This window comes from Chelonoidis abingdonii, chromosome 15, assembly GCF_003597395.2.
Source record: "Chelonoidis abingdonii isolate Lonesome George chromosome 15, CheloAbing_2.0, whole genome shotgun sequence".
NCBI classification, from domain to species: Eukaryota; Metazoa; Chordata; order Testudines; family Testudinidae; genus Chelonoidis; species Chelonoidis abingdonii.
In genome coordinates this window covers 38,745,197-38,817,285 of record NC_133783.1, presented here as the reverse complement: position 1 = coordinate 38,817,285, position 72,089 = coordinate 38,745,197, and the positions used below count along the sequence as shown (strand labels likewise).

General features: G+C 39.6%; 2 protein-coding genes across 18 annotated transcripts in view; both read left to right on the top strand.

The window, feature by feature from the left end:
- The window catches only part of JAKMIP3 (Janus kinase and microtubule interacting protein 3), a 154,297-nt gene extending 151,353 nt beyond the window's left edge, over nucleotides 1-2,944 (top strand). For 7 of the 15 annotated variants that reach the window (XM_075072731.1, XM_075072730.1, XM_075072729.1 and 4 more), the window contains 3 exons: nucleotides 41-106; nucleotides 1,779-1,851; nucleotides 2,682-2,761. In XM_075072731.1, the coding sequence (XP_074928832.1) occupies nucleotides 41-106; nucleotides 1,779-1,829 (117 nt within the window). In that variant the 3' untranslated portion in view covers nucleotides 1,830-1,851; nucleotides 2,682-2,761. Of the gene's footprint in view, nucleotides 1-40; nucleotides 107-1,778; nucleotides 1,852-2,681 lie in introns of all 15 variants that reach the window. The other 8 variants (XM_075072725.1, XM_075072724.1, XM_075072720.1 and 5 more) reach the window with 2 other exon arrangements.
- A 35,018-nt stretch (nucleotides 2,945-37,962) lies between these two features.
- Nucleotides 37,963-67,009, top strand: DPYSL4 (dihydropyrimidinase like 4). 3 transcript variants are annotated; one of them, XM_075072717.1, is made up of 14 exons: nucleotides 37,963-38,315; nucleotides 44,306-44,394; nucleotides 45,211-45,395; nucleotides 46,353-46,517; nucleotides 48,008-48,069; nucleotides 48,171-48,251; nucleotides 51,519-51,587; nucleotides 51,707-51,827; nucleotides 52,822-52,978; nucleotides 54,999-55,140; nucleotides 56,818-56,988; nucleotides 58,760-58,939; nucleotides 62,528-62,699; nucleotides 64,976-67,009. In XM_075072717.1, the coding sequence occupies exons 1-14, from the start codon at nucleotides 37,986-37,988 to the stop codon at nucleotides 65,065-65,067; spliced, it is 2,016 nt and encodes a 671-aa protein (XP_074928818.1). In that variant the 5' UTR covers nucleotides 37,963-37,985; the 3' UTR covers nucleotides 65,068-67,009. The 3 variants fall into 3 exon arrangements, with proteins under 3 accessions (XP_074928818.1, XP_032655618.1, XP_032655619.1); XM_032799727.2 differs by lacking the exon at nucleotides 37,963-38,315 and adding an exon at nucleotides 39,825-40,195 and having other exon boundaries at nucleotides 64,976-67,006; XM_032799728.2 differs by lacking the exon at nucleotides 37,963-38,315 and adding an exon at nucleotides 43,836-43,919 and having other exon boundaries at nucleotides 64,976-67,007.
- Nucleotides 67,010-72,089: the final 5,080 nt, after the last annotated feature.

The following is a 72,089-nucleotide window of genomic DNA, read 5'->3' as shown; positions in this document are numbered from 1 at the left end:
TTTGTTACTAACACATTGTTTTATGGTTTACATCTTACAGAGAATTAAGGAGCTAGAAGAAAGAATTGAAGGTCAGAAAAGACAGATAAAAGAATTAGAAGAAAAGGTATGGTAATATAAATGAAACATCAATGATGAGATATACATATATGTGGCTATATATGCATATATCTTAAGAAAATAACCTTATCAAGAAAGTAAAGTTGCAAATAAATGTTCTTGTAATGTTGATTCACTCTTGCACTGTTGGTATAGATGATATTATTGCAAAATCTCATGTAAGACCTGGACAAACCTCTAAAGACTGAGGTTTGCTTCAGTTAAACATCTGAAATGGTGATGCATTTCTGAAGTTTATCCAAACTTAGCCATGGCTATTTGGTTTGGAAAGCCTATTCTCACCAGTTCTCTATATTCTGATTGGATGGAAAGCACAATGACAGAGGTCTTTCCCCAGCTATTTGAATATTTGGGCTTCCAGTCTTGGCTGAAAACAGGAAGTGCAGAAACATATGAGGATAGACACAAACAAGTTTAATGGACCTTTTCAGATATTGGGATGGTTTGAGTTTAGGGCAAAGTTTCAAATCAGTTGTCATTTTATTGGAACTTGTGCCAATGTGAGAGAGGTTTTAGACACGGTCTTTGTGGAAGACGCGGCCTTTTTCTCTGTTTGGGAAGCACCTAGCACGTGTACATTTTGAGTGCTACTATAGTGCAAATAAATAATAAAAATTAATAATAATTTCAAATTAACTTGTGAGCTTAAAAACCAAGAAGATATCTGAGGAGATGCATTAGCACAGTTTGGCATGTATCACTTCCAGGCTGCCTTGGTGTATAGCAGAATGATCTAAGGAGCATCTTGCATTTCAAAATAAACCGTTCTGGGAAAGAATGCTCCAAGGTTGAGTTTGATTTTTTCCTCTCTTCACCTCTTTTCACACAGACGTCCAGTACATGGGCTTGGTGTGGAGAACTATGCAGGTTTGGATGGGGGAACCTATGTAACTTGGAAGCAGGTCAGGGGAGTGCAGAGCATCACCTTTACAGCCACTTCTCACACCTTTGGTGTTGCTGTCCATATCTCCTATGTGAAGGTTCCAAGCATGCTGTTCTCAGCCTGTCATCAGCACTCCCTCATCCTGACACATTTGGAGTTGCCATGAGGCTCATTTCCCAGCAAATAAGGAGATTCAGAGGCTCCCATGCTGACCACTTCACCTGTCACCCTTCCACTCCACTCAACACAAGGGAATATCAGGGGTTTCGTGACATAGAGGGCCTTCCTCAAGTGTTGCACCAACTGATGAATTTTACCCTAAAAGTATAATAAGGCACAGTAAAAGCATTTATTTCTAGGAATGGATTAATCTGTTCATATATAATAGCAATTTATCCGAACTTTCACCCAAAACTAGAACCAAACCTAAAAAAACCCTTTTTTTGGAAGGTTTAAAAGAGATAATTGCTTTCCTCCCACCCCTCATTTATTCCTGCCATTCTTGCTTCCAGCCTGGACAGGATGCATATGTGCAGGAAATCTCATGAGATTCTACTCAGTTTTGCAGACGCAAGAGGTTCAGCTGAGCGGCCAAAGACTCTGAACCTTTGGAAGTTCACCCATCGTTACTTATTTCTCTTCCTTTCAAATGACAGTTTTGCCTTCCTCTTGTCTGTAACCATGGCTTATTTCTCACTAGACACACTGTAAATTCTTTTTCTCTTTCTTTCTTTCCTTCCTTCCTTTTCTCCTTCCTCCCCTATTTCCTTTTCAGTTTTTATTTTTGTTTTTATTTTTCTCTTTAGCTTTCATTCTTTGGTCATAGTTCATCAGCCCACGTACGGATGGTAAGTATTTTGTTTGCTGATTATCTCCTGTTTCTGGTCCAATTCTTGTCAACTTTCAGTGCTCTTCTATCACTATGCAGGCTGTATCTGTAGTGTTATCAGGTCATCATAAAGTCACTTGATAATGGAAATATCTAAAGAATTTGAAACGTATGGAAAAGAATAAGGCATCCTTAAATGGTCTCTGTATATAGGCTGAACAAACTCTAATTTAAGATTTCTCCATGCAAAGGGAAGGACAAGGAAGGAAATAACTACTAAAGAAGTAAAAACAACCCCACTAAGCTGCTAGAAAATTGAAAAATAATGTCAGTCTATCGGTATTCACATGATGGCAGATTATATTATGGCATGAAGAAGTTGCTATAGCTAGCCCTTATTCAGTAATCTTATTCAATATGAATCCATTATGTATTTTCAGTATCCAGCTAGGCTTGCATAATACAGTTTGTGTTAAGCTGAGTCACTTCTGTAATCTTGTCATATTTTCTGATCTAACTGCCAGAAATTGTTTCCTTTAAAAGTATTATGTCTCAGGAAACCTTACATTGTTAAAATGTAAATTTTCTGTTCTGTTGAGTGTGACCTTGTCTTTAAGGAAATAATGGGAAATATTTGTTGGATACCATCATCTAATTGATGGCATTGTATGGGACAATTCCTGCTGTACTTAACATTTCAATAGATGCAAATCCTCTATTATATAAATAGTCTAGTTTAAGTTATCATAGATTGTGAATGTGAACCTTACAGATATTTTATGCATGATATTTTTTTTCCTGGATATACTTTCCTTTGATCCCATGTCTTTGAAAATTTTCTTGTTTCAGACTACTGAGGAAGCTAGAAATGCTTATATTCTTATTGAGCAAGACAGCTTTGGTTACCAAGGTGAAATAAAAAAGAAGACATTACGAGTTCCAGAAGCCCAAATATATATTTTGTCACTGAAGACTGAGGATATAATCTTTTTGACCCTTTTAGACAATGAATTAGGATTTATGGGAATTTCTTAAAGTGGAGTCTGCTCTTCTGATGTCTATGACTGTACATTTTTATAAGCTAAAATTAGAACTGTCTAAGGAGAAAGCCCCCCCCCCCCCAAAAATAACAATTACAGGCTTCTCTACAGGAAGCCCCATCTCTGCTGCTTGAAACAACTTTCAGCTTTACATAAAAAGCAGTATACTAATTCAGATAAAGTGAATATATTTTGGTTCCCTGCTAAGCAGGTAGTAAACTTCTTCTGTAAAGAAGTGATTGTGTCCTGTTTTATACGTCACTCATGTATATGTGTTACTCATAGTTATTTAAATACATGTGTTGAAGGAGATTTTAAAAAGAGTTCCAGACTAATCTATGATGAAAACCTAAATGTGAATGAAATGAAGCATTGTATTCCAAGATGTTTTTCCTTCAGTTGAAATGGGAAGTAGAACTAATTCATCTGATAATTTCAGAAGAATGTATTTCTTTTCCATAGCACAGGGTATGTATAATGGTTTGTTGAGTATCCCAAGCAGTTAATGATGGTGGGGAGGTGTGTCTACAAAGTTCTGAACCTTCAGAATGTGAAGGTTTCATTTGGTTCTGAAGTTTCAGCAAACTATGCTCTTTAATACTAAGAGAAAAATGGCACAATAATGTATAATGCACTTAAGTTCCTCAATGAAGATGAAGCATTCAACAGTGTCCCATGGAAACTTTGAACCTGTAAAGGAATAGAAGTGAAAATGTGTCATCACTGATCTGAATGTCCAGAATGCTGGAAGGTGGGAATGTGTGTAAAAAAGAAGATTTGATTAATTTGAGAAAAGAAAGCACAAGCAAGGACAGTGGAAGTCTCTGATTGTATCTCTTGGATTTAAATGTCAGAAAAATGAAAAAAAAATGTCTTCTGTTGAAAGATATACAAAGGAAAGACTCTGAAAGAAAGCACACAAATGTACTTCACCAAAAAGTAACAAGAGAAATTGAAACAAAGTGCCAAAATCTGGATTTACCAATGAATATATAAAAAGCATCTCATCTGTCCTTTTCCACAACTGCTGTGTATCTAAAATAGGGAGCAGAGAGATGATGAAGAAACTGTACCTATTCTTTGGAAAGCGTAACTGAGAAAGCAAAAGTAAAGAAGTTACTGAAAGGTAAGAAGAAATATCTAGCAAATCATTGATTTGCTTACACTTTTCTAAGTACAAGAATAGGGTTTAATCCTGCAGTCCTCACTCAAGGCAACGTTGTTTTAAGTATAGTATAGAGGAAACTCTGACCTGATCAGTATTTGTTGTAAATGTTATGTATCCACTTTTCATTTTAGGCAGTGGCCTCATGTATTATATTTCAGTATAATAAATAACAAATGATCATTTTATTTCCTAGATCCATGTATCCTCTTAATCAAAAATACTTTTAAACTTATCAAAGACTCTCAAATTTGTACAAACCCACAGACAATCATATACATGTAACAGAAGTGAATAGTGGTTTCCTTTTGGGATATAAAAGACTGAAAACTTTCCTAAATAATGCATATCTGTTTAACACTTTAACACAGCTTTTCTTTAGTGGAGTAATTTATGCTGGTGCTTAGTCGTCTCTGTGTGCTTATCAAGAAGAGAACTGTGCCTGTTGTTTAAATTCAACCACAAAATTACTTGAAATTGGTTTTGTTTCAAGTCTGTGCTGCATGATTCAGAGGAGGGACTTGAAGGGAGTGTCCCACATCTCAGGTGAGTGTCTTAACCAGTGGACTCTAGAAGTCAGTCTTTCTCTCTCTCTCTCTCTCTCACTTTGTCCCTGGTCCAATGAATGTTTAATTATTTATACCCAGCATAGATTGAGAGAGACAGAGACTGACTCTAGAGCCCTGAAAAAAATTTACTGTTTTTTGGCCAGCTCTACAGTTCATTTGTGTAGTAGTAAGCAGAGTAATCACAATAATGCCTACGTACTTCTTCTGCAGTTCCTGCTAAAGTGGGAACTGAGTCATTATTGTTTTATATCCAGCTCACATCATTGTATTCCAGTTCTACAAGGTGAAATTTGTTTTCGTGAGTTCAGAGTTCAGTCATTGCATAAGAGCTAGTGCCCAGATTTTGGCTCTGCCACACCATTTAGAATGCATCTGAGTGAATATGCGCCACTGAAAACCAAACTTTGCTTTTGGGTTCATAATGGGGAAAGTCATGCTAATTCACACACAATCTATTTAGAACTTTGGATCCTGTGAACCGTGCAAACCAGGTTTTATGCAAAACTTTTCAAACCCATTTTGCACTGAGCTTGTCAGTTTGCACAGCTCTTATCAGATGGTCAGGAATTTTCTGATGAAACTTATTTAATCAGAAAAAATGCTGATTCACTGAACCAAAATTGTCTGAGAAATGGTCAGTTTCAGTCACTCTCCTGATTCAAAACATTTCTAAAAAAAAGTTTTGAAATTGTGAAAACATCCTGTTTGACACTTTCATATATCAGTTTTGTTTTAAAAATTAGGTTGACTTATGCTAAAAAGGGTTTTGTTTTTTTTAAAAAAAGGTCAAAATCTGAATGAAATGTTCCACAATTATCAAACAAAACATTTTGATTGACCCAAACCAGAAATGTTTCCAAGATTATCAGTTTGCAAACATTTTTGAGATTTTTGACTCTTTGTCCAGCTTTGGGATGGGAAATTTTTTTTGCTGTCTTAAAAAGCCTTTCAAAATGGGAAAAATATTTGCCATCCAGCTCCATCCAGAAGCATTAGAAGAAACTATTCCCTAATTATCATTGTTTTCAATGAGATTATCATGATAGATTATAACTCAATTACTGTGCAATCCATCACATCACCATTAGCAGAAGAGGACTAAAATATAAGCATTTTCTCTTTCCATTTCACCCATAAGTCCCTCCTCTTGTAATTTTTTTCAATTATGTTTAGTTTTTTAATAAGAGTTGGAATCAAAGCAGAAAGATCAGATCTTGATTTGAATTTCCACAAAGTTTAAAGGTGTTTGTATGCAGGGTATTGGTTTGTCCCATTTATTTAACTTTTTTAAAAATTTAAACAGATAAGGGAGAGTACGGACAGTTTGCATGGGACAAATAGGAAGTGTTATAAATGATCATTCTGAATTGGTACTGTCAGATTTAGTAATGCATATTGTTCTCATAGAGTTACAGGTACATAAATTGCTGTCATTCATTCTTATGAATGTACCCTTCTTTGTGTCATTTTCTTTGAACCCACAAGTCAGTCCAGTGTCCCAAAGGCACTGATATGTCTCAAATTTAGCAGTCTAACAACTTAAAGACAGGGAGAGCACAACTGCTAAATTATACTCAACCAGCCAATGAGATCACTGTGATTTATATGCTTGGCAGCACATGACAAGAAGCTCAATGAAATAAGATAAAGAAAAAGTGTAATCAGATTAGAACTACAGCTAACCAGGAAACTTGGGGTGACTGAGGTAAAAGGTGACAATGGAAAAAAACAATCGTCGCAGACTCCTAAAGACAGCAAAGATAAAATGGTTCCAGTCAACCCAAAACTTTGCGTATTCCTCAAACTTTTCTGAGGTTTGTGCACTGTTGTGCTTCCTAGTTATTGCTGGCATGGAAAATGGATTACAGTGGAGAGAACTTGAAGCTAATGGAGGGTAAGAGCATTTATACCCCACTATATATTTAACAAGTGCTATGGTATAAGGATGTTAACGTGAGTGGCTCTGGCGCTAAATGAAAAAATGAAGGCTTCATCCATAAAGTAACCTCAGCAAAAAAAGTCTCTTTACCAATCTAGATTAACAACAGTGAATATTCTCAAATCATACATCTCCTCATTTATACATTTATATGCATTCCCATTTACATACTTACGATTGGTGATAAATATGCGTAAAAGCTGTGTTATCCAGCACTTTATCAACCAGAAAACTCTATTAACCGGCATTTCTTATATCTCCCAATACAAATCTTCAGTCTAGTAACTGGGACTAGTATCCTGCCCAGGAGGTTATGCAGTTGCACATTCTGCACTCTACTTTTATGCAAAAGAGGCAGAAGACAACTAAGCAAGCTGATATCAGGAATTTATTCAAAAAAAGCAGCTTCCAAGGTGTGTCATAGGGTCATTACAGATTCAGTCCAGTCTCCTATATCTTCTAAACCTACAATGATAATTAATGTTGATAATGATGACCCCAAGGCACTGCAAGATCCTGAAGTGCTTTCTGAATCATCAAAGATTAAATTATGTTCAGTATGGTTTTAGTGTTAAGTGTATTTTTAGTGATCTGGGTGTATGCCATGCGCTGCCCATAGTGATATGTAGTGTCATAAGATAACCTATTGTATAGAAAACTTTACCTGTGTGCACCTAAGTGCTTCAAGAAACCAACCACTCTACCGTGCAGTACTACTATTGGATTGGTGAGTATCCGTATACTATTTTATACATTATTCATTTTATTGTATTCTAATTCTTGGAATATTGGTATTCCATTGGTAGGTATAACTCGTAATTAACTGGAATTTTTGACTAACCAGCGCCCCGCATTCCTTCGACATGCCGGATAACAAAGCTTTTACTGTACATTGTATATCTATAACCATAAAATGTGTACCCCTATTCTATCATCTCATTAGATTTGCATCTGTTGCAAATACAAGATGTCTCAAAAAGTAATTAGGGCTTCTTGAAAATTTTTTGTTTGAAACTATTTTTCAACAAAAAGTTGGGTTTTCAAAACTCAATTATTTTTTCTCCAAAAAGTATTTGTTCTTCATGGAAAAATTTTTTTTTCATCAAAAACCCAAGTATCCCAAACTAAAACGTTCTCAGATTTCTGCTGAAAACTGAAAAATTACTATCGGCCACTCTACTTCATTATTTAGCTTGATTTCCTAATATGTATTCACTCCCACATTTTCACTTTGGTAGAGCGCTTTGGTGAATAGGGCTTTTATGAACTGAAATGAGCCTTTAACCACACATCATTTCTAAATTTCAGTGCGCAGCTCAAATGCAGCCCTTTTGGTTATTGAATTTAAATGAGGACAGACAATTCTTCACAAACAGTGAGACATGTTTTGGTAACTGGAAAGGGTGAGTGCCACTGGAGTAGTTTCCAAGACGTAGGACTGATCATCAGACTCAGCCACAGGAGGGAGCTACAACCAAAAAATAAACAAACTGTACAATATTTTTTGCTTTTGTGTTTTGTCAGATTGCTTGCTTTGTTACATAGTTTGGAGTTTTAGGATGATTGTGTTCTCTTAATTCTTTTGTATAATGTGTATTTAAAATTATACTTGAGATCTTAGAACTGTAAGGATAGGTATTGTTTGCACAAGTCAAAATAAGTAAATACCTTCAGGTAATACTACTCAAAAATCTAGCCACTGTAGTTCAGCCAGAGAAAAACAATCATTCATTTTCCTACATTTCAATCATATAAACCAGTGTATTTGTTGAAGTACTAGTTGGCTGACAAAAATGAATTACTTAGGGATACCTTTTCATCGTGATGTGCAAGTAGTTACAGTCCATTCTTGTTAATAGTCAAAGGAAGTATACAGTTTAGTGGAAACTTGGCCTTAAACACACTGTGCTGTGTGTGTATGTGCGTACCTGTGCCTGTGTATTATGTACAGAGCTCTGTGTCGCTTGAAATCTTGTCTCTTTCACCAATAGAAGTTGGTCCAATCACATTTATTACCTCACCCACCTTGTCCCTCTATTATATATAACACACACAAAGACACAGACACCCACCCACACACAAACACACATGCTTTATGAAATAAGATTTTCTGAGCTAAACCTCAGCAGTTGCCAGTAAGCTGAAATCACACACACACACACACACGTTTACATGACCAAAATAGTACCTTCACACCCAATCACCTACCTGCAGACCTGTGTTTTGTGAGTGCAATTACATATTTATGCATATCCACGCATTCAGCAAAATCCTAAGAGGTGCTGAGTCTGCATCCCTGATCCCCTTCTGCACCCCCCGCCTTTCCTAGCCCTGATCCCCTTCCTGCACTCTGAGTCCCTCCATCCCAGCCCAGAGCACCCTCCTGCACCCCCACCCTCATCCCAGCCCCACCCCAGAGCCCACACCCCCAGCTGGAGCCCTCACCTACCCCACCCTTGTTCCACAGTTGAATTTTGATTATGGAGGCTTCATGACATTGATGGGGGTTAGTTCCAGCTGGCGCAAAGCTGTGAACACTTTTTCAATGATTTTTGCCTAGAAATGGGGGGTTGGAGACATCACAGTAATTTTCAAGGTCATTGGCATTCCTTGTTGGTTTCTTGAGAAGTGACTGCACGATTGCATGCTTCAGGAATGTAGTTAGCTGACTTTCCCCAAAATAATCTTTAATAATTTTGATCAGTAGAGGTCCTAACTGGGTCCTGCCATGGGCAGGGATCCTACATGGCAGACTGCGTGTTCCTCAGAGCTTCTAGTCCTTGTATTTGTTAGATAGGTCTACATTCTATTAGGGATGTTGGTATGGACTCAGCTTTATCAGTTAAGAAAGGATTTGAAAAGAATCTATTTCATGCAATGTCTCTAAATAGATCTTGGGCATAATACATTTTGCTATTTAAATTATGATCATTATAGTGAATATTTTACACTGTCACTAAATTAGGTGTATTACACTAAAGGTGATCTGAAAGCCAATGGATTGCATTGTTTAGTGAACACAGATGTGGCTACCATTGCAGGGGATCATGGCCATTTACACTGGAGCTTAGTTTGTCACTATGACCCTATTTCTTTTTGTAGATAATTAGCTTTCTTTAGATTGGTTTGTTTAGTAGACAATCAAATTGCTCCTTTTATTGTTGTACCTTAAGTTCCAGAAGTGATTATTTTGTTGTTGCTTTTAGGAAGCCAGGAAGAAAAATTTTACATAGAAGCTCCATGGGGGCACAGGCACTGATTTTTGTTTTTGCTCATGGGTGCTCCTGTCTGCCCCCTCCCCTCTTTGAGTGGCATGTGGGGCCTCAGGGGGAAGAGACCAACTGGGGGCGGAGCCATGGGGGAAGACACCAAGAGGGGGCTGAGTTCAGACAATGCAGGAGTTGGGGCCATTGTCTGGGAGCTAGGGCCCAGAAAAGAATAATCCAGCCCCCTATTTTTTTCTTTGGGTGCTTGGACCCTGGAGAGCTACAGAGTCAGTGCCTATGCATGGGGGAATTTCTGAACTACAAGTGCTTGAGTTTCACTTTATTATCTTATCAGTTTCACTCTTTACATAAATTTCAAGTTTTTAAAAATACCTGTAATTGGCTTATTTTACAGGGGCAAATTCTGCTCATCTTTGCACTGGTGTAAATCTTGAGTAACTTTTTTGACCTCAACAGAGAGCAGACTTTGGCTCAAAATATGTGAACTATATTACTCTGAAAGCATTTTCCTACAGATAAAGAAACTGTCTATGTGTATAAAAGCAAAGGATGTCTGGCTGCACAATACTTCTGCTTCAGTGTTTCACCCGTTTTAAACAAACGAAAATGCACTGAGATGACAATGCCGACCTGAATTTACATCTAGAGATGAGATTAGATAAAGGTCCTGAGGCAGGAATAATGACATCGTTATTGCTTGAGGACAGTTTAAGCACAGTGCAGAATTGAAGCACAGCTGGGGAAGCTATTTGGTCATGGAGAGGTTTCAGTTCATAAAATAAGAGGCTGCGATTTACTATTTTAGTGATTCCTACTGGCAGACAATTTGAAAAAGATCCTGCTGCATTTCTTCTTGTAATTTAAGCATTTGTTTTATTATTGTCATCATTTAAGATGCTATCTCAATACCAAACAAACCCTCATGACAGGACACTTTGTTAAATTGAACTTGACATATGTAAAAACAAAACAGAAAATTTAAATGGCTACTGCATGATTCGAAAGTTGAAAAATATGCAATTTCATACTTTAATTGACAATGAAATATAGTTCTTAAAATGTTAAGCAGCCAAGACCAAAAATATTTTATTGAGGGCCTCACTCAAAAACAATCCTATGCTATTCTTTAGCATTGTTGGTGTCTATATACCCAGATCATTAGTGTATCCTGCACTGATTATATGTAACTGTCTGGGAATTAACACTTTGAAGTCTGTGCTTGGGTAGTATATTCTGTGGCTAATGGATAATATTTCTACTAGCTGTTGTCATGTAGCTGTACTTTCAACTGATTTTTTAAAAGTAATCAAATTGCGTAGAATGCTGAATGCAACCAGATAAAAGTCACTATGTGAAATAAACCCGAGGTGCAGGGTGGGTAGGGTGACCAGACAGCAAGTGTGAAAAATCCGGATGGGGATGGGGGATAATAGGAGCCTGTATAAGAAAAAGACCCAAAAATCGGGACTGTCCCTATAAAATCGGGACATCTGTCACCCTAGGGGGATGAGGCTTGTTTCAGACCAGTCCAGAGGAGATGAGCATACATGTCTAAGTACATTACAGAACATGTGCATGTATTTCTCAGCACCCCGCTTGGAAAGCACGGCCCTAGGAGTTCTAATAACACTCATTCAATTAGAAACAAAGATGAAAATGGCAGCACATACTTTGCCTCTACGCTCTGTAGATGCTGTATCCAGTAGTTTGCACATTCTGCAGCAGATACTGCTAAATGAAGCTACTGGAAACTCAGTGATGACACCACAGAGGGGCCAGTTCAGATATTTTCTTTGGGTTTTATCTGTTCAGTTTCTCATTCCATGGTGAGTTTTGCTTTGAACTTCAGAGTTAAATGAGCCCAAAACATAAATATAAAACTCAGTCTTAATGATGCTGAGTTTTACCTGGTTTCCTATAAAAGGCACATGAGACCATAAACTTCACACAGTTACAACACAAAATCATTATTCAGTCCAGGGTTTTGCAAAACATGGTCTGCATTCACTCAGAAAGAATCATAAACATGGTCTGCATTCACTCAGAAAGAATCACAAATATTTTCATACCCTTAGTCTGAGTTTTAAATTGGTAACAAAACTTGAAACCAGGGGAAAATTCATGTCAGTTTCCAGTCACACTGTAAAGGTTTTGGGAAATTCTTCTACTAGACTATTTTCAGCATTATTTCCTGCGTGTGAAAGTAAGATTGTGGCAAGGTCATTCTTGCCTCATCTCTTTGGAAACTAAGCTGTCTAGTCTAGAATAAAAGATCTGAAAAACTATTGTTACTTTATCTGACCTGAGATGCAGTACTTTGAGATCCACACAGGAAAAGAGCACAACAAGAGAGGTATTATTATTGCTAGAATTAAATATGGACCTGGACTGCAAAGCTCAGATGCACACCTGGACTCTCCTGAAGTTCATTGGTGCTCACATCTAATATTTGGTTCAGGTCCATTTCTTCTTGTTACAGTGCTTGGACAGATTAAGAACTACTAGACAATCCCAGTACAATGTTTTATTTGTTTAAACATCTCAGTAGTCACCTAGACATCCATTCTAGTTGTTGCTATGACTGTTTTGTATAAAACCAGTTTAGAAATGCCCTTTCACTTACTTATGATGGCATTAAATTCACCAGTAAAAATTCCCTCCATATTTAAAGTTCTCTAAAATGTTGTGCATATTAATAGCACTGATTCTTTGCAGTGCCTACTTACCCTGTCGCAGCACAATGAGCTCCTATTGCCATCCCTTCTCTGGAAAAACTCAATTTTGGGTGTGTCAGGCTTTCATAAAATACAGGGTTAAAACCTCAATTACCATTTAAAAGGGTCCTTACATCTGTTAAGCTTCTTCACAGCTGTTGCATTTGAGGTAGTCACAGTATTTATTGGTAAAGAATTGATTGTTCCCATCTGCCAGTGATTCTCTGTGATGTCCTTGGTATGAGGCACATAACAAACTATTGTTTACTCTGTTTAGTCATATTTGTGTTTGTAGTCCAGAAAGCTTTAAATGGCTTCAGGGTAGAGATTGTCATTGGAAGACGAAAACTTAGCTGGTAGAGACATTTTAGCATACCAAGAGACTAGATAACCTCTATGTGACATGACTGATTCTTGACATGCTTTGTTGGTTAAACAAATGCTGCAACAGTGGAAAAAAGTTTCCAAATAATAATAGAAGGGTTAAGGAGAATGGGTTTCCAGAGTTGTCTCAGAGAACAATAAAAGAGGAAAGTGTTCTGATCAACTTGATAGTGACACAGTTTTCAATGAGTCACATTTTTAAAAAAGCTACAGTGTAATTAGATATGTCTCCCATCTGTCTCAGCAGGTGGAGAGAACTTGATGGGGCCAACTGTGATGGGGACACTCACTAAAGGATACTATGTTGAGCCTCTCCGTGGCACACATTGGCCAGCTGGGGGGTAGGGGGAGGGCTGCTGATTGGTCAGTATTCCCCAGCTCCCAGGACTTAACCTTGCATGGGGGTCAGGTAGAGCCTCTTTCGGCTCCATTCCAACAGTCCCACCTTTCCCACCTGAGCTAGGAATAGGAACCCGGACAGACAGATCCTGAAGGACTAGCCAATTGCCCGTTTGGGGGTCAGGAAGGAATTCTTCTCTCGTGGGCCAATTGGCAGAGGACAGGGGAGTTTTTTGCCTTCCTTGCAGCACCTTCAAGCCACAGCGGATTAAGCAGGAATGTGCTTAGTACGTAACTGAAGTACTGGGCTGATTTGTTTATTCATCACAATTTGTGACCAGTTTCCAGTGTGGTTAAACGAGTAAAATGAACAGTTTCCAAAGGTAAAAGACCTGGGATTTTGGTGATGGGTTAGGGTGAGACCTTGGAGCCTTTGCATGTTGAGTCAGACCTTGTGGCCCTTGCAGGCCGAGGTCCCCACCCTTCCGTACCCTCTCTCCCCCTAGTTGAGGGGAGTGGTGCTTGGACTCAGAGAGAGCAGAGTCCTGAGGGGTAGGCTAAAGAGAAACTACCCGGTATTATTTATATGGTAAAGTGACCTATAATGCTAATTAAATGTCTGGTATAGGACAGTGTGGGTAATGGGTGGGTAGGCCCCTCCTCCGTGTTAAAGTTTAATAAAAGTTGTGGCCTGGCACTTAATTCCATGTATTTGTCTGTCCTTGTTTTGCTGCTGCATCTGCCTCAAACAGTTTTCCTTCATGTGGGTGTTATTTTAGGGGAAGGGGTGTATGGTATTCTTTTCTGTAGCATAAAATCAATAGATTATCATTTCATAAATGGAATCCAAACTCATTCTTAGCTAAGTACTGAACTGGGATCTGCTCTTCATGAATCTAGGCCAGTGAGTATATTTTTGAATAATTACAGGCTTTTTACTGAATTCTTTTAAAAAATAATCATTGGCCCACAAGTCTTTAAATTTCAAGCTTTAAAAAAATTCTGCTTCTTAACACTGGCAATTCCCAGTGACATAACAAGTAAAGCCAGCATATTTTATGATTTAACTACTATCATTGCAGATGAAGGCCATACAGAACACAACAAACTCAGTATTAGCCCGAAGTAAAGGTTTAATTAGCTATTAAAGCTGTTGTGTTTAACATCATACTATGTCTTAATTTTAAAAGCATTACATTTGTGAATCACTAACGATATATTATTTATTTCTCAGTAATTCCAATTTTTATTTTTTTTGCTGACTATAATATTTCTTTCCAAGCCTTACAACAATCAAAAGAAGGTTATTAAATTGACATGTTATAACAATGAATAGTAAAAAAATATGCATAGATTATTGAGGGCTTTTTATCTGGTTCCTGACAGTGGCCTTAGTCACCTAAGTACCATTTTGTCATTGCCCCCTTTAATCAGAACCAGCATTTCTACATTCCATTACACAGTCCAATTGGAGTGATTTTCAGCTTTCACTATCTCTTCATCACACTGAGATCCCTCTTCACAGAGCAACTATCACACATTACATTTGCACTATAAACAACTCTTGCAAGGAAGCATATTTCACGTCAAGTTCTGAAAGCCAATGCATATTTTAAAGCTATAACTCCCAGTGCTCCCTGGGACTTTAGACGTGTCAAACACACAATACTGTCTACTTCTAGCAACCTCAAGAGAAGATCCTCAAAGTGAGAATCCTGCACTTTCTACAACAAAACAAACTATAAGTATTTCTATATTTTCCCCAATGCTAACAGAATTCTACATTTTGTAGACATTAGAAACACTTCTATAGGGACAGACATCTTATCTACTACATGGACACTTAATCCACCCCTTTTCTAAGAAGATATAATCATGTTTGATTTTCCTGTCCTGTTTTTTGGGTATTCAAATTTTTAGGGAACCTATTTGTATGGTTATTATTTAAAAAATCATTGTAGTCCATATGAAACAGAAAAAGCCAGGGGCCAAATCATCAGCAAATATTTGAAATGTTTGGAAATTAACTTACATTGTACTTAAACTTTTTTTAAAATAGGAAATAATATTCATCTCTGTAAATAAGAAGGAAGTATGGTCAATGGTTAGATCACATAACTTTTATGTGTCTTATTTTCCTTATCTGTAAATTGGAATATTAATGCTCAATGGTACTCACTTTTTAAAGCACTTTGAGATTTATTATTGATTTTATATTATTACCTGCTACTCACTAAATGCTGGATTCAAACAAATATTTATATGGCTTTTAACCCTAAAATATTGCCGCTGTGTTGGTATTAGGTGGGTAAGAGGAATTCAAGGGTACACCTCAAGCTAATCTCTTTGGATTTATACCAGTATAACTGACATCATGTGACCCTAATGAAAATACAGGCCCAAATTCTAATTTCAGTTACAGGTATAAATCCAAACCATGCACTTCATAATTATATTCATTTATAATCATCTCATAAGAGCATTTTCTTTTTCTTTTCTTTTTCCCAACACATTAGCCACCTCATGCTGAGTGCTTGAGAGAATGTGTCTATATTTACAAATAAATATACCCTTTAACTCTTCATTTACCTAGTGCCTGATCCAAAGCCAGCTGAAGTGAATAAGAGACTTCCATTGACTGTAGTGGATATTGGATCAGGCCCTGAGTTCACAAATTAAAATACTAAAAGACTTTGTTTTAAACTACATATTTCCACATAAAAATAGGTAAAAATACCTATTTCCAGAGGACCAGATCTGACGTATTGGTGGGTTGGGAAACCTGGCCGCCCTGAAGTGAATGTCAAAACTCCTATTGATTTCAGTGGAACCAGGATGTCACCCCTTTACTCGTATCAACTAATGTCTTACTCCATGAATAGTTCAATTGATTTAACAGGGACTATTTGTAGAGTAAGGTACAATTCAGTGTGAGTAAGGATATCACTAACTGGCCTTGAGTTTAGGTGCTTTTTCTAATCTAGGCAAGTCTCCAGTATTTTAGAATCTGTAATTGCAATGTCTTTAATATTTGCTTGTGACAGGTTTGTAGTGTCCTGTCTTCCTCCTCTTGTTAGCTCTCCTGCAATTGATTCTTACTCCTTTCACATCTTAGCAGAAATCCTTTCAGAAGCTTATACAGTGGTCAGTCAAAACAAACCATTTACATAGCCCCCGCTCCCCTTTATTTGCATTTAGTGGTTATGTCAAGGTTATTGGGTTTTTTTAATGAATTACTGAACTGTTTGTTTCCCCTGAATCATTTTAAGGGTCAAAGATGAAAGAGATTTGAAATCTCATTTATAATCTAATCAGTTTTGTCTCACTTTGTGCTGTGAATGGAGAAATATAATTTCTCAGTTTGCTGAGCCATTTAATTCTATTTTTTGTTATTGCATATGTCATAACCATGCATAACTAATGAGTTTATTTTAAAATTATATTTGTTTTTTCAGTAGATCATCTGTTTAAAGAATGTCATCTCTTTTTCAGTGCAAGACATATTTAAAATAAATTCCATAGTAGGGCAGACATTCTGAGTTAGCAAATATGAATAAGAATCCCCTTAAACAATTTAGTATATCTGATAAATGCTAGGGGCATTTTTTTTTAAAGAAAAAGCATAAATTATACATGCATTGAAATGAGAAAATTGCTTTAGAGGACATTCAAACACTGGGTCTATCTTAATGGTGTCCATAGGACTTTAGAGATTGGAAGATTTGTGTATGATTCTCCAAAGTATTTGCTCTGCCTGTTCGTTCAAATCCAGATTATAATGAACAAATCCAATTTACTTAAACACAAACCATGAAGAAATAAATAATTAAACCGATACCTACATTTCAATCACTTTGTGGGTGTTTTTTGTTTGGTTGGTTGGTTGTTTTGGAATGTTAACCATCTGTTTGCTAAGCAATCTCTGATCTCTTTTTTTTGTTTGCTTTGATTCTTTTGTTGGGAAGTACAATTAGTTTGTTCATATTAACGTACATAGTTGAACTCTGAAGTACAATTGCAGTCAATGTTCTGATACTTTCTAATATAAATGTGATTTGGATACGTTACCTCAGGGCCTGACCCTATAAACCTAACTCATGCGACTAGTCCCATTTAGCTCAACAGGACTAATTGTATGACTAATTAGTACGCATCATGAGTAAGGGTTGCAGATTCAGGGCTTTATACATTAACAGGTTACTTATGGTGGATATAATGCTTTTGGACATATTAAAGATAATTCTGGCAGTGCTAGTCATTAGACCTGTCATATGATACATTTACAAACCGCTGCTAATATACCAAAGGAGCGTATGTATGGCTGCCCCAACATGGTTCACCATGGAGCAGTAGGGGTTAGGAAACTCCTTCCCTAACACTTTCCAGAGTATAAGCTAGACTAGGGGTCAGCAACCTCAGGCACATATTTTGCCAGGGTAAGCACCCTAGCGGGCCGGGCCAGTTTATTTACCTGCTTCATCCCACAGGTTCGGCTGATCACGGCTCCCACTGGCTGCAGTTTGCTGCTCCAGGCCAATGGGGGCATCAGGAAGCTGCGGCCAGCACATCCCTTGGCCTGCGCTGCTTCCTGCAGCCCCCATTGGCCCAGAGTGGCGAACCGTGGCCAGTGGGAGCCGTGATCGGCCGAACCTGCGGACATGGCAGGTAAACAGACTGGTCCGGTTCTCCAGGGTGCTTACTCTGGTGAGTCACATGCCAGAGTTTGCCAACTCCTGGCATAGACTTTGTAACATTTAAATTGGACTTTGCAAATATAACAGAGGGGAGAAAACTAGCATTTAAGCAAGCCAGAGAGTATGCGTGTGAGGTGAAGACAGCATGTTCTCTCTATCTGCTTCACCCCAACACCTACAAGCCAGCAGAAGACCATCCATATGAGCTCTGCATAGTCAGGGTTCTGCAGATTTCTGGGAATTAGCATAGACCAGGAGAAGTTGTCTCCACTGAGTATCTGTTTTCTGTGGCTCACTTCTATTGGACTCGTCAGATTTCTCAATGGAAATCTGTGCAACAGTTAATTCTGCTAGAATCAGCTTTCAGACTCCTCTCTGGCTATTAACTACCCAGAATGACTGCAAAGGGAAAGACCATTCCAAATATGACCCAATATCCTTTGGGGGAAAGCAGAGTACTTCCCCCTAGAACCCTGGTCTTCACACAGTTTTCAGACTATAAGTGAAATGCTGGCCCCACTGAAGCCAATGGGAGTTTTGCCATTGTCTTCAATGGGACCAGTTTCTCATCCTGTGTCTACTTCTCCCTCCCCAAATCCCTCCACTGTGAAGAAAGCATGCAGCTCCACCAGAGAGTCTGGAGAAGTTTTGCTTCTTCGTGGGTTTTTCCAAAGTCTATAGTTAATTTTACTGTTAAATTGCTGTAAGTACGGAAACGCATTTGAGACTTAGAGCTGGATAAAGAGAGAGTTAGAATGAACAGCATGAACTACAGGATACTAGCATGTACTAGTAAAACTGCTATGGTCACTGAGTTAGGAGCATTGTAAAATGGATGGAATTCATCAGGCCACAGTAAGTATCATGTTTCCCAGAATTAATTTCAAATTATTAAAAATGTGATGTGTCACTAATTGGCATGGGGTATCTGTACCAGGAGTGCCTTTATGGAGTCCTAGATTCTGTAAATCTATAATAAAGTTTTTCAAGGGTGTAATAATTATAAGTATATATTCTAAAAACTACCATTAAAAGGTCAGCTACAAAAGAGAACTACATATAAGTAAGATTAAGCACTTGTCTAGAGGAGGATGGGAATTCCATGTTATGGCTGAAAATCAAGGCTGACACTTAGCCAAATGGCAAGAATAAGGGCAATTTTTTTCCCAAAAGAAGCGTGAAATATGGGCAGAGTGTCAGTCTCGATTTTTCTGCATTTATTCTACATTTCTGGCTCGAGTAAGCTCTTTGCTGATTTACAGTGTAAGTATTCTTGCTTTAAATGCCATACTTTAGGGCAGCAAATGTTCCTGTAGTAGTGAGCTGGAGATCTGTAATAAAAAGACATACATGTCAGCAACAAGGTTCTTGAAAAGGATTGTCTTGCTTCTATTGTTTCATGGCTCACTGTACTTGCAGATCAGTTTAGACTGTGTATTTTTATTTTCATTCAGGATCAACACAATATACAAGAATGAGGTGTATTTTTTATGGCATTGAGCCAGAATCCAACTATAGTAGGTACTTTTTTCAAAGCAGTGCCAGATATATAGTCACACATTCTCCATTAAAATTTAATGGAAGTGGTGACATCTGCTGCACTGTTTAGAAATTTCAACTTGTTTGTCCACTGCGAAAATGCCCAGAGAATGAGTGATGAATGTATTCAGTTCCAGTTTTTAAGAGTTGATGCCTAAAATACACATACAAATCCCTCATTTACGCATGCAAATACACACTTAGACGTGAAATTACTCATTGTTGTCACCAAAGGGCTCATTGTGCTCTACAGAAAGTTAATTTTGAAAGTTGGGCCCTTCATGAAATATACCAGAAATCACACTTTTTACACTGGTCCAGTGCTACATATCTAAGCAGGCTTGACCTTGGGGATTCCCTATCCAGAGTTTTCACAGAGTTTCCATAATGTGGTTTCCTAACCCATGAATTTTCAGCATGTCAAAATGTAACATTCATTTTGTTCTATCTGTCAAAACTCTGTGCAGTTAGACTTGAGTGCCCTTTGGATTGTGGCAGCATAGGCAGCCATGTGTGCTACATAATGGGTTCTAGCTATGTACATATTGCTCATACATTAAAAATGAATGTTTCTGTAGAGCATAGAAGTTAAGAATTGATTATAGAGACTCATAATAGCCCCACAACCTCAATAATTATAATAGATAAACATTTAAACTACTTTTAATTTCTGAGGAAACAGACTAATGTAATGTATTCTACATATTACGAGAAATATACAATAAATTGTGAAGTAACATCATAAATTGCTTTCTATACACAATACCATTACCTTTCCCAAATACCATTACAAAGCTTATATCTTTGTTTCCTAGCAGAATCTATAACCCATTGCAAACTGATTTCATTCCAAAAAGTAATGAAGCCCCCATTATGACTCACCACATCATAACAATCAGCACCCATAAAAATGTTCAAAAATATTGTGTTGGTTATTAATTTTGATTAAAAATACTGCATAATAAGCTTCCATTTATCATTTTTGCAGTCCATATGTAGAGTATTTCAATTGATCCATCACCATGGAATTTTGGTTATGGGGTAATGGCATCTGGGATACTGTGAAATATCTCAACAAAATTCAATGAAATTTTGAATCTCATACCTGGGGTGATGGGAAATTGTCTCCAAATTGAGCAAAATATGGAAGAAAGCTGAAGATGAGCAGCTGGTGAGAAAAAGGAAGGTGAAAGATAAACCAGTCTGAATAGAAAGACCTTGCTCCTGATTTTATTCCTAGAAATGCTAAGTTATTCTCATTATGCCCTGATGGCCACCTCTTGAGTAGTCATGAAGCTCATAGCCATAGATTCCCCAGTTTGAGTGGGTGGGATCCTTGACCAGTTTGTGTCTATGTGGGACCTCATATCATCTAGTAAGTCACAAGCCTGCTAGGTATCAGCTGGCTGCCTGAAACTGAGCCATCTTCTTTGAACTGCAAATATGGCCTTTAGCCATGAGGGGCCAGCTCAACAAGGAACCAGATCAGACGCAGACTCATGGCAAAGGAGGGAAGATAAAACCAGGCATAATTAGCAAAGTGATTATAATGATTGCTTAAAGTTTCAGTTTTTCACTATAACCATACTTTAGGGTTGTTAACTGTGACTGTGGTTTGACACAGACTTTCTGAATATTCCTATTAAGCATACATAGTAGTCTAGATACCACTGACTTCAGGGGAGTTACAACAGGGATGAATTTGGGCCAGTGTTTTCTCAGCTGCAAAATTGCTATCTCAGTACAGAATTAGCCATTATTCTTGGAATGAAACATGATGAAGATGAACAGATCCAGTGAATCATGTTCTGGTACAAGCATAACAATCCGAAACCATGTTGTTATATTGCTGCTGTTTTGATGATGTATGCATCCTCAAACAGTTTTAGCCACAATTCTTTTTTCTGTTCTATCTTGCATCACTGCAAGACAGGATTATGAGTATGACTGCTAAAAATATTCTTTAAAAGAAAATGTTATGTGCTCCCTTTCCAAAAAAAAAAATTAATGATATGCAGTGTTAATTACTGAACCATTTTAACTATTTTTTAAAAAAAATCAACATTAATAGAACAAAAAATAGCTGTTAAAAATGCTACTGATGAGCATCAATGAATCAGCATTATGTCATCTTACCAAAGGCATTTTTATAGCATGTCTGCATTAGATTTTCTCAAGACACTGTTAAAAAGAGGCAAGTAGGTTTAATGATGCTGCAAGGTCCCATGTCATTTTGCAGCTGTATTTTTCCTGATGGTGTTGCTCATTTCAGAAACCCAAAGGAGTTGAAATTTATGGTCTTCATTTATACATAGGTCCATTTCTGGTATAAAGCCTTAAGGATGACTAAATGACAATAGTCAAAAAGCATCATCACTCTTATTAGTAATCTCCGCAAAGTGCACAGTGATTGAACCTGGAGACAAAACTGCCCTCTCATCTACATCAGTATCTCATCTGTGGATTTCAGAGAGGCAAGTGGCTTTCATTATAAAGCTCCATAGCCCTGATTCTGCAATCTAATGTGAGTGGCAGAATCTTGTTCCCACGTAGAGTCCTGTTGAATTTGATGGCACTCCATTGGTATTAAATCTCCTTTAAAAATTAATGTGCTAGCTATATATGAGAAAAATAGACTGACTTCAATGGGGTTTGGAGCTAGGGTGACCAAATAGCAAGTGTGAAAAATCAGGACATGGGGTGGGAGGGTAATAGGAGCCTATACAAGAAAAACCTCCAAAAATCGGGACTGTCTCTATGAAATAGGAACATCTGGTCACCCTATTCAGAGCTTGCATTTGACATTTAAACTCTGGTCCTACAGGTACTTATGCATGTGAATGGTAAACTTTTATGCACAAGTTGTCCCACTGACTTCAATTTGAGTAGCCATGTGTGAAAGAATTGACAAGATTAATTGATAATGTAATAGTATTTTCCTATTGAAAGAAATATAAAAATATTTTCAAGAGCAAAAATTATAAGTAATTTACCAAAAAATGCTATAAATTGATTAAAATATTCACTTATATTTGTCATGTAGCGGTATCCTTAAAAGAAAATATTTAAATACCAAAGTCAAGATAATAAAAATACACTCCAAACACCAATTCAATGGAGATTTAAGACAGTTGTGTTGTGATGATACCTTTCTTTATATTTGAGAAGAATAATGTTAGTCATTATGTGGGTAACATAAGATCTATTATGCCCTTAATTACTGATTGCCTTGCTCTTAGCTGTTTGGGTTTTGTAACTGATATTATCACATAGCATCCTTAACTGCTTTTTGAAACTATTTTTGTTTTGGGAATTAGCAGACGACTTCAATCTCCACATATGTCAATCTGCAAGCTCTGAATTGCAGAAATGTTCATAACAAAATGATTTACAGTACCTGCAGAGTTGGTTTGGTTTGATGTGGTATATTTTGGTCTATCCATAATCTTTGATTTGTTCCTTCTATAGGACCAAATTCTGCTCTCATTTACACATATGCAAACTCTCCCCTCTCCATCTACTCTGATTTAGACCATACAAAACTCCGACTGAAGGCAATGGGAACGTTATCATTATAATCTACAGGATCAGTATACAATTTTGGTATGAACTAAATAAATTCAAAAATGTTCATCATTGGACTAATTTTGCACCCACTGAAGTTATTGGGAGTTTCATCATTGTTTTTAATGAGAGCAGTTAGGCCAAGTATAGGTGCTTTTAAAAATTTCATCCTAAACAACTTATTTATGAGAGTAAATATTAACAGATACTATTTAGAAGATACACAACTCTGGCTTAGTTATTTGTTTATTTACTTTAGTGCAGCTTTGGCCAAAATATACAAGACACTCTGCAGCCATATCATATATGGCCCCTGCTACTACAAGTATATACTTATGTTAGTTTAAATGTGCAATATTTAGAACAAGATTGTGCCCTGGTCCTACGTGGCAGTGCAAGGGAGTAAGGCCATGAACCTTACCCACTGCATGTCCATGTAGGATTTTCTCCAACTGTGGCTGGAGTCCAAGAGGAAAAGCAACAGTGATGTGTCCAATACTCATCCCCCCTGCCCAAGAGTGAGTGGGGAACAAGTGGATCCATTGCTCTGCTCTCCATGTGTCATCCTGCAGAGCTGGCAGTCAAAGATAGGACGGAGTAAGCTGTGCTTCAGAAGAGGTTGTAGTAACCTACTAAGTGCCCTCCTCCTCCCCCCCAAGAGCAACAGGAAACAGGAGAAGCTCCAGATCTCCTCTTGGGTGACACAGGTACACCACCCTGTGCTTGGGGCTGAGCTCTGAAGGTCAATCTATCCCTTAATGGATAAGACCAAAAGTTAATGAAAAAACCTCTCTAGATGGTGGAATCATGAAGGGATGGGGCTACAACACAGTCCATATAGTTTTCTATTATAAAAAATATCCCCCTGAACATGGCTTGCTTTTGGAGCAGCCCATTCCTATCTCAAAGAAGTTCTACTCCCAATGACCTATATATTTTTTCTCTGACGCCATTAGCTATATTTCAAACTTAGAATATAGTTAAACCTCTCTGACATCAGAGCTATCCCAATATATCATTTTGTGTAAGTATCAGAGGAATATTTTTTCCTTGACTATAGATGCCCTCTGTAGAATATCCATATAATAGTGTTTCAGTCTCTCAGTTCCTCTCTTTAGCTTTTCTCTGGTCTAGCTAGTATGCCTGAGATGCAGAAAGTGCTCTACTCATTACTGTTTATAAAGGTGTAAAAGATTTATTTTCTCTAGAAAATTTTTAGACCAAATCCCCAATAACTAGGCCCATTTACTTCACCTTGTCTGGCCCCTTATTTCACCATAAAATTAAGCAATGTACAAATTAAAGTTTTTAATAAAAAAGAAAAAGTGAACCAAATTCTGCTCTTGAGAATGCATGCACAGGCACTAATTTCACCAGGTCACACGTAAATATCAAGGGGTGAAATGTAGCTCAGAGTTCTTAAATCTGAAAAATATTTGCCTTTAGTAATCAATTGTGTTTTAGACCTGAACAGGATGGTGCCCCAAGGCAGTTTCTTAATTTTCTATAGCTTTGTTTTGCTTAACTGGGCACCAATCCAGCAAAGCATTTAATTATGAGCTTACCTTTAAGCGTGTGAATAGTCTTCTAGTGCTCAGAAGGCTCAAATAGACAGATACTAGTAGTAGCAAAGCCTCAAAAAGAGGATAAGGGAAATTCCTGCTGTGGATGGGCTGCAGTCATAACTTCTACAAGCTTTAAAATACATATAACTATGTGGCCAGACTTTCAAGTGGTGTAAATGGACATACATAGCTCCTTTTAAGCAAATGGAGTAACACCAATTTACACTAGCCAAGGAGCTGGCCTGCCATCTCCAGTGTCATGTATTTAAACTTTGGCGGGGCTTATTTTGTTAGCAACCACTGTTGGTTTTTCTTTTCTGGAAAAAATTCAATTCCAAAACTACCTCCATATTCCTCTCTCCACTTAATTCTTCCTCTTCTCATGTTGTTGACGACTCCTCCCCTATGTAAAATGAGCAATAGCTTATCTATGGGTGATAAAATGTGAGTTATACACGTTATAAATTGACTCCTTTCACGTTTTGGTGTTCAGCGACACTGTATAAATTGCTAGTGATAGGGCAACTAGGAGGGTTATAAATAGGCAGCCTTGTTTGGTTTTCCTTTGTAATGGAATTCAGTGTCTTCATTCTTGCCAGGACTGAAGATTGGGAAGATAGGACCTGAGACTCTGTCTACTGAAGTTAACAGCAAAAGTCCTACTTACTTCAAAAGGAGTAGAATTGAAACCATGGTGTTTGTATTATTTAGATAATATTTCTCTGAAGCCATAGTTTGCCATTGTATATAATAAATAATCTCCCTCTCATTGATTGATCACCTCTTCTGTATCTAGGGATAAAGCAGCTACCGGGTTCCATCTCTTTTTGTGCTTCATTCTCTTATGATCTTCGTACTCCGCTGCTTTTGTCTCAGAAAGGATGAACCCTTCTTGGGCTGAATGTCTCATTGTTAGAATTACCTAATTCACAGCAAACATTGTGATGAATAGTTTATAGTCAGTGATTAACAGTGAAATTGATTAGTAGTTGCTATACAGCTGAGGGTCTTTTCTCAGGATTTCAATTAGCATTTTTATTTCAAAGACATTTCATGAGCAAAGCTGAAGAAAGCTACACTGGGTGATACCAAATGTGAGGCCAAGTGGTAGCCATAGGAATAACATTCATGGTGAAAGGGGCCATGAATTCTGTGTAGGCTGTTCCAGTCCTACACAATAGCTGTTATGTCATGTGACATTGGGTTTGAAACGGTATTTAAGTGAATTTAGCTCATGAAAAGTATTAGATTAACAGGTTCTGTAGTCAGAAGTCGCTTATTTATGCTCACTGTCCAGAAATATGCCTTGGTCCAGTTCTGGATAGACTACCTCCAGCTATTAAAAGGTTGTTTAATCTCTGTGCTTATTCCATCCTTTGTCTCTTTGCTGAGACTGCTGTCAAGATTGCCAGTTAATGCCAGTTATGATACTGGGTTTGTTTTGGGGTGTCTAGCCCAGGGGTCAGCAACTTACCAAAGGTGGCACGCGAGCCAATTTTTGACGGCACAAGGGGCGGGCTGAGCTGCTCTTCCCACTGCCACTCTGGAGTTTCCACTGCTGGCCCCTTGCCAGCCGGGGTCCCGCCACCGCTATCACTCAGCGCCCGCTGCTGGCCTGGGGGAAGGAACCTCAGGCTAGCAATGGGCTGTGACCCCAGCTGGCAGGAGCCGGCGGCTGAAACCCCAGGGGGTGCTGGCGGAGATGCTCAGCCCACCCATGAAACCCCAGAGCTGGGCGGGCTGACCCGCTCAGTCCGCTGCTACTCTGGGGTTCCTGCTGCTGGCCCCTTACCAGCTGGGGTCCCCGCTGCAGCCCCACTCACCTTGCTTCCACCGCAGGTCCCCTGCCAGAGAGGGTGCAGGCTTGGCCCTGCTCAGCCCTACCAGCCACCAGCTCCACTCACCTCCGATGCCGATCTGGGGTTCCAGCCATTGACCTCCTGCCAGCCAGTTAACAATTTATAACTCAGAAGCCTGTGTGCAGCTTAAAGTATCTAAACAGATGCCACGAGACATTGGAAAACTCAGCAAGGGCAAGGATCACACTAAACTAATAAGATCTGCATTTTAATTTAATTTTAAATCTTCTGAAACATTTTGAAAACTTTGTTTACTTTACATATAACAGTAGTTTTGTTATATCTTATAAACTTATAGAGAGACCTTCTAAAAAATGTTAATATATTACCGGCACACGAAGCCTTAAATTAGAGTGTATACATGAAGACTCAGGACACCACTGCTAAAAGGTTGTCAACCCCTGGTCTAGCCTTTTAAGTAGTTACTCCCTCACTAACTCACCAGATAGAGTAATATTTGGTATGGCAGTATATCAAATGTTATCCAGCTCTCCAGCTAAATTAAGTCCATACATGGATTTCACCTAGTTCTTTCTTCAAAATGTTTTTCTTACTTTGTGGTGCCTTAATGTGAATCCATACTAACTATAATTAAATTAAAATGTTCTAGATGTAACTTTATTCTCTCCACAATATATTTTTCATCCTTGAACTCAGCTTCATAGTCCTTTAGAATTCTTCTTCAGGTGAATTTCTTACTAATTCAATAAGCCCTTCCCTCCTGTCCTGTCTCCAGTGAGGTTTTCAGTATATCTGAAAGAGTTTATCTTATGGCTTTGCACACTTCTTTCGTATTTCAAGGATAGATCCTGTCTAGTCACTGAGGGGATTTGTTTTTTGGTTTTTAGTCAGCTGATGACAACAGTTCTTTAATTATCTGTTGGGACATCATCCTGAGTTCATTCTGAATTTTTTTTCTTCCTCTCCTGAGAAAAGTATGTCTGTTTCTGGCAGCTGTCTCATACTTTCTGCTTAGATCAGAGAGAAGACATTATTTTGCAGTTGTAATTCCCATCAGTAAACTATCCTGTGATTGCTTATTCCCACTGTTTCCAACATTTCACCTAGTATTCCTATTACTTGTTTTTACCTTTCTTTAACTTTCTTTGTTAGCCTAGGATAACAGCATCACAAATTGAGTTGGTGCAAATCATTTCTTCCTTTGAAAAACTAACCAAATGAAAATTATATATCTAAAGAAGCAGAATAAAGTACTGGGAAGCATTAATTCAGCTGCTCAGTGTAAGTTTTAATGACATTACATTCTTCAATATAAACTTCATCTTATTTTTCCCAAAGAATAATAAAATAACCCACTTGCAGTGCTAACAGTGTCTGTTTCTTTAAGCCATATGGTGGCTTATGCTACTAATGCCTGGTTCAGCGTTGGCTGTAAGGACAGATGAACCATCTGCTGAGTGTCAATTGGGAATGGTCTTATCCATTAACCATTATCCTCCTGTCCTCCTACTAGAAGAATACTAAAGGCATGATCATGTGAAATGTGATTTTCAGCTCAGGGAGATGTGTTTAAGCAAACTGCTAGTAAATCCCTTTAGCTATCCTATATATGCCCTTGAATTACAGTATTGGTAGTGGGATATGCAGTAATACGATAACTGACTGATTTAAGTCAATAATTCATTTTCAATGTGAATTATTATCCATAATCTTTGATCACTCCCATTTTTAAGGTTGATTTTTTAAATGATATCGTAATGAGTCATCAATAACAAGAGCTCATTTACAGAGTTGTCATTGTTCTGCTACTATCCTCATTTTTGAAAAAGTTTCCATGATAAATTCTTTTTTTGTATAATTATAACCTTCTGACAAAATCACCTCTTCAGATGAATTTTTCCATGCTTGGAAGGTGATTTTTTTGTGTATTAAATTTTAGCAAAAATCCCCTCACTGTTTTTTAATTGAACGGGGATGAAAAAAATAACATTTAAAATGAATAAACAAAAAATCCTCTAGCCACTTCCATAGAAAAGTTAGCACAAAGCGGCTAAAGGATGACACTTCACCTGGTATGGACATGGTCCTCGGTGAACACAGTTAATTATATCATTTGGCTTTATGTAGAATTATTTCAATTATCTTGACTCCATCTCTGGTGCTTCCTGCTTCACTTTGTTCTTAGGTCCTCTAAGTCAGTGATTTTCAAACTTTTTTTCTGACAACCAGTTGAAGAAAATTATTTATGCCTGTGACCAAATGGAGCTGGGGATGAGGGGTTTCGGGTGTGGGAGGGTCTCATGGCTGGGGCAGAGGGTTGGGGTGTGGGGATGAGGGCTACGGGGTGAGGCTGGGAATGAAGAGTTCAGGGTGTGGGAGGGGCGTCTGGGCTGGGGCCGGGGTTGAGTGCAGGAGGGGATCAGGGCTCTGGGCTGGGATGCAGGCACTGGGGTGGGGCACAGGGTTACCTCGGGTGGCTCCCAGTCAGCGGCACAGTGGGGGTGCTAAGGTAGCTTCCTTCCTGTCCTGGCATCATGGACTGGACTGTGCCCCAGATGTGGACAGCAGCAGGCCCGGCTCCTAGGCAAAGGTGCAAAAGCGGTGCCACGTGTCTCTTGCCTGCAGTCATTGACCCTGCCAGCTCCCATTGGCTGGTTTCTGGCACATGGGAGTGCAGAGCCAGTACTCAGGGAGGGGGGCACTGCTTGGAGCTCCGTGGCACCCCCACCTAGGAGCTGGCCCTGCTGCTGGCCACTTCTGGGACGCAGCACGGTGTCAGAACATGTAGGAACTAGCCTGCCTTAATAAGGCAGCACCACCAACGGGACTTTTAATGGCCTGGTTGGTTTGAAAACCACTGCTCTAAGTAGCATGGTGGTGTTTGGATTAGAGTGCCAGTAGTTTAGACAGGAAAGTGATGATTAATAGCCATCTTTATTCATTTTGTATTTATCTGAGTTTTGTATCTTTTTAGGGATTGCTTATTTTTCTTTTTGTTTTTTTACCATGTCATATGCTATATAAATTCTGTCCAGAGACTGGCTAGGAAGGAGTTAGTTACCCTTTCCCTCTAAGAAATGAAGTTGCCTACAATGGCTGCAGGATAGCAGGACTAGGGCAGCTGTGGGGAGCTGCGATTTAGTCTGCTGATGCGAGTCCTGGAGGAAGGATCTTTACAAGGAGGAATGGAAAATTGGCTGGTGCAGGGGTGCTAGGGAAAGGGGGAATTCCTCTCTCTCTCTGGAGCTTTGCTGAACTTAGCCACACATATGTATTTGACTTGGCTAAAGCAAACCATGCCTTGTACCTTTCCTGGCCTTTGGTGAGAGAAGCCGTGTTGTATTCATGTTTGGCCTTTAAAGGGTCAGGACATTTTTTACAAATTGCTTTTGTTTTAAAATAAATCACATCACAAATGTATTTAAACTCCATCTCAGGGTGCAGAGTTGTTGCCTGCTCTAGCTGACATACCACAGAAATTTTTCAATTTTAATGTCTTTCCTAAAACTGACCAATAAAAGAAACCCTCCAAAAAACAACCCTTACAACTCGCAGAACTTAAAGAATAAAAGCCTTTAGAACATGCTGCAAGAGCAGATAAAGCTCTCCATCTCTTGATCTGATATACAACTATAATAATTCCCTGCAATAGGACACTTTAAAGGAAAAGGGGATGAAGCATGTGTCTTGAGGGAGCCCTATTTGAATGCATTTACTTTGTTCCTGCAAGGGATATCACTTCTGTGGCACCTTTCCTTTCACTTCCAGGGACCCAAGGATATTCCTCAACTGAACTCTGCAGGATTATTGCTTCAAAGGCCCTCACTATGATACAGTTCCTTGCACATCCCATTAACTCCATGTGAAAATTTCAGTGAAAGTTAATGCTGTTAATGCTGTGGCATTTCTTTGGCATCTTCTACTGAGGAGCTGTTTGGTGACTTAGCAAATGGATCTTACTATTTGAGCAAAAATGTAGAACATCCTCCATTCATGCAGGACATCTCCTAAATCCATGCATCGGGGACGCATCTATGCATCACTTCCCCACAAATAGCCTTGAACCACCAGGTTAGGAGGCTTCTGCTCCCTTTCAGATCTTCAAGGTCACAAACCTTTCCCACTAGTGGAGATGAGTTGTAGAAAATTCTGCTAGGTTCATCTCAGTGAGTTATTTGCTCATTTAGTCTCTGATGGGGGGCCATATAGCTCCCATATACTACACATCTACCTCAATATAACGCTGTCCTCTGGAGTCAAAAATTCTTACCACGTTATAGGTGAAACCACGTTATATCAAACTTGCTTTGATCCACCGGAGTGCGCAGCCCTCCCCCCGCAATAGCACTGCTTTACCGTGTTATGTCTTAGTTTGTGTTATATCAGGTCTCGTTATATCGAAGTAGAGGTGTATTAGGAAGTTCAACCAATTGTGCCACGTCAACAACATTCACCCCACTCACAATGCTTCACCCTTTACCAATGTGCTCTGTAAGCTGACCACTCAGAACATCTCCCAAAGCATCACACAGCTTATATCAAAGACAGAGATGGATACTAGGCCTAAGCAACACATATATAGCATAATATGTATACAAGAGAAAGAAGACTTGCCTGTAATCCACTTATACAGTGCTACAAAGAGTCCTGTGGCACCTTATAGACTAACAGATGTATTGGAGCATAAGCTTTCATATGCGTCTGATGAAGTGAGTATTCACCCATGAAAGCATATGCTCCAATACATCTGTTAGTCTATAAGGTGCCACAGGACTCTTTGTCGCTTTTTACAGATCCAGACTAACACGGCTACCCCTCTGATACTTACACAATGCTGTTTCATCAATTTACAAGCTTTACTATTCTAACATCCAATGGGTAACAAATAAAGAACCATAACCAAACACGCTATGATAGTGACCTAAGGTGGATCATCACTGCAATCAGCCAGACTCATAGTTCCTCTGTCATTGTCTTAGTCATACTGCCATACATGCCAGATTCAGGAAAGAACATCTAATATTTGAGACAGGAAAGTGTCAGACACAATGTTTGACATGGTTAACAGCCTTTTAGGCTAATATGACTGCTCAGCCATGTTTGCCTTTTCAAAGAATGATATACTAAATACATTTTTGTGTGTATTTTTGAATGTGTTCATGTTTGGCGATGGCTTTTTGACTTGGGCTGCAAGGATGTATTTTTCTATGGTTTAGCATTAACTTGATGGGTGAAGAAAAATATATCCTCCACGAAGTAGTCACTGGATGTTCTCAATGGTTAGTTACATGTAGCAAATGTGTAGCTATATTTATATATCACTAGGGGTTCTACATCATAGGAGCTATTGTACATTAAAAAGTTATCCTATCTCAAATTCTGAAATTTTGAAAGTTTTAAATAAGCCATAAAATGTTTGACACTTCATCCTCTTTAACTTTGTTAAGATTTTGTTAACATTTCCATTCCATCTCTTTCTCCAAATGGTTGTCTGACAGCCATCCATTCAACATAGGGCTGATCTTCTTCTCAACAATAATTGGCTCCTTCTCCTGAGTCTTTACCTTACATCATCTCATGTTTTCCATTTTTATATCACCCCATGTTTCCCTCTTACTTTTCATGAAAATTTCTACACTTGTGCCTCTGCCAGTCTCTGACTTGCACTTGTCAACATTTGAAAAGGGTAAAAGAAAATAAAGGGAGGATATTAGAATTGAATTTACCCATTCTGCAGTACTATTACATGAATTCTCAACCTGGTAGTCATGACCTTCAAGGTGGTTACAGACAGGTGTCAGGGACTGTCAACACCCTTGCCCTTCCTGTATTGATAAATAGGAGGGGCTTCCCAGCAAGAAGCTATGTGGGAAGGCAGTCTCAGTATGGAAAAAGTGGTCCTGGCATGGGAAAGTTCAGAACCACTATGCTGCTGTACTCATGCGCTTGGAGGAAAGACCTCAAGTGTTGGTAGTCTACACTAGCCTTTTTTGTCCACATTTGTCCATTGTTGCTACCAATGAGTATGTTAGTACAGACAAGACTTCAGGTAGCCAGTAACATTTTTGCCATCATGCCAGCTTACCTTTCTCAGAGCGGGCCTACAAGATACGGTGTTCATGCAGATGACTGCTAAACTGAACCATAGCTTGAAATGGTGGATAATTTTGGTAAAAAAATGTCTAGCACAGACATTGCCTTGGGGTGACTTTAGAGTCACTGTTCATTCAATACTAGGGATGCCATGTTGCACAGCTTCCCCCCACAAAAATGGGAGACTGTGGTACATTATGGAAGATGTAGTTCAGTTGGGGATCATGGTGCATAGAGAAGGATGGGTACATGAGGCACTCCCACTCTCACTTTCAAACAAAATCTTTGTTTTGATTTTTTTGCTGAAAAGTTGAAATTTCCCATGGAAAAGTTCAATGAAAAACTAAACAGTTTTCATTTTTGTCTAAAATTTCTGTGAGGGAAAATTTGGACCTGCTGTATTCATACTCTGTTGTCATTCCACTTGTTTCCTGTGATCAGAAGATTCCAGAAGAGTTTTTCAAGTTAAAAAAGGTGATATATTTTTTATGTAATATGAGTTTGTATATTTGCTTCCACAATGGTGTTGTTTAATGCCCTTTGCTTCAAAGTAGAGAAGGTGATTCTGTGACATTGTGGGCTTCATGATTATTGTGTCTTAAGCTCTGATTCTGCAAACACTTATGCACATGCTTAATTTTACACATTGTGAGTAATCCCATTGAAGTTAATGGTATTATGGTGTGTAGAGTTAAGCACGTGCATAAGTGTTTGCAGAATCAAACAGTGATTTCCACATTAAAATATGCTTAGTATAGAAGACTTTTTTCTTGATGCCAGACCACCAGACTCAAACTGGCAGCTGAATTATATTCTTTTTAGCTTGTACATCATCTCCAGTAATAAATATTCCACTGTTGCAAATCTGCCCTGGGTTACACCTGTGCAATCCGATCGACTTTTTTTTTTTTAACATCTTTACATTGTTTTAAATGGGACTGCACAGATGTAATGTCAAGGCACAATTTGGGTTGATAATTGGAACTTAGTTAATCTTTCCTTTGATGAAGCACAAACCAGAGAAGAATCTAATTCATTCTCTCATAGTTTACTGGTTCTGCAGTACTGATAGATTGAAAGTAGGAAAAACTTATTTTTGTTGCTACAGCAAATTTATAGGTCTCCACATAAAAACAGGTACTGATCTGTCAAGTAAAGTGTGCCATTTTTACAGGCACTTCAATATTTTCCTTTTGCTTTAGTTCTTTTGTTAATTACTTTTGTGGATAAAAAAATTGATTGTATACTGCATGAAGAAGTCCACAATATAGCTTCAAAAATTTACATCACATTATCTTTCAATTTTCTTCCAGTGAGAAAACAGCAAGTGGATGCAGCCAATTCTAACTGGTTTTAATTGATAGCTATCTAATACAACCTACTAAATCTCAAGAAATAGAAACACCCAAAACAGTTTGGACTATCATTACATGCTGGAAAGAGCATCTCTTTTTTAGTAAATACTTTTGTTTGTTTTCTACACTGCTTCCATACTTTTATTGTATAAATGAAGCTAAGAAAAAAAATCTTCAGAATTTAAATTCTAGAAAGTCCTCCAGAAGCTGGCACATCTAGTGCCAAACTGAACTGGATACATGTATTGTAAGCAACCATACAAAATAAAAGGGAAATGAGAAAGAAAGATGAGGAAATGTGTTTCTCATCAAAATGTTATATTTGCATTTTGTTAGTTTGTTAAGACCTTTTAAATCAAGAAGTATGAGTTTTGATATGAAAATATGACCAATTTATAGAAGTACTTCAACTAATTCCAGTTGGATAAGATACAGATGCCAATATTAGGATTTGTATAGCTGATTTAATTGTTTTACCTTTGCATTTCATGCTTACGATATCGTTTAATCCTAAAAGTACAATTTAATTCTACTTAAACATATGTTGTCTTTAAATATTTTATTTACTTAGAATAACACATAATGATATAACCACTTTCTATCTGAGATGTTACTGAACTCTAAATAAGAAATTGTTGGATTAAAGTTTAATGGAATGTACTATGCAGGCATCTATAAAAATGCCTTAAATTAAATGCCTAACTATACAGACCTTATGTTCCAGGTGAGCTTAGGAATTCAAATGCTGCTACTCATGTGGATATGCATGATAATATTTGATGCACTGGTTAGGAGATTAGAATGTAAAGGTAGGCGTATTTGAAACTGGGCTTGAATACATTTATTTTTTGTTTACTTGGGCCATGATTTGCATGTTGTATATATGTCTAGAATTCAGTTCTCCTTCTCCCCATCCCCAAATTAAATATTCTTACACCCCACTTTAAAAAATGCTAAATGTACAGTAAATAAGGATGATACTTATGGAGATGTTAATGTTTATATGTAAAAAAATGTTATGTACATAGAACAGAAAAAATGGCTCAGTGAATGTTTTTAAAATATTTCTTTTACACAGATGTTGCATTCACATATATGCGCTACATATTTTAAACACAAATTTTATTTCACTGTCAACTTTAAATCATTTTGGGCCTGATTCTACCAACCTAACTTATGTTGAATAACATTTTGCTCCAATTGCAGTGTCACTGAAGCCATTATGTAAGGAGGCAGTATCAGATCCTGTGATTGTTGCTATCTTTTTCTTTTATGGGACTTGTACACCTTTTTAAAATCTGATCCTAAAAATATAGGATTACAGGGTGGGGCATTATCCTAAATCTAGGTTTTTGTAATAAAGATTTTTTTCATATCGATTTAATATAAAAATGAAAAACTTGGAAATTAAAAGATAAGGCTAGTTTGCACAACCATTACGTACACTGGTGAGCACTTACTATTCACACAAGTAAGTCTCATTGGGCTATTCCAGTGAATAAGTTTTCGCCAATGTTAATAAGGGTTGAACAATCTAAACCATCATTTCTACGTGTTTTCTTAGCACAACCCAAACCTTGCATGTTACTTTCAAATTATTACAAGGCTGAGGGCCAGATAAAAATAAGTATAACATTAGATTGGTTATTAATATATTATGATAGGTAAGTTTTGCCTATGAGAATTTGAAAATTATGTGTAAATGCATTGACTCATAATAGCAGAGATTCTGAAGAGACACTGAAGTAGTCATAAATGTTCACTGTCTAGGTAACACTAATTATACTGATTTGTTAGACAGCATGCACATAGCAACACAAATGTTTTTGATTGTCTAAACTAAAATCCATTTGAATTGCAGCTTAATTTGTTGACACCTGTATTTTGTGTATTTCAGGCCTGTACCTATTGTTCAAGCTGTTGAAGGACTGTGGCTTTTGTTTAAAGTGTTCAACTCTAGTAATATCTGTAGCCTTCAGTATATCCTTGAGTGCCTTACACAGCTTGTTAACACAAACACTTGTAGTTAAGAAAAACAATATACCTGAGAGTCATTCTTGGTGGATTGATGCCAAATTGCTTTGCATCTATAATGCTACCATTAAAACCTTACAGTAGGTAGTGTGTTTTAGCACAGTAATGGATTTAGTTTAGACTCAGGAAATCATATTGTGAATATGTGTATTAAACCATGTATTTATTTATTGTACATTTTATAAAAAGATCTATTGTAAATTTATGCAAAATATACATTATATAAAATGTTTTCTCCTATGGCAAACATGCTGTGAGTTATTTGTGTTCTCTAATGTAATCTCTTAATAACCATATCCTAAATATGTAATGTTTGGTTCAGTGCTGAAATGGTAATTGACAGGCCTAAAATAGGACTGTATGTTGATCAACTACAAAATTTTACACATATTTTTGTATTGTGATTCATATGATATATATCGAAAGACTTTTTATTCATTTGTAAAATACATAAATTATTGTAAACTTTTAATAAAAAAAGTCTGTTTTAAACTTTCAAAATAGAAAATGTGTCTTGTTATTCTTGTGGTGGTGAGAATGAAGACTTTGAATCTGTTATATTAACTATAACAATACTTACTCTACTGCAATATTGTGAAATTATCACCTGAATCTCCCCCATTATACATAAAAAATGATTCTACAAATCCATAAGTATGTGAATAACCTTACTCCCATTGACTTCCATGAAACTGTTCACATGGGTAAAAGTTAAACACATGCTTACATGTTTGCAGGATTGGGCCCTAAAAGCCTGATCCAAAGCCCATTGAAATCAGTGGGAGTCTTTCCACTGAATTCAATGAGTGTTGGATCAGGTCCTAAGCTTGCAACACTATATGATGATCTAATTCTATTCAACATTAGATAGGACAATGCCTTTCAGAAACTACAAGCCTACCTCAACTCATACAAGCTAGAGAATAGTCTATGAAATGTGGTATTGCCATATGGCTGAGATCAGATGACTCTAGAGATAATTTAGTGCTTATCTTTCTGAAATCCTTAATGGATTTAGAAATTATTCATAATTTCCCCAAAATATAATTATTATTCCAATTAGGAAAGAATGTTGAAATAAATTACCATCACAAACTTTATCCTGGCATATGTAAATATTATTCCTTTTCCTGGAATAATAATGCAAGAGAGGGGAGGTTTGTTTGTTTTTTATTGAGGAGAAACAACTAATCACTGGAAAGAATAGAGACTGAAAATTAAAAGCTGAGTACCTAGAGAAGCCTGTAAATTTCACTCCATTAAAAGTGGGTGGCTTCTTCACAGTTGATAGTTTACATCAGGAAATACCAAGTTTCAGAAGTGGCATTCAGCGTTTATCACTGTAAAAGAATCACGTTGAATGTTTAAGGGGCATGATAGATTCACCATTGCATTGCTGTTCGCAGATTTCTAGAACAAAAAACGGTTAAAAGGCCTTTCAGTTCTTGACTCCCAGCGTTAGAAAACTACAGGCACTGTCCACCCTCCTCATTATTACTTAAAGAAGCCTCTACATAGCTTCACTTTCAGTGCAGCTCAAAGACGGATTTGCTGTACTGTGGTGTGGATTGGGGTGACACCAAAAACTCTGCATACATTTGCCAAAGGCCAGTTGATTTCCTTCGAGGGGGGAAAAAATCACATTGAAGGTGGATTTAATCGGCTGAAACGTGGCAGGCAGAGGCTAAGGGAAGCGGTGACACTGTGGACACGGTTATGGAAAGGGGAGGTGACTGTGAAAGATTTAGCTTTTAGTAAAGCCACCCTGTCAGCAAGTTGCTACAAAGGTGCTTTCTAGCGGCTCTTTCCCTAGCAGATCAAAGTCCTAAGTGGGCTACCCCTGGGATGGCCTCCTCATGAACTCCAGTGGCGCGGATGCTTTCAGCACCACCGCCTTGGACAGCTCCTTGTCTGTCGGGCTCACAGGAGAGCCCAAAGGCGTTACCTGGTTAACGAATCACCGGCCGGGCTGCCACACGCCACACGTTGGAGCCACGGGGACCAGGCTGAGCCCCTTCTCTCGCTGCCATTCCTCCCCCAGCGCTGCGCGTGCAGCCTCCCGCGGGCACCGCTCCACTGCCCGGTCCCAGGCGGGCTCCTTCGCCCGCAGCCATGGCAGAGGAGAGCCAGCAGCAGGAGCGGAGGGAGCCCGAGCGGCCCGCATACTTCGCGGCCCTGGGCTCGGGCAGCCCCAAGCCCAGGCAGAAATTCGGGGGCATGTTCTGCAGCGTGGAAGGAGCCTTTGAAAACAAAACGCTGGACTTGGACGCGCTGAGCGGCGGCAGGAGAGGCGGCCAGACGCCGGAGCGAGGGGCGCTCCGCCAGCTCTCCAGCGACTCCCCAGGGCAGAGCGAGAGCAGCCCTGCTCTCACCCCAGCCGGAGCGGAGCCTTCCCCGCCAGCTGCTGGGGCAGCCGGAGACGCGCCCGATGGCTACATTCAGGTAATGGGGAAGCGGCTGCGCTCTGTGCGCAGAGGCAGCGGCCAGTGCAGCGCGCACATTGCGCGGGGAACCAGCACTTTAGTTTGGAAAAGTTTATAGTCAGCGTTACCCCGCGGCGCCAGCAATTCAGCTGCGGGGGTGCGTCTGTAGGGTGCACAGCGTGGGCCCCAAAGTCAGTGGGAGCGTCACCATTGGCTTCAGCGTGCGCTGGGCAAAGCCCGCTGCCCTACTGGCCGGTAGATACCAGCTGCAGGTTGGGACACCCCAGCTGGAAGCCGCTGCCCAGCCTGGCCGGTGATGTTACAGGAAAGGGGGATCCAGGCGAAGGCAGCTGCCTTTCCGAGGCCATGCCAGGCTCTGGGGGCTCTAGGGTCTGCTGCGCTGCTCCATTTCATCCCCCTGAATCAATAGCAGCCTCAGCAGAGGAGCGGGTGCCAGGTGCAGAGTGATTTGTTTTTTCTCACTACAAACGGATTAATGGGTTTGTCAGGCGACCCATTTGCCTCTGACTTTAAGTGCAGCCCAGATGTATTCCCATCCATGGCCCCTGGGCCCAGAAAACCAGCCCAGAGCTGAACTGCCACAGGTGAGGCATGCAGGGTACACACCAGGCTTTATACAGAGAGGTACAGACAGACCCAGTGAGCCATTTGCCTGCTACACAGTCACAAGAACATCAGTCTGGCCATACTCTGTAGATCTAGCCCTGTATCCTGACTTCCAATAGTGGCCATGCCAGATGCTTCAGGGGGAGTAAACAGAACAGGGCAATTTATGGAGTGCCCCTTCGCCTCTTGTCCAAAGGCCAGGGAGGCTGTCCAAGCCAAGGGGTCCATGTTCCACTTCATGTCCCTGCTGCACTGGAGACCAAACCAGTTCCACTAAACTCAGTGGGAGCACTGGGAAAGACGCCCTACGAGTCTGGAAAAGAGTTGATGGAGGAGCTTGAGTGCTTGACTGGCAGTAGGGTGGAGCCCTTGATCAGGTCACTAACGGTGCAGAAACTCAGGGTGCTGGTGCGGACAAGCCCCAACTCCTTGTGACTCTAATGGGAATTGCTGGAAGGCGGCTTTGAAGAGGAAAGAAAGGCCTATTTGTGCTGACGAGTGATTTGTAGCAAATAACTGTAAAGCCTAAACTTGGTTTACCGGGTGACCCCCCGCACCCCTCCCCCACACACACTCCGTGGGTACAATCCCAGGCAGATGCCAGGGGAGTAAATGAAATCAAGCGGTTTAGAAATGTGCAGAGCATAAATCTTCAGACGTAAGAACAAACTTCCCTGACCAAAGACTCACAGAAATATATGGGGCCAAAAGAGAGTTGCAGGATGGAAACAACGAGCCATTGGCAAGGCTCCGTCTGACACCCACCCTCCCTGGCTCCCGGGGGCCCCGCACAGAGAGCCCAGCCATTCCTGGCCCTGGCGGGCGGGCTCTTTCTTGGCAGGCTGGCTGGTGGTGGCGTGAGGAAAGCCGGCTTTTGTTCGCGGTGCCAAGAGAGCAGGGAAGTGGCTGGTGCCTGGGGAAAGGCCCCAGCCGGCTGACTGCATGGCTGCCTCTCTGGCGGCTGCTGTCGGGGAAGCATGAGCCTGGAATGCTAATCAGGCAGCTGCTAAGCGAGGCTGCGGGGCGGCCAGAGCAGGGGGAGCCACCGAGCTCTCCGAGAACAACAGGCAGCCAGGGAGGCACACGCACAGAGACGCCACAAAAAGCCGCCTGCTCCGGCTACTCCGCCGAGGAGAGGCGTCCGGCCAGCCCCAGAGCCAGCCGGGACCCCGGCCCCGCCGCGCACCTGCTGCCCGTTGCGCTCGCTCGGAAGGGGGTGGCAGCTGCGGGAAGATGTCGTACCAAGGCAAGAAGAACATCCCCCGGATCACGGTGAGAGGGAGGCCCAGGCAGCCCGGGGCCTGGCAGGGTGGCGGCTGGGGCCGCTTCCCGTTCCTTTCCGAAGGGCATTTCTCTGTGCCGAGCCCCCGATCGGCCTTTTTATTCGCAGCAGCCCGGGGGCAGCGGGCAGCCATCGGCCGGGAGCTCCCTGGCAAGAGGCGGGAGGGCGATAGAGCCATACTAACCTATCCAGCACCCTAGCAGCGTTCAGGGGACGGGGCAGGAAAGGACAAACGCGCCGCACCCGGGCAGCGCGGAGAAGGGGGCACAGCCGGTGGGTTATTTCATGCTCATTTAAAGATTGGGGACGGCAGGAGATGCTAGCGGAGCCGCTCTCTAGCGAGTCCTGTGCCTGCTTCTCAGCCATGGCGGTGCTGCGTGCCCTGTAATCCAGGCTCTGGGTCTGGGCGGCGGGGGGAGGAGGACTGGCCTGGCCATAAAAAATATTTGTCTGCTGCATTCCCCAGATCTCAGCGGAGACAATCATGCCCCAGTAGAAAGGTCCCTGGCAAGGAGCTCGGACAGTTAGGAAAACAATGCGTATGGTGAGGTTGCAGATACCTGCCAAGTCCCAGAGAAACCTGAGAGTAGGGGCTTTTCCCGACTCTGGGAGGAAGAGGAGAATGTGTGTTGATCAGCAGCTTTGCAAATCATTCAGGCCATTGAATCTGCTTTATTTCTGCCAAGAAGCTGGCACTCCCTTGTTTCCTAGCTCATGGCTTTTCAGGCCGTAATTTCTCATAAAGGGTTGATGGGCCCAAAGGACACAGCAGTTTGAATGGTTTATATTTCCCTGTCGTTAGACAGCAACATCTTTTATTCCAGTCTAGGAGTTCAGAAAATAAAAAATAACATGATTGACTATGCATGGACTTTGATAACTTTGGACTGGCTTATGTGCCTGAGATAAAGTGTCTATTCAAATTTCATATATTTATTCCCTCAATTTAGGTTGCTGGGCCATATTTTTGCCTGGTTCTACAACATTTTAGGGTGATTGGAAAAAATAATTTTTATTAATCATTAGTATTTTTGAAATATAGTTCTAAAGCATCATTTGTAGACACATTATTCCTTAAGCAAGATGGGATGTGGGTTTTAGTTCTGAAATGAAATCAGACCGGGTAGAGCAAAACAAGAGGAGTTAGAAAGAGAATTCTTGAGGCTGACATTAGGCCTTTGTTACTACCAGCTTCCTATGAAAGCCCTTTGGAGAATTAGCATGGTCCTTTGTTGAACATAACCTGGCTTGAACTCAGAGAGGTTTATGCAGCGTTATATTCTCAGGAAGAGGCCCTTGTACAACAATAGGCATCTGCTTTTCAGATCTTTTGTACACCTGCTTATTCTCTTTCACACACCAGGGCAGCCATGTTACCGAAGAGACTACAAATGTTGTTTTTTAAAAGAAAAGCAAACACATATCTTTGAGTCTGAAGGGTCTATTCTGCAGGGCCACCACCTTATATTTGGAAATTAACAGAAATAAAATTAAACAACATATGATTTGCTATATTTAATGGGGACTTAATGTTTACTGTCTTCTTTCCCCATCAGCCCTTACCCTCATAGTCTTCTTACTCCTGGTTCTTAAACCCATATCCTCTGGTCCAGCCTGTAAACCCAAAATACTAAAAAGCAAGAATACTGTAGCTATGGGATCTCATGCTCATTCATTGCAGTGGGCCTGACTCCATCCTCTATCTCTCGTCACTGTTGTGTTGTGGAGGAATGTGCCACCCCTCAGATCCCTATCACTTTTGCAATAGGAGCCTCCTTACCCTGATTGCCAGGACTTTTGTGGGGGTGAGGAGACACCTTTGGGCAGCATGTTTTCTTCTTCTTCTTCTTCTTGGCTGGTAGGCTCTAAAATGGAGCCACACAAGGGGAGAAGAAATAACCCTGAGTCCCCTTTAAAAGTGTTCATTGGGTAAATCACATTGAGTAAACTAGAGAGAATCAGTCTGTATATGTGACAGGTTGTAAGGGACTTGATGAGTTCAGTAAAAGCTTGTTAAGAACATCTGGCATTTTGTGGGTGTTACAAAGTGGGTGTGCTCTCAGAGCAGGGAGTGGCCTATATAGTTGTATAGTGGAGGAAGCCAATAGAGCTCCCCTGGGTCAGTGAATGTGGTGGCTCTTTTTGACCTGGAAGCAAGAAAAATAGTTGAAAATAGATTCAGGGCTGTGAAAGATAAATGAAATATGTTTTGGAGTTTTCATAAACACAGCAAAATTGCTTAATAACTTTATTCATACCCCTTTGACCTATAGTAAAAAATCAAGGCCCAGAAGTGGTGTTATGTGATTAATTTTATAATTATACATTTCCCTGGTCCTGTAATCCACTCTCCCAGACTGTATTGTCACATGTTGTTGCATCCAGCAATTATTTTTAAATGTGCATCAGAATCCTTAGCAGTGGCCATTGTAGCCTGGGAGTAAATTCTCTAGAGTCACTGTAAAGGTCACAGTTGGAGAAAAAAGTGTAATCAACTATGCTGCAGTTTCACATTTAAAAATATGAGCCTGATCCTACATTTTCTTATGCATCTAAAATGCCCAGTGTGGAAAATGACAGCGACTAGAGAAGACTCCTTTGACTAGTGTCAGAATCCTTTGAGATCTGTGAAGCTTGTGGCTGCAGGAAAATCTGGTTTTGAGAACCTGGAAATGTTATAGTTAATCTCTACTTTCTTTTGTAACAGTGGATGCCTAGTCCTTTTCCTTGAAAAGAGAACTTAGAAAATGTAAACTGCTGCAAATCAATTGCTAGAGTTGAAAATTTCTCATTGATTTCCCAAAAGATCACAGCCACTCCATTAGCTCCTCTAAAGCTGGCCTTTCAGATCTGTGACACTCACATTGATTCCTCAGTTTCTGTGAGAACTCAGACCAGTTGCCATGTGTAGAAGGGCAGTACCACTTTGGATGCCCCTAATATTGCTAGGCCTGCTGCAAGCTGCCTCCCAGCCTGCTGTCTGCAAATATGATGGTTCCTCAGCTTAGCAGCCAAAGCGGACACTGGCCACAAGGAGGCACCTCAATGTCCTGAGAAGCAGCATGGTCTAGTGGGCTAACAAAGCACTGAGAGCAAGTAACACTTACATTCCAATCCCAGTTCTGACACTGACTTCATCTGTGGCATCACTCAGCTACTTAAACTTTCTGCTTCGATCTTCCCATCAGTGAAACAGGGAGAGTAATAGTTACCTTCCTCAGAAAGAGGATATGATAACTTATTGAATTGATATTTTCAAGTCACTTTAGTAAGTGCTAAAATTCACCTGAATGCACAGAAAATCTGCCAGTACCACCATTTGGGGGAGGCCAAGCAGCCCCACATCCATGGCTTAGGTGCACAACTGTCCCTTGCAAACCCTTTTAAGAATGTTGGCACATATGCAGAGACTACAGCATAAATAACTGGTCTCCACATCTGCAGAAGGAGGCTGGTAATGACCCTTTGTCTCTTACTTATATAAAATGAATCATTTAAGTGTAAGTTTACCAAAAGGGTCATCACGTCAACCCTCTCCAAAACCAGCAGGATGGCCTTGTGCTTGTTAATGTTGGGCAGGAGTTATTTATATTGGAGGGTGGAGTACAGAATGTTTTGCAGAGCCACTCAAAGCTGTGAAGGGATTCGTGGCTGTGCAATTAATGAAAAAATGAGTAATAAGTAATGTGCACTGTAGTATGTGAATGTTTTATTGTAACTTTGCCTTAATATGTTATTTTTAAATTACTCCTCACATCTTCTATGCAGCATACAGTTCTCTAAGATTGTGCTGTGAAAAATGTAGATTAAATCCCCTTTCTGGTTGATTTAAAGATGTTAAAACATTCTTTATTTGTATGTAAAATATATGTTATTTTAGTTTTAATACTTTTTATACTTCTGTATGTGGAATATAGTCAGGCTTTGATATGAAATAGTTTGGGAGTATTTTTTAAACTAAATTGGACTAATAGACATGCAAAATATTTTGTCTCAGACTTTAACTGCAGCAGGCAATTATAGATTATTATGCATGAAGGCCTGTAAAGAGTAAAACAACTTCTAAATCAAATAATCTTGGGAAACATTTTTTCCATTAGAGTGACCGGCTTCTAATCAAAGGAGGAAAGATCGTCAATGATGATCAATCATTTTATGCTGATATCTACGTGGAAGACAGTTTGATAAAGTAAGTTACTTAAGAAATATTTTGTATTACAATTTCCATATTTAACATTTTTGGTGCAATTTAATATGGATAATCATTTCCAGAGACCCCTTTAATTTTCTCAGAAATATGTTCAAAATATTCTTTTGGAAAAAAATCAATAGTTCATAGGGCATTGGAAGAAAAAGCTGAAAGGAATATTTCCTTTCTTGAGTTCTAGCTGTGTTCCTGAAGGCAACAAGTAAAATGATCTTAGTCCCTATTGCTCTTACTTCCATAGTAGCTACTATCAAATTTATGGTCACTGTTAGTACTACTTGAGTGGTCTAAGACTACATGAATGAAGAGAGCTGGGGGTCACAATTGATGCTCTGAAATGGGCTGGCCTGTGGGGCTGGTATTGGTGGTCTGCACTGTCACCCAGGAGATGCAGATCTGCTCAATCCCATCCTAGAGTTGAGAAAGTTTTGGAGGCAGTGCTTTGCAAGTGGTCATGAGAGACTGACTCACAATTCTCAAGAGCAACAGCTATGAGTCTGAATGAAATTTCTTCCAATCTTCTGTTGCCAAAAGGATGATGACTTCTCACAAGGGAAGGGGCATCTAAGTAAGTAGAAAATGGGAGAAACACAGAGCTCCCTTAGAGTTGTGAGGACCCCAGCTATCCCCCATTTCCCAAAGGAGAGCATAACTGATGTGCATTGGCAACACAGTGTGGGAAAGCTTACAGAAACGGACATGAGCACACACACATACTCACTTTTAACAACAGAAAGTTAATACATTTTTGTTTAAATGTTATTTGCAGCTAGTAGAACTTCTCAATACTGTTTTTAGGCAAATTGGAGAAAATCTAATAGTTCCTGGTGGCGTCAAAACTGTTGATGCCTATGGCCAGTTGGTTATGCCAGGAGGAATAGATGTCCACACTAGACTACAAATGCCTGTGATGGGAATGACCTCTGCTGATAACTTCTATCAAGGCACAAAAGCAGCCCTAGCAGGAGGAACCACCATGATACGTAAGTAGCATCATTGCAATGACTCTAAGAAGAACATCTTTCAAAAAGCAAACGAGGTGTCCCACCATCAAAAAGATAGCTCAGTGTCAGTTAATACAGGAGTGAGACTGTAGTTCTGACCGGGTTAGTTACAATTGTATCATGTATTAAGTTTCTTTTAATAAACTCTGCTTTTGTTATATGTTCCTTTTTAAAAGATAAAGATTCCACTTATTATGAGGCCCTTTCACCTTTATCATTGTAAGCAACACAGGGCACCTTTTTACCTGGGTCTTTTAAAACAGATGGTCACAGAAAATTTATATTTATATACCATGCTTTTTGTGGGTGGAGAGAGAAAAGTGACTTGCTTATGAAATCAAATATTGCACTAGTTTCCAGCTCTGGGGTTGTGAGAGCAAATACTTTTGAGGTTCAAAGTAAAAATGATTTTGATTTACTCAATCTGATCCCAAGCAGACCTTACAAAACCACCACACAGTTCAGTTCAGTGTTTACTCACCAGAGGCACAGAACTGAAGTATAAATGGTCTCAGAGGTTAATACTGAGGAGCGTAGGTAGATGTAGCGGGAAATACAGTACCTATGTGTGACTGCCATTGCTAAAGTCAAAGGAAGCTGTGCACAAATATCAAAGAGCAGAATTTGGCCCCTTGCATGTATATGATAGCACACATCATATTATATGGACACAAGGGGATGAATTCAGGTTGTACTGTTAGCCACAACTTGGAATTGACTTGTTTTTACTGGTTTTTGTCTCAGTCTTAATGGTAGTTAAACACAGTTTGGAAGCTTTCATGTTCCTCGTTTTTAATTATAGGATAATTTGCATTAAAACATCTCCTTCCTACTATAGAAATTTGTTAGACAAGTGCATATTTATGGGCATTATAATAATGTCCCTGTGTTACCCCATCATATAAAGACTGCTGACACTCTGCAATATTTTTTCAGTTGACCATGTATTCCCTGACTCTGGAATGAATCTGCTTTCTGCATATGACCAATGGAGAGAATGTGCTGATAACAAAGCCTGTTGTGATTATTCCCTGCATATTGACATCACACGCTGGCATGAGAGCATAAAAGAGGAACTGGAAGCTCTCGTGAAAGACAAAGGTAAGGACAAAAAGACCAGTGTTCTACTAACCTAGTTACCATCAAGAAAAAAGATCAGCTACTTTTTAGGGCAATATGCATCCCTCAACATCATGAAGCCTCCTTTGGTAGTGCAAGACAAAATTATTGTGCCCAGTTCTGAAGTCCTTACTCTCTTAAGACTCCCACTGACTATATTGGAGATTTATCTGTGTAAAGGAATTTCAGGATTGGGCCAAGAGGGCCAGACTGTGCAATATTACTTCACTTGTGTAATAAAGTGGACATCAAGGGGTTAACTGGGTTACTCAGAGTATTATGGGTTGGAGTCAGGCTCCATACCTACTTCACTTCTTGTTTAGTTAGTGGGTGCTTCCCCATTCCCCAGCCACTCTGTAATATAATAAGAATAAATAATGATAAATAATATAATAGGAATAAAGCAGCACATTCCCAGCCCACAATACTGAAAATAGAGTGTATTTCTTATGCACTGACAGTCCCTTCACACAAACTTGTACCTGTAGTTCCTGTGGCTATCTACCCAGTGGACATTGTCTACTGAAGAACTCACCCACCACAGGGTTAGTGCATTTCACTAATATGTCACATTAGTCACATATTTGGGACGTGTTTTGCGCTCAGACGTGCTTACACAAATCTAATTGGATTTAATGGCAATTGCAGTCCTACATTCAGGGACAGAATTTGTCAGTTAATGCAGAAATTGGTATTCTTCCATTAAAATTCTCAGTGGTAGCTAAGGAAGCAGCTATTCAAAGCTGAAACCAGACATTTTTCATACTTACCCATATATAGTAATGAAATGGAGAGAATTTTATAGTGTGACTATAATTTAAAAACCATTGTGGTTTTTAGCAACATAAAAACAATGTAAAGCAATACAATAGAATTTAACATGCTAGGCCCCAACACTAAATGAATCAGAGTACACATTAGATAGAAATGAGTTATGCATTTTGCTATGCAATGCAGTATACATAAGTGTTGTATATATAGTTCTATAACTAAAGGACATTGTTTTGAATGTAGTGCTTTGGGCTTTATTTGTACTTTCAGCATTAATAACATGATTCAGATATAGCACCTAGAAATGAGCCAGCATTGGAGCTTAGAATTCAAACTGGATTGTGAAAGGGTTAAGATTCAGATCCATGAATCGGAATTCACCTGTGTGGTTTTGGTTCCAAGTTGGATCTAAAACTAAAAATGGGTTGCTTATTGCTTCTGGTTTAAACACATCCAAAACCCATTGTCAGTACAGCATGTTTCATGAACTACAACATTTGGGGCCCAAATCTCATAAGAACAAGTTTTCATGCCCATTAATCCAAATCTGAACCCTAGCCTTGAGTCAATCTCAATCCTCAGCGCTAGTCTAAAAACCTTACCTAGATCTGAACACCACCTTTTCAATCCCTTTATAGTAGACATGAGTGATTTGTTTTCAGTTGCGACTATAAATACATATGTAATTTATTTTTTTAAAGGTGTGAACTCCTTTCTAGTTTTCATGGCTTATAAAGACAAGCTCCAGTGCACTGATGCTCAGGTAACACAGAATAACTGAAATGCAATAAAAGTAATCAACTACACTTTTTATAAACTGTGACCTATCTGACACTAGGAAATGCTTTCCTTCCTTCCTGACAGATGTATGAAATATTCAGCATTATTCGCGACCTGGGTGCCATTGCCCAAGTGCATGCTGAAAATGGAGACATAATTGACGAGGTATAGTAAATGTATCCATTTAAATTAAAAACTAGCCACAATATTAATTTAGGCCAAAATGCTGCCCTGAAATGAAGTGGCTGCACAACAGGCAGTAGGGGGCAGAGCAGTGCCAGACACACTTCCAGCATCTGAGTCATCCTTCCATCTCAGGAACAGGTGGTACAAAGCTGGCCAGGAGGCATACATTGCTGGGGGGCCCTGGCTACTTTTGTGAAAAGGATCAGCATATGTTCCATTAGTGCATGCTGCCAGTCACAGTATCACCCAGATCATACTCCTATTTAAATTATTGGCAAAAACTTTTCATTGACTTCAGTGGCTGAGTTAAGGAAACATGAAAGCTCTGAAGATGAACTTTAAGGATATCTGCAAAAGGGAATATAGATGGTGCAGAAATAAAAATTCCATACATGTTCCTGTAGAACAAACCTTCTTGGGTCTGCAGTGTAGTGGCCAGTGCAGAAGTTGGTCTCTCTCCTCAGCACTCCCTGCAGTGTTGGTAATCTGCCCTGCTAAGGCATGTGGGGAGTAGGGGAAAGGTGCTCTATACATCTTCTTCCCTGCCTAGTCCACCCACTCACACAAATAGGCAGGATTTGGCCTTTAGGATAATCTGATTACCTGAGCTTTGGAGGGAGTGGACTGGCAGCAAAACCTTTGTGACATTATATATTGGCAGAAGAGCTTGGAAGGACATCTAGAGTCCTTACTAAAAGCAGAGGTGTCAAGGTTCTGTCCCCACTGTGAACTTTAGGGTACAGATGTGGGGACCTGCGTGGACACTTCTAAGCTTAATTACCAGCTTAGATCTGGTATCGCTGCCACCATCTCCAAGAACTACTTTTTTCCCTGGGTAGTCTTGAGGGACTTCACCAATTTCCTGGTGAACCTAGATCCAAACCCCTTGGATCTTAAAACAAGGAGAAATTAACCATCCCCCTCCTTTCTCCCACCCAGATCCAACCCCCTTGGATGTACAAACAAGGAAAAAGTCAATCAGGTATTAAGAAAAGGCTTTTAATTAAAGAAAAGAAAGATAAAAGAAAACCCTCTAGGAGAGATTAGCATACCAGCTACTCTCACAGATGACAGATTCAAAACACAGAGGATGTTCCCCTGGGCACAAATTTAGTTACACAAAAAAATATCCAAATACCCAATTTTGATAATTCTCTTAATGGTACCAAGACAAGTTACAAAGAAAATAAACATAAACCTATTTATCCCTTTCTAAAACTTACTACTCTGATAAGAGGCTGGTTCCTTGATCTTTTTCACTCCGGCTGAAACTGAAACTCTAAACAAAGGAAAACTTTCCTCCTTCCTTTTGAAATATCTTGCTCCCCCATTGGTTCCTCTGATCAGGTGTCCGCTAGGCTAGGTAAACTTCTTAACCCTTTACAGGTAAAAGAGGCATTAACCCTTAACTATCTGTTTATGGCAAGAGGCATCATGCTGACTGTTTACATCCAGTTGATTATCATCACAGGTACATTTATGGACAATGCTAGCTAAGAAGGGGTGTGGCCAAGACAAGCTAAGGAATGTGCTGATTCAGCATATCCCCTGAACAGCTTCTGCTGACGGGAATAATTAGCAACAGCAACTGCAATTTAAAGCGGTTCTTCCCCAGCAAAAACCGGGAGAGAGGGCAAACAATGGAAGTACTCTTGGGTGGCTCCTCATATGCTGCAGAGGGCCAAGATGGCACAAGGAGGTGTAAAATATACATGATTATAACCATTTGATTAGTTGTGGGAAAATGTCATTTAACATGCACTTGCACTCTGTCCACTAGTCCATCTTTGCTGGGAATGCCTCCAACATTCCATGCTGTGAGCAGCTTCAAACAGCCACATTCCCTCCTGCCCCTGAACAGCCTATTAAAGAAACATTTCCTTCATCTTCCCCACTCCCCGCAATATGGGATTTTCTTTACAAACGTTAAGTGGCCTGAGAGCCAGGACAGGCAGTAGTCAGCCCTTCAGCAATGACAGATTTAGGATCGTATATCTTCCCCTCTTTCAGAGCTGCCGGGACTTCTCTACGAATAGGTAAACTAGGCAGCTGCCTAGAGTGGCAGATTTCAGGGCAGCTGCTTATGGGAGCAGATTTGTCCTGGCTGCCCCCCATCATGAGAAGGAGGCGGGTGGGCCAAATCTGCACCCTAAGCCTATGAAGAGGTGAGCAGCCCCCTGAAGTTTTTCCTAGTGTGGCAGATTATCTTTAGCGGCCTTTGCAGAGCCGGCACAGGGAGTTCTATATCATTGGTGGATGGTAAGATTCCCAGCTTACTGATAGAACACACAGCATTTGTTCCTAGCCCTAGAGATGCTTCTCCGGTGTTACTTTAATGAGAGAGATCAGACCCATGCTTTGGCCTAATGCTAAGAGAAATGAACTGAACTCCCTCTACCTCTATTGGCTTCAGTAGTAGTTGAGGGCAGCTGTGGATGTGCTCAGTACCTTATGGGATCAGGCCAGTGTTTAATTTGTGCTAGGGCTTTCCAGTGCCAACCCCCAGCACCCTTAGCCTTGGCAGTTCATAGCCCTGGCACCTCTGGGCTTGCTGTATCAGTTATGAAAGTATAAAAATTGCTTGAGTCCTGGCAGCTAATTGCTTCAGCCCTGTTACCTCTTTAATTACAAATTAAGCACTGGATCAGGCTACAGAGAAACCTAGCTCCATAGGTTGAGGGCTATGAAAAAATAATACTAATAAAGGTGATGACATTCCCCTGAAAGTGTGTGTGGGAGGGGATACACAGAATGCTGGACAGTGCAGTGTGGGATGACCTGCATAAATCATTGCCACTAGGAATATATGTGGGGCTTCACCAGCCCCTCAAGATGATTGCACTTCTAAAAGGATAGGAATGCCTTGTGTGATGGCGCTATCCAGCCTTCAGCGTCCTGTTCCACAGTGAGCTTGAAGTGCCTGAATGAATAGCCCAGGAAAAGCACATAGTTATCACTGCATATAGCTTAATTGTTCCTGAGCAAGTGAACACCAACAATATGTTGTCAGATCACTAGAGTGCAGTATGCTGAGTAGTATGACCAATCCCACTGGAATGTCTTGTTTATTATGGTCATAGTCTCTACTAAGATGCTCTAATTGTCATGGATATAAATGATATTCCAGGATATTATTTAGGAATTTCCATAACCCTCAAGTACTTATAGACATGATGTTCCAGTCCCACATTATTTTAGATTGTTCCCATCAGTTACTGTTTTTCTCATTTTTCTACATTCACTTAGGAGCAAAAGAGACTGTTGGAACTTGGAATTACAGGTCCAGAGGGGCATGTTCTTAGCCACCCAGAGGAGGTAATATCTTAAGTTCTTCAAATGAACGTGTTTAGAGCTTTAAAGAAGTCTCCACTCATGTCCATTCAACTAAAAGAGATGTTGTAAGACGTCACCTGGTTGTGTTCTTGTTTCCCAAGGTTGAAGCAGAGGCAGTGTACCGTGCAATTACAATAGCAAAACAAGCCAACTGCCCGTTGTATGTCACAAAAGTAATGAGCAAAGGTTCTGCAGATGTGATAGCTCAAGCAAAGCGAAAAGGTAAAACACCACTTCACATTTACACACTAATAAAAACTATTTACTTGTCTCCATGAGTATCACTGCAATAAAAGGGAGTTAAGAGTTCATAATTAGCCAATTTCAGGTACATCTGAAAAGCACAAAACATGATGTTAGCTTCAGTTTTCAAAATGTACTGGAGTTTAGTTGCACTGAAGTGAACTCAAAAGAGTTGAAGAGATTGGCTGAAGACTTTGCTACACAAGTCTCATTAGGTGGACTTGGAAAAAAAAATGTCAGGAATTCATTTCTAACCTCTTGTCATGTGTTGAATGGAAAAAAATGAACCTGAGAACTCAAACTGCTAAACACTGGGAAGAAATAGAAATACTCCTCCAAGGAAACAAGGTAACCCAATACCTACAATACAGTAATCCGGACACATCCTCAGCTGGTGTATCTCCATTGAAGCCAGTGGAGCTGTGTTGATTTACACAAACTGGGGAGGGGATCTGGCCCACTGTGCATGTACATGAGTGACAGTGGTGAGAGACAGGAATATCCAGTCATAAACATACAAGAATGAGTCTATTCCAGGTGTAAATCAACTGATTTAAATGGAGTTACATCAGGAGCATGCATTTTGCCCATAGTTTTTGTGTAATTTTGGTATCCCACTGAGAGGGATTTTTAGACACTTTACCTGCCCTGTTACAGTAAGGAGCCATGTCCTGAAGTGTTTGTTCTGCGTTCTTTGGTCTTTCTCAGCCAAAAATAGTGCCAAATAGGACTCTGGGGTTTGGCCAAGGCTGTTTCCTGATTGGTATCTTGTAATTTTACAAGGAATACTGTTCAACTTTGTAGCAATCTGATTGGCTGAGAGAAATTCAGAAAACTGAAACACAGAGAAACTGGCTCAAACCATCTTTTATTCCTAATCTGAGCATTTGTCTACAAATGTGGGAAAAGCGAGTTCACCATCAGGAGCATGTTACATATTTTCAGATTATGTATTAGCATTATTATTCTTTAGGCACAGTTGTGTATGGAGAGCCAATTACAGCGAGCCTTGGCACTGATGGATCACACTACTGGAGTAAGAATTGGGCTAAAGCTGCAGCCTTTGTTACATCTCCACCAGTTAGCCCTGACCCTACTACAGCTGATTATCTCACTTCTCTGTTATCATGGTGAGTTGGCAAGGAACGTAAATGACAGTGGCATGCGGAACAAAACCCAGTCCTTGGGGTTATTATTCTTCAACCTCAGAGATGGGCTGTCATAAACAGATAGCTAAGGGTTAATGGTTCTTTTACCTGTAAAGGGTTAACAAAGGGACCCAAATATCTGACTAGAGGACCAATCAGGAAACTGGATTTTTCAAAGTGAGGGAGGGAACTTCTGGGTGTGTTTTGTCTTTGTTCTGCCTGTTTGTTTTCTCTTGGCTATGAGGGAAGAGTCTTTTTTTTCTATCTCCAAGCTTCTTTCTACCCTTCTGTTTCCAAGTTGTGAGTACAAAAGGAAAAGCAATAGGTTTATATTGTATTTTGTATTTACATGTGTGAAGTTGCTGGAATGTTTAAATTGGATATCTTTTTGAATAAGGCTGATTATTCATATTTTCTTTTAAGCAATAGCCCTGTGTTATGTCATCTTGATGCAGTGATCATGTCATGTGTTTTTTCTTTCTTTTTTATATAAAGCTTTCTTTTTAAAACTTTTTGGATTTTCTTTTCCTAGTGAAGGCAAGGGGATAGGAATCTCTGTGCCAGGAGTACTGTCTCTCTCAGGGAAAGACTGGGAGGGGGGAGAAGAAGGAGGGGGGAAGGTAAATCGTCCTCTCTGTTTTGTGTTTCAAGGGATTGAAGCAGGGAAATCTCCTAGTATCCCCAGGGCGGGAAAATCTGGGAGGAAGTAAAGAGCAGGAAGGGAAGTGGGTTATTTCCCTTTGTTGGAGGCTCAGGGCATCTGAGTCTTGGGGGTCCCCCAGGGAAAGGTTTGGGGAGACCAGAGAGTTTATCAGGTACTCAGAATCCTGACTGGTGGCAGCGAGAGAAGATCCAAGCTGGTAATTAAGCTTGGAGGTTCATGCTAAGCACCCAGATTTTGGATGTGAAGGTCCAGATTTGGGAGAAAGGTTTATGATATGGGCCCAAAGAGCAGAGTAGAGTTTTGATCCAATCTCCTTACAGTTCCACACTGTCTGTATTAGGGGGTTTGGCTTAGGTCTTTGCTAGTCATCACCAAAAAGCTCACTGAGTAGAACCATTCAACAGGACTCCTTGTGGAGTAAAGTACTATTCAGTCTGAGTAGGGATGTTAAAATCAGGCCCCATAGTAACACCTGAAGACTGTGTAGGGTGAGACTATTGTCCTGTAGGAGGTTACCTTCGGTCGTAAATATTTTGCCCTAATAGGTCTCCTGATGAGAATTATTTTGCATTCTCTGAGATTTCACAAAATTCTTCTCGCTAGAGGTGTGACTGGACTCTAGGAAGCAAAGAGATTTGATCTGATTTGATTTGATTAATCTTTTCCCTGTGGAATAGTGTCCACAAACAGATAATAAAATATGCATATAATTCAATCTAAATACAGCCTTGACATAAATCAGGAAGGGTGTTTCAGGGCTCCTTGAGCAGACGTCGCTAGAGAGCCTTATTCTAGAGAACCACCTCAGCTCCCTCCTTTCCTTCTCCCATATCCCATCCCTATCAGCCTGGCTCAGATTTGTTGATTTATAATAGATTCTGGTATATAGAATCTGATTTTGTCCTGAGTCTGGCCCATAGCCAGGAATACCCCTGACATAAAAGGTCCTTTAGAATCATTTCTTGAAAGGCTGGCAGGGCCAAAAGAATGGATAAAGAATCAAGACTGGGATATTGATTTAAGGAGTGCAATTACTGGGCATTTAAGGTAACATTTTTAAAAGCATCTAGGCAATTAAATCCAATGGGACTTAAGAATTTAAATCACCTAGGCACCTTTGAAAATATTACCCTAAGGATGAAATTCACGGCTGCACAGAGGGCTAAGCACAAGACCTATGAGCCATTTATGTCACACTTAACCCGCTACACAGGAGATAATTTCACTCTTAAAGAGTAGATAATTATATAGAAAAGGCCCCTGCGTTATTATACTGAACAATACAATATGAGCAATCAATTTTGTCCATTAACTGCATTTTGGTTTGTTTTAACTCAGTGGGGATCTGCAGGTTGCAGGCAGTGCCCACTGCACATTTACCACCGCGCAGAAGGCAGTAGGAAAGGATAACTTTACCCTTATTCCAGAGGGAACAAATGGCATTGAAGAAAGAATGTCAATAATTTGGGAGAAGTGTGTGGTAAGAAACTAAATAGGTGTAAATGTTCACTGAATTATCAATGCAAGTGTATGCAAGTGGCATTTTTGTCAGATATGAAGACTTAGAAAATAGCAAGATTTTCTTTAATGGAAGGGAAAGAGGTACATTATCTTCTTACATTGCTAAATGCCTCATTGTGTGACATTATCTAGGCTGTTACTTAAAAAAGCTTTGCTAATGAGAGAAAATGTAACATTTGAATGTAAATGTCTTGAAAGAGCTCCTTATTAGGAGAATATTCTATCCCAGTCTGAACTGTGATCAGAAATAAAAGTCTATCCAGAAGATTTTTGTAAAGGCAAGGAATGGAATTTCCATTTGTATTCTTTTCCTGTAGGACTGGGCAAGCTATATGGAATTTGTTCATTTGTAATTTCTGCAACATTATAGTACCCGCAAAATAAGTTGTGAGTCTCGGTGTTGACTTCAGTGAGCTTTGGATCAGGTCCGCAATGAATCTTGAGTGTAGTTTGTTATTAGAGAGACAAGGTGTGTGAGGTAATATCTTTTATTGGCCCAGCTTCAGCTGGGGAAAGACAAGCTTAAGAGCTACAGAAACCTCTTCTTCAGGTTTGTTATGTTAGCTGTGCTTTTTACAATGCACTTAAGTATTTAGCTCAGGGATCAGCAACCTTTGGCACGCAGCTCGCCAGGGTAAGCACCCTGGCGGGCCAAACTGGTTTGTTTACCTGTCACATCAGCAGGTTCGGCCAATCACGGCTCCCAGTGGCTGCAGTTCACTGCCCCAGGCCAATAGGGGCTGCGGGAAGCGGCGTGGGATGAGAGATGTGCTGGCCGCCACTTCCTACCACGCCCATTGGCCTGGAGCAGTGAACCGCAGCCAGTGGAAGCTGCAATTGGCCGATCCTGCTGACGCGGCAGACAAACAAACTGGCCTGGCCCACCAGGGTGCTTACCCTGGCAGACCACGTGCCAAAGGTTGCCAGTCCCTGGTTTAGCCTATACTAACAGTGTTCACCTTTGAAAATATTCATCTTCATTGGAGCCCTGTCTCTCTGACTAGGTTCTTATACCTTACCCATTATTATACTATCTGAGTGCTTTATTCTGGTACCTCCAGTTTCTTGTATCCTTCTCCTAGTAACATGTTGAGGATCAATAACACTTAGAAAGCTCTCGTTCCAATAAACATGATATTTTTCTATCTAAGACAAGAAATTATATAATCTAAAGATTGACGGACTTCAGTATCAATTAAATAAAGTTCTGGGTGTGAGCCCAATACCTGATGAGAGAAATGAGTCTTGCAGGTGAAAGTGCTGCAAAATGAATGATACACAGTAGTTGCCACAGACCTTTCTGTAGCCTCACTTCACCATGTGCACTTATTATTCAGTTTTGTGGAATGCAATGTCTGTTGTGTTGAGCAGTATTCATGTCATAGGAGCACCTACATAGTGACTATAAAATGGAAGCTGTAATCAGTTTCCAAACGTATGACATTATAACAGTCTTTAATGACTAGTTCTGCAGGGACAGCCAATTTTTGAATTAAATATGAGGCCCAAGATTGTGTGATCTTCTCTGTGTACAAATATCATTAATTCTAGACAAAATTGCAAATTCATTTTTGATAAGATCTCATTTTCTGATGATAGGTTTCCTTTCTCAATCTCCTTTCTTTCTGATTTCCAGGCCTCGGGGAAGATGGATGAGAATGATTTTGTAGCAGTGACCAGTACAAATGCAGCCAAAATCTTTAATTTTTATCCCAGGAAGGGACGAATTGCTGTCGGTTCTGATGCTGACCTAGTTATATGGAATCCCAAGGCTACAAAAATTGTCTCAGCAAAAACCCACCATCTGGTAAAATCATTTTGTGAGATTTAATTTCTTTTTTTCTTTATAGGATTTTGCAACCAGGTGTATTAGTGAAATAATGTATTCCTTTTAATCAGAGAGAAATTGAAACAGAGAGGATTTGGGTAAAATATTAGTATAATTGTTTATTAAATCTCAGTGGGAATAGGGAAATAAATCCCTTTTGTTATTGGCATTTACTGCAATGGCACCAAAAATATGTAGAGTAATGCTGTAGAATATGCAGTAGCAAAACGATACATGATGACCATTCTTTTTCTGTAAATGTGATGCTATTAGTATGTACTGTATAGGCATAGAAAAAAATGTACAATCCTAACCTGATCATTTTCCTGTCCCAGCATTTCTCCTGAATTCCACTGACTAACCTTGAATTGTTGAACATGTGGAATTTAAAGGGCTATGACTGTAATTAAGATTTAACAGAACTATTGAGATTTAAGTTTGTTTTAGTTAGCAAATTACTGGGACTGTTGATATATTCCCCGAGGGTTGGAGAAATGCAAGGGCTGTACTCTTTCAAATGTAAAACTAAAAAGAGGAAGCAAGATTGATTCCATTTTGGACAGCTGTGTAGGGGCCATTCATACTGGAACAAACCCTGGGGTCCTTACTCTGTGTTTACTCAGCCCTTTCTCAGAGCTTTCACCAACTGGAACTCGGGGATGAATATCAGCTACTTAGGAACACCTCCTTACCCTTATCTCTGCAAATGATTCACCAGCTGAGAAACTACCCCCACTCTCAAAAGCCATTTGCCAAAGGGAATCTTTCAACAACACGAATCTTACTGGAGATCCAAACCTAGCTTTCCTACCCTGTCCCTGGTCCCAAATAGGCATGTCACTCTCTCTTTGGTAATATTCCACTGGGGAAAGACTCTGTGTCTGTTCAAACTGTACCTTCTCTAGGGTTTCCCAGTTCATAGGTATCCCAAAATGAACTCCTACCTGGAACTTGAGAAGCACAGTAATATTTGAAGGGTTAGTGGTAAAACTACATGTAACATTAGTAAAATGTAGAGGGTAGAACTGGTTTAAATCTTTTAGTTGAAATATTTTTGACAAAAAATGAATTTTTGACCAAAATGAAATTTTATGGTATTTTGTTTGAACAGAAACAGATGTTTTTCAGTATGATTTTCAATAAAGAAAAATTGCTTTTGCTCTTCAGAAACCAAAAATTATTACCTTTGTATCAAAAATTGTTTTTGAAAGCTGAAGAAGATTTTTCATTTGGAGGTGTTGAGAATATTTAAAAAAAAAGAAAGAAAAAAACTCCATAGGAAGTTTTGAAAAATAAAATGTTTTCAAATTTTCCACAAAATATAATTGGAATTTTTCAACCAGTTCAACTAGAGAACTTGCTGTTTCCTGACAAACATAGCAAAAGATTCCATGATGTCCAAGGTGAGTGTCAGCAGAAGCCTGCTGGGGATCTAGGTTAAGCAATTGGAACTTATCCATACCTATAATTGGGCTCTGGTTTGCTTCACAAGTAGCGTAGTGTGTGGTTTAGCTAGTGCTAAATGTTCATGAATTTTGTTTGTCCATTCCAGTTTGCCTTAGCTCACCAAATTGCTAGAGCTCCTCATTTTTTCAAATCTAATCTAAAGGATTATTTAAGGAATGATTAATTATACAGGAAGAAAGTATTACACAAATGTGTGTATATATAATTGGGTAGGCCGTGGGTTTATGGCTTTTTTGTTTTTAACCCTAAACTAACTCTGAATATCCTGGTTTGGATTTGTCAGAATGTGGAATATAATATATTTGAAGGAACAGAGTGTCGTGGTTCCCCTACTGTTGTTATAAGTCAAGGAAAAGTTGTGCTGGAAGATGGAAACTTCTTTGTCATCCAAGGGTCTGGTCGCTTTGTTCCTAGAAAGACATTCCCTGATTTTGTTTATAAAAGAATAAAGGCAAGAAACAGGGTAAGGAGAATTTTTATTTGCAAGAAAACAATGTCTGTTCTAATTTAACCATTTTCTCATATTGCTATTAGTGTTGTGTTACAGCATCCCACAGCCTCCTGGTAGGACAGAGAAGGGAAAGGGGGCCCTTTACAGAAGTAAAAATATTATTGATGTTATCTGCTTGTAGGCTTTGAAAAGGTGTAAAATTATCAAATAACTGCTCTTGTGCATTGGCCGGCTTATGCATAAACAATGTTACTGTTCAAATGACAATTCTTACACCTGATACCACTTAGTAATTCACATTCATCTGAATATAAAAGTAAACTGTACTGAATTTTTATATACAGTTGCATCAAATATTTTGTATTGGATGATAAGGTATGGAGTGTCTCCCTGGGCAAATGGAATGTCTTCAAGGAGAATCAAGGGTAAACTAATCTACTACTAATTACAGAAGAGTAGACAGGAAAAGTACAAAGACGTAAGATGCATTATGTATCTAGCAGCAAAGAGTCCTGTGGCACCTTATAGACTAACAGATGTTTTGGAGCATGAGCTTTCATGCACGTATCTGACAAAGTGGGTATTCACCCACGAAAGCTCATGCTCCAAAATGTCTGTTAGTCTATAAGGTGCCACAAGACTCTTTGCTGCTTTTACAGATCCAGACTAACACGGCTACCCCTCTGATATTATGTATCTAATTTCATGATCCTTCTAAATTCAATTTGAAAGATAAAATGTTAAAATAATATATTTAATCTGAATGACATGATACATTATAATGAAATGATGGTAACATTTTTACAATTTAACTGTAGATATTTCTCATTAAAGATGTCCCGGGCTTAGTGGGTCTCTGATACTTTTATTTCAAATAGTCAGTGCAGGAAACCACACGGGGATATATCCCCTAATGAAATTAATTAAGTTCTTCTCACAGATCTTTTTAGCCATTGTTGGCAAACTCTTATTGCCTCCAATTGTGCAAATTGGTCATTAGTGTTTTCTGAACAAATACTTTAAATCTGTTACATGTATGTGATTGTAGCAAGTATGCGCTCATCCAAGAATGTTTAGACTGGAGAAAATTCTAAAAAATGTCAAAGTCAATGAGGATTGCAGGGGAACAGAGAGTTCCCAATACCTCTGCAGATTTGACTTCTTCTTTAAGTTGCTCATTTGGGCCCTGGATTGCTCCCTTCCTGCTAGCCATATCCCCTGTGCTGGCAACTGGGAGAAGGAATAACATAGGAAATGGTATGGCAATTCTGTCACAGGAATGACTTATTTCTGTATGTAAGTAAATAGTTAATAGATAAGGTACTAATACAAGAAGCTCAGAAATATTTTCAGTAGTTCCTGCATTTTATAGGACCAATAAGACTTATTCTACACTAGCTTCCATTGGTGGCTCCTTATATCATCTCTTAGCTGCACCACGCCTCCATTTTTCCATGTATTATGTGGATGTTATTTGAAGTATGGAGGGCAAGTATCAGTAACCACTTCATTTCTCCCAAATACACCAATGCACATTGGCAACTACAGCAATAACCACCTGACATGATTTACTGTAGCTTTTCTTTTCTCTGTGAATTCATCACTGTAATAGAGGCACAACAGTGGAAGGCAGAACAAGTCAAAGAAACTGACAGAACCTTGTAAAAAAATATAAATCCTGTTCATGGCAGCTAGCCTTATCTTTTAAAGCTGCCATCTCTGGTCATTTAAAACTAGAGTGGAAGCAATGATCTGTGCAGTGACCATATTACGTGCCCTCTCACCCACCTACACTCCTTCCTAACTTTCTGGTATGGCCAAGAAAATGACACTTATCCTGTAATATGAAGGATTGCTCCTGTATTCTCTCCTACCTGCATTTCCCCCACATATTTTGCACCCTTTCTTAACTTGCAGATAAGCAATTGCTAAGTCTGGTTGATCCCACTCGATGTGACAAAAGGCCTCCAGGCTATTTGCTACCAATCAAACTCCATCTATGTTATGTTTGAAAGTAAAAACATTGTGTCATTTTTCATCATCCAAGGAAGGCACTTTGCTAAATATAAACTTTTGCTCACATGAAGCTGGAGGTTCCTAGACTCTGAGTTAAATAATAATTGGTCATCAGATCAGGTGGGTGCTGATTGCTTGTGAAATTAATTCATTTGGGCAGTCACATTTGATATTATGGGTAGTTAGTCTGCTTGTCTGCATTACATTTTTTGATCCCTTGTCTAGCATTGGCTTTTTGGAGAGAGAAAAGAGTCCAAAATGTTGTTAGAAAATATTGTACCGGAAATGAACTTTACACAGTTGTCAGGATTACAGAGATGAAGATCAGATGGCATGGCAGTTTAGCAGGGAAGCTGAAATGCTATTTTAAAATGCAAAATAGTTATTCTTTACAATTTGTATCTATCCTGACTTCATTATGCTCAACTCCAAACCTTTTTCTGTTTTCTAAATGCTCTGTTCTAATTTTTGATCATGAAATGACTGGTACATAGTGTGACTTGGGATGAGAAATAGCTGGCTGCAGGTAATAATGGAATACTGGTAATGTAGCTATTTCTCTGCACTAGCTTCAGATCTTTCTACCAGTCGAGAAGATGGATGGTTTAAAGTAGCACCTGATGCAATAGGACATTGTAGTCATGCTGTGCCAGGTTCCGTTGAGTTGTGTCACATCAGAACTCACAACGTACCAAAGGAAAAACAGAATGGAATGTGAGATGGAAAAATGGCTTTTTTGTTGTTCTCTGTAACAAAAAATAAAAATACAATAAGTCTTTTGCCAATAAACCAAAATTATGCACTGCTTTTTTCTCATGGCCACTGCCAAGTGCCCCAATCTAGCCCTGGAGATGAAAATATTGAACTCAGTGTTAGGAGGTGAAGAATACTGGTTTGAAGAATCAACTGGATTGCAAGCTGTTCAGGGAAGAGCCAATATCTTTCTGTGGTAGTGTACAGTGCTCAGCATGCACTGAGGCACTGTAAAAATAAAGACATTAACAGTATTACTGGTAATAAAATTAATGCTAGAACCCTGAAGACACACTGGGCTTGATTCTGATTTTTCCTTAAGGCATCTTTACACAGTTCTGGCAGCTTAAAAGGGCCTGAAACCGGGTGTTGTAATTTAAGGTGAGGGCAGTGTAATGGGGCCTTAGTGTGACTGAGCACCATGTTCACTGTATCCAAGATACACTGACAGCAAGCACTTCCTCTTTCATCTCTCTGTATTATATTTTGGGGGAGCCAGGGTACCGTGGCATCACCATGTGGCCAATTTAATGGAAAGGGACCTTTGAATGGGAGACTGACAAGGTTGATAGAGCCCAAAAGTGACCTGCCATTTTCTTTTTTATGCCAGCCAAAATCTATGTGACTCCTTGTAAAATAATTTTCCAGAGAAATGTTTAATGTTCTTTCTTCTGAAACAAATAACCTGAACTTATGTGCAACTCTACAATAACAACTCAGGATATGTATGACAGAGCGAAGAACAATCAGTAAGGGAACAGATTTCAGCTTCAAATTTCTCATAATTTTATTCAGAATCAGCTCACATGTTTATCCTCTATCTCGCTACAGCTTGCTGAAATTCATGGTGTTCCCAGGGGGCTTTATGATGGGCCAGTTCATGATATCATAGTGACTGCTAAAGCTGTAGCCCCAACTCCTACTTCAAGGATAGCTCCCTGCTCAGGCAAAATACCAACTCTTCCTGTCCGCAATCTGCATCTGTCAGGATTCAGCTTGTCTGGTAAGTTTGCTCAGTGGGTACAGTAGCATTTTCAGGTAGAGATTAACATGGGTAGTTTAGACTGGCTGAGAAGTGCAATATTGTTTACAAACCATACCCCAGTCTTGCAGTGAGTTCCCTGCAGGCAGACTTGTGCACCCATGAGGAACCCTGCTGAACTTAATGCAGCTCCAAACGTGTTCAGGGGTCCATTCAAATTGAGCTCAATGGCAGGGTCAGAGCTTATGTTATGTTACTCAAGTAAAAGAAAAGATCAAGGTATAGAATTGCATTAGTAATTTCTGCTAATGGAAAAAGACAAATTGTATTAACAACTAAGTTTATGTGATGATTGCCATGCTGCTTTTGAGAAATCACTTTCCCCACTACAGTACAATTTGCAGAGCTATAGTATCTTACATACACAGGCAACACAAAATTCTTCCAGATGGTTGAAAGCTATCCATGCAAATATATTAAAGTATGTAGGTTACAAGATACCAGAGAGGATGCATGTCAAGTTTGAATTTAAAAAATGAGGTGGCCAGTGGGTGTGAAACAGAGAAGACAAAGGAGCCAAGGACAGGTATCAGACTGATTAGGTCTGACAATAGAGGTTGAAATCTTGGCCGCATTTAAATTGATGGCAAAATTCCTATTAACTTCACTGAGGCCAGGAATTCAGCATGAGTTGTATCCTTTTCCGATTCCATAAAATAAGTGGTTGGATATGTAGGAAATCTATGAGAGGAAGATAGCTGAAATGCAAACAAACTCGGAAAAGGCATCAAGTAGTATTCTATGGTTAAAGCACAAAGGTCAAAGCAGATGAGGAGAGAGAGAGTGAGAAGGAATCATAGTTACAGACGAGAAAATTACTAAGCACAGATACAGCAATGGATGAATTCAGTACTGTGGCTAGAGTGGAGGTGAGATGACAAATGCTCATGTACAGTAAGCTTGTTTTAGAGAAGGTCAATGGCTAGATGAAAAGATCATCTCTCAAGATTTTATTTAAAAAGGGAGAATCACAACTAAACTAGTAGCCAATAGAGGAAGTGGATATAAGAAGGAATAGTCACCCAGATCTTATGACGAATGTTCAGAACAGCAGTGCTTCAACCAATGGCTTGGAGACTGTCACATCTTTATAAAGGCATCATACACTCACATAAATGATTTACTGCTTCTGAATTTCCTGAATTGAAGATTCAGACCAGTTGTTATGACAGCCATTAGGAAAGGGAGGAGTACTGCATATCTAGTTGCACAATGGTAGGTTTAAATTTATTTCATGTTAATTTTGATATAAATCCTGGTGTAAATAAATTTGAAATTTGACGTCTACTTAAAAAAAAATCATACAGTGGAATGCAGTTTCCACTATTTTAGCCACAGTGATTCAATTTTGAGTTTTATTTGAATCACGGGAGTACCACACACACTTTCTTCAGTTATTTGGCGTATATAGACATCATGCACATGCTGCTCAGCTTAGTGTCACACTGTACTTGGTACATGAACATGTATGCCATAGCTAAGAAGAATTTTGAAAGCAAATGCCACATTATACAATTACTGATAAAACTCTGCACTTAATTGGCTGAGATCACATGGATCCTTGACAGCTCTACATGAAATGAAGTCCCAAAATGTTATTATCTGGAAATTATTTATTCATGGAGAAACAAATCATTACAAAAAATTCCTAGAATCAGTATGCAAAGGATTTTTCCAGGAAACCAGTTAGAATTTTCCAGTTCCTTCCAATTAGAATACAGTCGTTCATTGCATTTGACAGCATTTCCTATAATTAACCCTTTTAAGTTGTTCTCATTATGTATAGTAGCATGTTTAGTTTCCCCACTACTAAGCTTGAAATATGCTTTGGTTATATCTCATTCTAAGCATGAAAACATAATAATATAATTTGATCTTTAAATTATCAGTATAGTTTCTAGCTTCAGTGGTGATTAAGAGGGTTGCTAAAATGCAAAAGCATTTTAATTAAAAATTACAAGATTCTACAGATTATACAGTTCATTGGTCATGTCACTGCTACATACCTTGTTTATAAAGTTGTCCCAAAGTGTAAAAAGTGTAGGTATTTATTTTTGTTTGAATTTTATTGTTGAGTTTCCAAATCAATATACATTAAGAACAAATAAATTGCTATTGATTACCTGTGTACATATATATTGTTATGAAAAAAACATTTCATTTAATAATTCCTGTATTTAAATCAATGCGGTTGTCACTTGTTTGTAGCCCTTTGATTTCTATGCCTTCTCTTCTAGGATCTCAAACAGATGACCATATTGCAAGACGCCCTGCTCAAAAAATCATTGCACCCCCTGGTGGACGTTCCAATATTACATCTTTGTCATAATGATTCCAAATGGGATGTATTGTATTCCCTGCCAATCAGTCTTGGTTTCCACTGGAGCAGGTGATCTGGGGAACTGCATTTTTCAACATCAGTTTCACATTTACAGAAAATGTGTCTTAAAAGATTGCTTTGTTTACACTCTCCCAGAACACCTTGCTTTATGAGCTGGAAGTGCAGCTCTAAGTAGCAAATTTAACAATTAATTATAGGTCATAATGTACACGGGCAGGGCAAGGGGCTTGGGTGGAGTGGACAGCATGGAAATATAAAATTGATCTGCCATCAAGCTCAGGATAAAGTTAACCATGTGTCAGTTTACCCCCCACCCCCCACTCTTTCTCTGAGTGGAAAATAGGCTAAAAATACCCAAGATAATAGAACTCCCATCAAGTATTTTAAATATGTTTCTCGCTCAAATAGATATTCAGCAGATCTTTGACATGTGCATGTAAACAATAAGAAGTTAATTTAAAAATGTGTTCAGCAGTGCTGCTGGCCGTCTTGTAATCAGGACAAAGCTGTAGACATGTTTTGTGTTTAATAGGTTCTTTGTTTCCTTTCCAATAACAACTACTGCCCTTTGTACTCTAAGGAATTTTAACTGGTAAACACTCAACTCTGTATGTTTTTAATACAGTTAGTTATATCTATCTTGTTGTTGAAATGATCAATAATCATATATTTATACTATCTCATTGCTCAGGCCTTGAACATGCCTTGGGAATCATTGTCACTCTGTACCAATGTGACAGCATGAATATAAGAAATCGAAGTGTGTTCTAAATGTTCATGGAGTTAGTTGTCATAGTATCGATATAGGCATACTAATGTATTGAGCTTTTTGGGTTTTTTTTCATAGTTGTATTTCTGGAACACAGAGATGACAGTGGAAGTTCCAGTGTATTTTAGTCTTTTTGTTAGACTTGTTTTTTAAAGATTATTTATACAGTTTTCCAAGTACCTAGCAGAGGCACATTTGAAGGCCAGTTGCATCTGATGGACTCTTTTATAAAGCTTAATACAACAGGTTTATTATATTTAAAGCTCTGTACAGTAAAGGTGATCTTATATGCAGTATCATTCCATAAAACTATGCATGTAATGTCGACAAAATCACTATTTGGATTTTTTTGTTCATTGCTTTCAATAAAGTTTGTTGGAAATCACCAAAATTTTAAGGCCATTTGATTAATCTTTGTCTACTGTCTTTGTCTATTATAGGCTCTTATCCATAGTGAATCATCAAACTTATACACTTTGAGTTTGATCTGATTCCTTTTATCAAGGGAAAGAGGCCTATTGACTTCAGAGAATCTGGATGAGATCTTGTTTACCAAGGGCTCTATAATTAGACTGTTCATAGTTCCCAAACTAGTCTGAGTGCTTACCTCAAACTCTTTGAGCTGTAAATCAGGCTGAAACACTATAAGCTCAGTCAGTCTTCCCCATTAGATTTCTAGTACTTTCTGGTTTCTACTAGACTAGTGAAAGCTTTGAGAATGAAATTTCTTGGACTATTTCCGTACTTCCATTTTTAGCCCCATCTGAAACTAGGAAGTAAAGATGCACATAAAAATTACGGAAAGACAACAGTTCAGGATTTGCTACAGTGGCAAAGATGTATGAAATCTTCCCATACTTTCATTTTAGATTTGTGTTTTAATAAAAATTTCATCTGGATATAGCAAAATTATAGTCTTTGAATGGAGTGTTTCATTGTTTGGAATTATTTCTTCAGTTTATGGCCCTATTGTTATTTCACTAGTTCAGCTGAAAGCAACTTGAGCTAGTAAATCTTTTATGGGGCTATTCTTTCCTATTAATATGTTTTAAGAAAGTGAAAAATTTTAGGAGTAAAAAGATGTGCAGTAAATATAAAAACTGCCCTGGGTTTCAGAGTGTACAGGGGATTAAGCTGGGCCAGAATAAAGCCCTATTTTTTTTCCTTCTTCTTCTTCATAAAAATGACTTTAAGTCCAGAAACTATACACACCAAGTACTTGAAAAAACAAAATGATCTTTCCCAGAGGTGTAGTTATCTCAGCTCACAGCCTTCTAGCCAACCATTCACAAACACGTTTGCTAGAATGCCAAACTTCATTAGAGCACTGAAAAAGATCAGAGCTTTGAAACCTCCACCTGCCACACAGATAAGTGATGAGGCTATAAGATGTTGCTGTAACCGTACCTTTTTCATTTCCATATGGGTTTTCTGTACCATACACTCATACTCCATTGATTCACAATAGGCAAACCTCGAAAGAATGGCTCGTGAAATTGCTAGTAATTCCTAGCTTTGGTAGAGCTTCTGTTCCCATATGTCAATGTATTGCATAAGTGCCAGAATCCAAAAATTCTGAAGTTTCTGCATTTTTTTAACTTCACAATAGATTTTGGGCCTGTAGGTTTTGGGCAATGACTGAGGCCAGTACTTATTTGTAATGGACTATTTTATCCATCCTTATGCTGAAATACCATAGTGATGAGCTGCAGCTGGTAGCGACAGAGTGAGTTCCTTTCAATGAATTCAGTGTTTGGAATAATTGTTGAGAATTTTTGTTGCTCTTGTAAAGAGTTTTGAGCACTGGATAGCATGTCAGTTGGGGGACACACTCCTTTAATTGCATTTAGAGCTTCTAAAAACCCCAGACATTGTCAAAACTTATGCAATAGTTCTGCCTTATTTACAGATGTGATGATCATCCCTCTTTAAGCTGTCTCAGATTGGGTTCCCAGTAATTGAAGCACTCAATAATACAAGTCATTTGTGAAAATCTAGGCTGCATCAAGCCCACATGAAATTATACTCCGTTCAGGTCAACCTTCAATTTTATTTTATATTATATTTCAATATTATATTGGTGCACCTGTGCCAAGGCTAGATTTTTAAATGTATTTACCTGTTTTCCAACAAAATTTATGAAGTTATGGCATTGGATACCTGTGATGGAATATGAAAGACACAAAGCTAAATTCTGCTAGTGTAAATCTATTGCAACTCTCCTGAAATCTATGGCTTTCCCATTAATTCAGGGCCACACAGAGATTTTACAAGGTCTGGGGCAAAATTTGAAACTGCCCCTCTAATTACTACTGAGAGGAGGCCTACAGTAAGAGGTTGGAGAGTGATCCTGCCCCCATACACACCCAGCCCCCCTGCCCCCACACACACATACAGAGGTGGCGCCCGTCCTATGGGACTGGGACTGGCTCCCCGTTCTGGGCATTGTGACTTGGTGCACAGGGTTGCAGTGCCACACAGGTTTGGCCCGGCCACCTCTCCATCATGACCTGGTTTCAGCTCCTCTAGTTTGGGGACCCTCTCAAACAGGGGCAAGCTGCCCCTTTTGCCTCCCTCACCCCCATCCAGGAGGCCCTGTTTGAATTTACACCAGTATGATGAACATCAGAATTGGAGGTCTATGTGTAACAATTGCTAAATAGGATGATGTGTCCCATACATTATGACCTTCTTTCTGTTTAAATAGAGCTTTTCATCACAGAAACTCAGAAATCTTCACAATCACCATACAAATGAGTAGATGTGCACTAACTGAAGCAGAACCATCTTTGTAGTGGAGCATGGCTGCTATTATGTACCAGCCCAACACACTAAATGTTGTGCCAAGATTTTACATGGCATTCTAAAGAGTAAATGAGCCATAAAACCCACTCAGAAGGAAAACATTAGGTGATCACCAGAATGAATTTCAAAAGGGCATCCCATGCCAGAATCAAGCCCAGATTCAATAGGGAAAGAAGCATAACAGCTAACCACTAACTGCTACACATCCAGGGCATACCTTTCTTTTCTTGGGCCTCAGTCCTGAAGGTAAGATGTTCAGATGGTACAGTTAACTTGAAATACTGCATTTCTCTCTTCCCTTTGTCTCCTGATGTTTACTTGACCTGAGCTGTGAAGAATCTGATGCTAATTACAAGGCAAATAAAAAGAATAGCTACATATTATTGATGTAAATGTCATTTCCCTGGTGTCTAAGACTTGTAGGAACAGTAGCTCTGCTAAATATTCTGTTCTGGTGATGAACATTTTGAAAGCCTTATTTCCCAAATTCTTGTAAAAAAAAAGCCCTCAAAACACGGTGAATCTATAGTACTAGAGTACCGCCCTGTTTATCTGAACTATTGTGCAAGTTTCATAGAAGGCAATTGGAATTTTGGTTAATTGTGAAAGTTAGGCCATGAGTTAGCAAGCACTTAACTTCAAGCATGTGCTTCAGGCCCACTGAAGTGAATAAGAGTCAAGACCCAGTACGCAATGAGATTACTGGACATAGAAAAGTATCTGAGGTGCTCTGAAACGTTGTAAGGATCTCCAAGCATGTAAGATCCATGTAGCTACTCAAGTGTAGACAGAAGGGGATGACGTTACATTTGTCACAGGAGGAAAAGCAGCAAATACATTTGGGGGGTTTTAACCTTCTGAATAAACAAGTTTTGATTCATGCAAATCTATTATCCCTCACCATTTACAGTACAGTGGATGAAACTTTGGGGCTAGCAAAAGACCAAGAATATCATGATGAGGGATTTGAACAAAGCTGAGTGCTGGTATAATAACAGGCTGAGGCTAAGAGACTCTCACTGAGAAATTAGGTCATTTTTGCCATCCGAGGGCACTAATAAATATGCTGTCAAAATGAACATATCGTGTATGAGGGAGTGTAGACTAATGGAGGATGACAGGTTGTCTGGGTTCTAAAAGTCTTTGGCTAAAAGCCCTCACTTGTGAAAATGTAGATGCCCCTAAAATCAACCTCCAAGTACCTCTGTTTTGCCAGCAGCCCCGCTGACCTGATAATCTATATATTACTCTTCTTGAAAGACGTTATCTATGAATTGCCAACGAATCAGTTTTTCTAGCACATAAATTTTCAAAAGCACAAAAGTAATCGTCATGATATACTATGTCACTGCATCCCAGACATACACTGCTAACCTTCCCTACACGCTGACGCACAGACAGGGGCGGCTCTAGACTTTTCACTGTCCCAAGCACGGCGGCATGCCGTGGAGATGCTCTGCCGGTCGCCGGGCCCACGGCTCCAGTGGACCACCCGCAGGTGTGCCTGCGGAGGGTCTGCTGGTCCAGCGGCTCCGCCGAAGCCACGGGACCAGCGGACCCTCTGCAGTCATGCCGCCAAAGGCAATCTGCCTCCCGCCCTCGTGGCGACCGGCAGAGCACCCCCCCCCCCCACGGCATGCTGCCCCAAGCACGCGCTTGGTATGCTGGGGCCTGGAGCTGCCCCTGCACACAGAGAGGCACAGGCTGAAAAATGTAGCTATGCAAGAAGCTAGCCTTTATCAGGAATGGGCTCAATTGTAAAAATGAGAACCCTGATTCTAAAGCAACACTATGTGGAAACTCAGCTCCTAAAATATAATTGGCACTGAAAATGCACAAATCTTATCAAATAACACTCTTGTTCAGGAGTCCTCCCACACATGTATTCAAACTGTTATACTCTGCAGTCTTGGCACATTTCCTAGAAAGCCTCATACCATGACCTTTGCTTCTCTTCTACTCACAGGAGGCACGTCCCTGTGTGGGTGAAAGAGCAAAGACTACAGTAATTGCTCTGTCCCTAAGTTTGAAGGGTGAAAGCACTTCACAGGCCCTCAAAAAACTTGGAAAAACGTATACAAAAACTTGATGCAAGGCTTCAATTGCAGGGCCTGCCTGCTTCCCTACCTGACCTCTCATTACAGCACTTGAGAGCATCCTGCTTAGATTTGCTGAATATACCCCAGTATAATCACAAAGTCAGTTTTTTCCCATAGGGGCCTGTGATTGTGGAATGTTCTCATGGTGCAGCAAAGCCCATTAGTCAAATCTTAGCAGGAGAAACTGAAATCTTTCCCTTTCCCCATCAGTGTGTATTTGGTGATGTTAGTTTCTTTCCATTAGTTGATGGGTCACTAGGATTTTTCATGCTGGATCAGGTAATTTATTTAGTTACTGGGCCTTGTTGCCCTTTCCAAAATGTCTGACATTTTGTGTCATTTGTGTGACCCTCAGAGGTCTTCCAGCTGATAAGGAGCTTTTAGAAACATTCATGCCAAATGGTGCCTGACTCCTGCAAGGGAGGTGAGAGGGAAGGAAGGAGGCTAGTTGTCAGTGAAAGCTGCAGGGAGCCTTCCTCTCCATTGCGTTCCCCTCTGTGACAGGTCTATTATTAATTACATTTGCAGTCCCTGCTCCCTCTGGTTTCCCCCTGAGCATTCATCACCAGAAAGAGGAAGGAGATGTGTCCTGACCCCCATCTATACCCGCAGAGCAGACCAGACATGGATGTTGCAGTCGAATATATGTTCAGGATAATCAAAGATATATTAATGTGCAATTGTTAAAAGTCCTACGTCTGGTCAAGGAAGTGGGATTCACTAAATATTAGGGGCCAGATTCTCAGGTGGTTATAAGTCAGTATAGCTGACTTCAATAAAGTAATTCTGATTTATAACAGCTGAGGATGTAGCCCTACATCTCTTACCACTGAACATTTCTCAGAGATCTTTTTGCATTTACTTTTCACTTGTCACATGCCTGAGAAGGCCAAGTGAGGGGAGAAATGGGGTAATCACCATCCTTAAGGGTCATTGGTGGAAGTATTCACATAAGGTAGCATATAGTCTTTGCTTCCTGACATGCAAATACACAGGATCTGTAAATATTTCTGCAGGCCTCACCGTATAATGGAATATTAAGAAGAAAGTTCAGAATACTTGGTTATTTGTAAATGTGTTTGGTGCCTCAAGGAAATGAGGCTACAGACAGAAAGAAAAAGACAGAGAGTGTAGGGGACTAAGGCAACTATCAGTTTGTCCCTAATTTCTTTTGACACATTTTCTGCATGCTCCTGATCAGATAAATCTTGATTGTGGTTTAAAATATGAGATTCTGTGAACATTCTTTGTACACAGAGACATCATGAATACTCTGAAAGGTTTATATTTCAGCTTTTGGACATTCTGTGTGTATAATTATTAGCGTAGGTGCTGTC

Excerpts from the sequence above, each read along its gene's own strand:
- DPYSL4 (XM_075072717.1), top strand. The coding sequence starts at position 37,986 with ATGGCAGAGGAGAGCCAGCAGCAGGAGCGGAGGGAGCCCGAGCGGCCC. Across the intron at positions 45,396-46,352 it reads AGGAGGAACCACCATGATAC|TTGACCATGTATTCCCTGAC; the intron begins GTAAGTAGCATC and ends ATATTTTTTCAG. Across the intron at positions 48,252-51,518 it reads ATGGAGACATAATTGACGAG|GAGCAAAAGAGACTGTTGGA; the intron begins GTATAGTAAATG and ends ACATTCACTTAG.